This window comes from Thamnophis elegans, chromosome 7 (assembly GCF_009769535.1).
Source record: "Thamnophis elegans isolate rThaEle1 chromosome 7, rThaEle1.pri, whole genome shotgun sequence".
Classification (NCBI taxonomy): domain Eukaryota; kingdom Metazoa; phylum Chordata; class Lepidosauria; order Squamata; family Colubridae; genus Thamnophis; species Thamnophis elegans.
The window spans coordinates 53387667-53459109 of record NC_045547.1 but is presented as its reverse complement, the minus strand read 5'-3'; the positions used below and the strand labels follow the sequence as shown (position 1 = coordinate 53459109).

The window sequence follows — 71443 nt, the reverse complement described above, 5'->3', positions numbered from 1 at the left end:
TTTCACAAACCCTTGTAGGACTGAAGAGAACAATTAGGGCAACACTCGGCTTTTGCAGGCAAAACAAGCTGGTCCTTAACTTTGATAAATCCAAAATTTTAGTTTTTGCTAAAAGACCAAGCCATTACTCCTGGAAAATAGAAGGACATAGTTTGGAACAGGTTAGAACATTTAGATACCTTGGGGTGGTTTTCCACTCGCAAGGGACATGGAACTCACACCTGGATCACACATTGCAAGTAGCCAATAGGTCCTCAAATGCAATTAAACATTTCTTTTATACAGGTGGAGGTCAATTAGTACCTGCTGCCTTAAAACTTTTTGAGACCAAAACATTTGCACAAATTCTATATGGGGCACAAACAGGAATCCTTACAAAGAAAGACTTGCTAGAAACCATACAAACTAAATTCCTGCGAGCCATCTTAGCTGCACCCAATGGAACTCCAAGTGCCCTGTTAAGAACCGAGACAGACATGCCTCAAATTCAGGTAAGAGCCTGGAAGATGATCATTCATTGGCTTAAAATGCATTTCTTTCCAGAGGGACTGTCCCCACTAGTGTTGACTGACAATTTCCCCTCCACATGGAAACAGGTAATTATCACAAGCTGGGCTCTTATGGGCTCTCACTGGTATTCTTAATGTCCCTAGGCTTTGATCAAGCAAAGCAAGTAGTAATTCATCAGTTAGCTAAAACGGTCAACAGTGTTTACTAACAATTCAGAAATACCAATTAGAAAGGAACATTGTGTATCACTTTCTTCTTGCAGTTCTGTTACAGACAAGAATGACTATTTCTTTAAAATGTCATTGTAGTTTAAAGCTTAAAAATAAGCCCCATTTATTGTTACTTGGAGGTTTCCTGTGTGACAGAATGAATTATGAATCTATTTTAGTCAAAGGGTCATTAAAGACACTTTATTCACACATTTTACTGACATTGGATTCCCAACAAATGAGGGGCTATCATCTGTCTCTTTTTAATCTTATATACCCAGTGTTTCTCTAGCTTGAGAATTTTAAGATTTATGGATTGTCTACCCTGAAACTGACCTGACCAAGGCCATTTTGCAGCTTCAGTGTTGCCATAGTGGAACTGAGGGATAGGGGGGAGGGAATTGAAATAGCTGTGGTTTTGTAGCCAAAACAAAATACTTTCTCCTGAGAAGGAGGAGCCAATGTCGCGACGATACATCATGCGGACTTGCCAGTCCAAGTCTGCCAATGACACTTTTGCCCCTGGACGGTCCGGTAGGACCTAAACCATCCCAAAGAGATAGAGACTAGGAAGACAAAACCTTACTGGTCGCAAGGACACCGCAAAGTCCCTGATCGACCCAAGGGAAGCGCTTCCAACCGGCGGCAAACAGGCAGCCCCTAGACTGACAAAGTCGGAGACGGCTCCAGAAGGAAAAGAAGTGAAAGTGTTCCATTTGGTGAGGTTTTTTTTTCTACTTTCAGAAGATTGCCCTGAGAAACCCTTTAAAAAAAAAGATAAATTAGTCCTCTAAGTAAGAATAAAGTGGCGAATTTAATCCTTATTGGACTGCCTTAGAAAGTTTTTTGTTCTTGCTTATGTTTTGCGGATTGAAGTGATTGCAACATTCCCTGTTTCTCCGCTTGAAGTGAATGGACTGATCTTTTTCCTTTATTTTTTACTACCTTAATTCTTTTGGCTTAAACTATTTTTTTTATCTTAACAAATTCCTCCTTCTATTTGTTACAAAATTATATTAAAGATATTTAAAGAAAAAGTATTAAAAAAAGTTGAATCTGCCATTCGAAAACCTGAGTCTGAAGTTTCTTTTTTTGAAACAATGTATCCTTTGTTCATTCTTATTTGACTTCACTGACTTTGTAATGGAAGGATTTGGAACTTGTTTATAAAACCTGATAAAGACTCAAGGGCACAAACAGTGTTTTGCAGGTGCTCTTAGAAAATATTTTGGCAAGAGAAATAAAAGGAAAGAAAAAGACAAGTACTCTTCCACTTTGAAAACCACAAAAGAATTTGTGCTTAAGAATTAAAATAAATATAGACATATTTTTCAAAAAAATTTGACAGGCTAGAGTGGCAATAATTATCAATTTTCTCTTTTTCTTTTGGAAAAATGGATCAATATTCAGATGAAGAAAACTTAAAATTTCAAAACATCTTGGCTGGACTTCAAAAAATTGTAGAAGGATTTGAGAGATTTGACAAGAAATTGGATAGCATATTGGGTATCACACCAAAAGAGGACGGGGTTGGAGCCCCAAAAATTAAAGAAAAGAATGAAAATACAGAAAATAAAGATAAAATAATAGATGAACTTGTTAATGGAGTAAATGTGAGTGAAAGTGGAAAGAAGGGAAGCTGGAAAAGTGACTTTGACAATTTGGAGCTTTATCCCAAATACCAAGATGCAGGAGAAAAAAAAAGAGCAAAAAGGATGGAGTTAAGAAGACAAATCTATCCAGAAATAAGTTTGATAACCAAAGTTAAGACTATGTTAATAACAATTCAAGGGCAAAGAAACTACATGAGAGATCTTCTAAGCTACAAAGTGTGGAGAGAAGTTCAAAACTCTGGAAAGGAGCTGAAAAGAGAATTGACACAACAGCTGGCGAGAGAGATAAGACCATTTTGCTACTGGAAAGATACTAGTTGATAATACTAGATGATAAAAAGTTAGCTAATTTTTGATGATTAATAAGTAGGGATTTTAGTATTTTGTAGACTGTTTCAGATTATTATTGAATGTCTATTCGTTAACATATAACTTACTATGATATTAATATTGAAATGATAACCTTAATTAGGATAAATAATCAGGCCATAAATTGTAAATTGGGATGTGGTGAATTAACAAATTTTTGTTTAGATCTTGTTATGAAGGTATAATTAATCTGGGTCAGAAGAGAGGAGATGTCATATAAATAGCAAACAATTCATATTTTTAACTATAATAACAAGGAAATGTTAATGGATACTTTTGGTGATTATTAAGTAGAAATGTTAACATCTCTTAGGTCTGTCTTAGATTTTAAATGTTTATTTTGTTAACACGTAATTAACTACGATAATAATAATGAAATGATAACCTTAATTAGTAAAATAAACTGGATATAAATTGTAATTTGGGACTTAGGGAAAAGACCTATAAATTTTATTAATAAATTTCTATTTAGAGCTGGTTATAAGGATATAATCTCTTTTGGGCCTGAGGAGAGGAGAGGTGAGATAAATAGTAAATAATTTTTAGTTAACTACAATAATAACAAGGAAATGTTAATGGATAATATTTAATGATATATACAGGTGTGTTGTACTAGTAAAGACTTTCTTTTAGAATATGTTATAAAGATGTAAAGTTATGGCAGACTCATTGAGATTGCGAAAGTAAGCCAGTAGGTGGTTGTGTCTTCAAATATAAATGATTTTAGATAAAAACACGTTTAAGTAATTGTAATCAAATGAAAATTGTGGTACTGTGACAGTAAAATACATAAATTCTAAAATGTACAACTCAATTTGAATGAAGTATATGTAATGATTGTGGAAGAAACGCACGAAATGTATCTGTAACCAATTGACACGCTTTATACAAGATGTAAAGAAAGATGCTTTATTTTCTTGTGTTTTTGTTTAATAAAAACAATAAAAAATACTTTCTCCTGGGAACCAAGGACATTCCCACAGGTGGCCAGAGAGAGGAGGAGTGAAATTACTAGGCAACCAGATGTCACCTTGATTGGACCACGTGACTGATTGTTTGGGAGAGGGGAAAAACGTTTACCTTTAATTAGGTGAAAACCATGGGAATCTTCAGAGTTGGTTTTCACCAGTCTGTGCCAATAGAATATATCCAATAAAACTATTCTCTGAGGAATGTACCTGCCTTGGAGTTCTGTTTGCTATGGGTGTATTACTTAGAACCCTGACATGGACTTCAACTCTCCAAATCCCCCATCCAGTGTGCTGACTATGGAATTCTGGGAGTTGAAGCCTATACAACCTGAAGTTGAGAAATACTGATATACTGTATATACCATGACACCATGCTAGCCCATCTTGGAATGGCTCAGGATTTGATGCTAACCATAAAGTTCTGAACATTTTTTGTAGTTCCATTGTCATAGCAGATCACTCTCGGGTCAATTTAGACTTGCGACAGCTATTAATTACTGGAAGAATTGATGTTCAGTTAACATGTTCTAAACCAGGTCTGAAAGATTCGGATGATTTTTTAAAAATCATGTGTAGAAAATTTCACACCTCCTTTTTTAACAAAATTTCATATCTCATTTGTTTGAAGACTTGTGTGATCTATGGAATAGGGAGATTGTCCAGATAATTTTCACTATTCTGGCTAAACAATGTTTCTCCTGTAGCAGAGCCAATGAGATCTTTTTTAAAATTAAGGAACTAAGAGTAATGAAACAACTAGGTCAGTTGTTATATATATATATCTTTATATATATATAAAGTTTTTTTTTACAACCCCCGGTATGCCCAAATATGGGAGAAAGATCACTACTTCCATTCTCTGTCCTTCGGCTCGTCACAAGAGACCATCCAGGTTCAAATCCCAGTAAGGGTATGGCTAGCTGATGAGAGCTAAATAGCTTGAAATAGATCTATACTAGTCTCCCTTTATTTATTTATCAGCACAAATACAACAAAATGTAACAAAAGGCAACAGTAAAAATATTGGGTTTCTGCCTGGATGGTCTCTTGTGACGAGCCGAAGGACAGAGAATGGAAGTAGTGATCTTCCTCCCATATTTGGGCATACCGGGGGTTGTAAAAAAAATCTAATAGATACCTTTCACCCTTGGCTTCGCTGATAACGGATAAGAGCCTGTGGCCTAATGGCTAAGAAGTCTGCCTAGTATGTACATATATATGTTGTATTTGTGCTGATAAATAAATAAAGGGAGACTAGTATAGATCTATTTCAAGCTATTTAGCTCTCATCAGCTAGCCATACCCTTACTGGGATTTGAACCTGTGCTGTATTGCATCTTAGGCAGATGTGTTAACCACTAAGCCAAGCCTCCTATATCAGCTTGAGCCAGGGAGGTAGGTATATATTTAGTATCACAACCCCTGGTATGCCCCAATTATGGGAGGAAGCTAACTGCTTCCATAAAAATATTGGGCTTTCTGTACACACACACACACACACACACACACATATATATATATATATATTTAAAGTCACAACCCCTGGTATGCCCAAATATGGGAGGAAGGTCACACTTCCACTCGATTCCCAACATAGGGTATGGCTAGCTGATGAGAGCTAAATAGCTTGAAATAGATCTATACTAGTCTCCCTTTATTTATTTATCAGCATAAATATAACATATATATATATGTGTGTGTGTGTGTGTGTTTATTTGTGCTGATAAATAAATAAAGGACAATAAATAAATCAGCACAAATAAAAACACAAATGTAACAAAGGCAACAGTAAAATATTGGGTTTCTGTCTGGATGGTCTCTTGTGGCGAGCCAATGGACAGAGAATGGAAGCAGTTAGCTTCCTCCCATAATTGGGGCTTACCATGGGTTGTGACACTATGTAAGCCACTTCAGCATGAGGCAACAATTCCACCCAACATCCTGTTGGTAGTTGATGAAACAACGAAGATATTGCTCCAGCACAGAATTAGTCCTCTTGCAGGCCACATTAGTCTGAGGATGGTGGGAGGAGCTTAAGCCCTGGGCGGAGCCAAACCGCTTCAGGAATTCTTTCCAAAATAGGGAGGTGAACCGAACACCCCTATCTGAAATGATGCGGTCGAGCACCCCATGCAAGCGATATATATGTGAGATGAACATCTTAGCCAGAGATTTGGCGGAAGGGATTTTGGAGCAAGGAATGAAATGAACTTGCTTGGAGAATAAGTCAGTAACAACCCAGATTACTATGTTTCCTTGACTCTCTGGAAGCTCAACAATGAAATCCATAGAGATCTCCTTCCACGGGGCCTCCGGTGAGCCACCGCCTGGAGCAATCCTTGGGGTTTTCCCGGAGGGCGCTTCGCAGCGGCCCAAAGGGACAACTAGCCACCTAAGACTCAATGTTTTTTTTCCACGAAGGCCACCAAAATTGTCTCTTAACCAGGTGCAAGGTTTTGACGAATCCAAAGTGTCCAGCCATGCGAGAGTCATGAGCCCATTGGAGGATGATGGCTCTAATGGACGCAGGGACGTATAATTTTGCACCAATCCAAGCCAATCCATCTTTCATGGTGCATTCATTCATGTGTTGTTGGAACCATTCATCCTTTGTAAGGGCTCCTTTTAGGTCAGAAATAAAGTCTTTCGTGACCTCAAGCTTAGACGTTGTCTGACTTTTAGTGACAACAGGAGCAGCCAGACTTCTTGTGGGAATGACAGGTTGGACCACACTGAGGTTTGAACAGTTGTACTGCGGAAGCCTGGACAAAGCATCAGCCATAAAATTCTTCCCTCCCAGAATGTATTTCAAAGTAAAATTGAACCTATTGAAATGTTGAGCCCAGCGCATCTGTTTGGGAGACAGCTTCCTGGGTTTTTTTAATGCCTCCAAGTTCTTATGGTCAGTTCACACCTCAAAAGGGTGTTTATCGCCCTCTAGAAAGTGGTGCCAGGTCGTCAAAGCCCAACGAACAGCAAAAGCCTCCTTTTTCCAAATAGCCCAACGTCTCTCAGTGTCAGTCAGCTTGCTTTATCTCTGAAGAAGTATGTTATTACTTCCATATTATACTTAATAGGTATTGACAGATCTCCAGGGAGCCATATGGAATATCAAATCAAAGTACCTATGTATTACTTTTGGGTGGTAATTTTATACTCCAGACTTCCTTAAATTGGGGTTCTCCAGACAAATGAAAGGACAACTCTCAGCTCCTCTCAGTATACCTGTTGGGTAGTTGGAATTCCAGATTCCAATTTATCTGCATAAGTTGTTATATGTTCTTATTTACAGTGAGAAGGCAGTTAAATAGTCCCTTCTACTTCTATAATTCTATTATTCTCAGTACCATTGAAGTTAAGGGAATTTTATTTGAGTTGAGATACAGTGTTACATTTGCTAGATTCAATTTCTGGCAGGGAATATCAATAATTTAGGAATAAAAGTTTGTGTGTAAAACATAATAAAAGTGTTTCCATATGCATCATTGCTAGTTTTTCTGTTGTTTTCAGCAATTTAAATTAAAATTCATTTTGGGCTGATTCACAAATGAGGACACATCCTTTGACTACCCAACACTTATTGATCTGCAGTTGAAAGTTGCATTAAGCCATATGAAAAACATTATTGAAACTTGATAACTCATTCATATATGTAAATCAATCAGTGATCAAGTAAAGACTTCAACCTGAGAGCAAAACATTAACTTTATCAAATTGAGGTGCCAATCAGCATTGCTATTACCAAATACCAAAACTAGACTACCCTTTGTTCCTTATTTTGCAAGTTACATGAAAGCCTTTGTCCATAATGAATATAACCCATGAGGGGGTTATTATAAGCCAACAATATAGACACTCCTCTTTCCCCATTCCAAAACTACTAAGAAGAAGGCCACCTTGTATCACCTGTTTTGCCAGTTGTGAAGAAGAGATATGGAATACTAACTAAAAATCCAAATTTGTTTTTGAGACACCTGTAAAGTAGATGCAAAAGGTCAGTTTAAAATATGCTTGTTCTTAAAATACCTCAAAGTTTGTTTTATTTTAATTTTATTCTACATAGGAAATCTGGGAATTCATAAGAATCAGTTTGCCACTAATCTAGCTCCAAAAGAGCAAAGCAAAATTGTGTATCAAAATAGTCCTGTTACTTCGTACAGTGTTTAATTTTTTAAAATGTATTTTATTTTTTAAAGGCAAATAATATATATATAGACATATACATCTAAATACAAAAGAAAAAGCAAAAGGAAAACTAATATTGCACAGTGCAATATTAAACAGTACACCCCCACCCCCCGGAGACTCTGTTTTTTCCCCTTTATATTTCTTTGTCTATAAGAAGTAAAAGATATACAATATATTCCAATTGTGCCCTTATACCAGAGGTGGGTTCCTACCAGTTTGGACAAGTTCAGCCAAACTGATAGTAAAAATCAGACCTGGCTCTCCTAACTGGGAGGACCGGCAGGCTGGCCACACCCCCAAACCAGTCCCCTAGTCGCTGCTCCCATCCATTGGATGGCAAGCTGACTGGAGCTGGGAAGCAGCTGGCTGGCAAAGAAGCCTCTCAGCCATCGCTTTGAGTGCCGGAGCATCGGAGGCTTCTTTTCCACCCAGCCACTGGCTGCAGGGTGCCAAAAAGTCCTACAGCTGGTGAGAAGAAAGCTGTGCATGCGCAAAGATGGCAGCAGTGACCAGAGATCTTTTTGTTGCCCTGCACCAGCAACTGGGTGGAAAAGAAGCCTCTTGGCTTCCAAGTTCAGCAGCAGGCTCGGTCCCTTCACAGGGTCGCTTTTCTCCACACCCGAGAAAGATCAAAAGGCGTGGAGCCTATAAGGACAAAGTTGGCATAGCTGCCTAGACGTAAGAAAACAAATCACTGACAGGAAGAACCCCCTCAAAGCTGCCAGAATTGCAGTCCCCCCCCCCAAGTTGGAGCTCCAAGTGGAAGAAGTCCTTGGCTGTTGCAAAGAAGCAGCAACTTGGTATGCCATGCCCACTTTGATCTCTTTAAGAGCTGCTTTGTAAGCAAGGCAGTGGCTCCATGTGGATGGTGAGGGAAGGGCGCAGTGGTGGAGGAGGCTGGCTGTCCCCCTTCCTCCTTGGAGGAAGGAGGAAGGGATGCCGGGCTCTCACTTGCTCGCTTTCCTGGGAAGGACCTCAGAAGGCTTCACTGAGCCATTCCAGAGCTGGCTCGCTGGGAAACCACTCCCACAAGAGGCTCAGCTGGGTCTACCAGGGCCCTGCTTGAAAGGACACCAGGGGTCTTCCTGCCATCAAGCCAGCACAAAGTGCCCCAGCCTGGGCTTCTGCGGTGTCCTGGGGATGAAGCGTCGCTTACTAACTTCAGAAGGGAGCCGGGCAAGGTGAAGAACCATGATGCTCCCAAAAAGGCTGCCCGGATTTTCTCATGCAGTCTGGGAGGTTGTAAAGAATGGAAACCGTGTCAAAGCAGTTAAGCACCCCAGTCGGCGCTAAACAAAGTGTTAACTCTCCAGTTTCCAGAATGTTTCAGACTGAAGAAGAGTATTGTCCTTCCTATTTTTTTAAAAAATGCAGTTGGTTTAATTGGGTGGGTTAGGTGCCTGCAACAGGACGTGACAGTTCCCAGTTGGCAAAACAGAATTTTTTGTGGTTCTGTGGGCATGGCTGGGGGGGGGGGCATGTTACACCTATCCTCCGCGAGCTGCACTGGCTCCCTATTGGTCTCTGGACACTCTACAAAGTGCTGGTGATTACCTTTAAAGCCCTACATGACCTTGGACCTGGATATCTGAGAGACCGCCTCCTGCTACATACCTCCCAACGTCCGATAAGAACCCACAGGCTAGGCCTCCTCCGGGTGCCGTCGACCAGACAATGCCGGCTGGCGACTACTCGGGGGAGAGCCTTTTCTGTAGCTGCTCCGGCTCTGTGGAACGAGCTACCAAGAGAGATCCTATCTACCTCCCTGGCTCAAGCTGATATAGGAGGAAGACCTGTGGCTTAGTGGTTAACATATCTGCCTAAGATGCAATACAGCACAGGTTCGAATCCCAGCAAGGGTATGGCTAGCTGATGAGAGCTAAATAGCTTGAAATAGATCTATACTAGTCTCCCTTTATTTATTTATCAGCACAAATACAACACAAATGTAAGAAAGTCAGCAGTAAAAATATTGGGCTTTCTGTCTGGATGGTCTCTTGTGATGAGCCAATGGACAGAGAATGGAAGCAGTTAGCTTCCTCCCATAATTGGGGCATACCAGGGGTTGTGACACTATATATTTATAGTTGACACTATATATTTATTTGTGACAAAAATAAAATAAACACAAATATAACAAAGGCAACAGTAAAAAACATTGGGTTTCTGTCATGATGGACTCTTGTGACGAGCCGATTGACGGATGATGGAAGCAGTTAGCTTCCTCCCATAATTGGGGCTTACCAGGGGTTGTAAAAATCTAATAGATACCTTTCACCCTGGCTTCGCTGATAACGGATAAGAGCCTGTGGCCTAATGGCTAAGAAGTCTGCCTAGTATGTAATATAGCCCAGGTTCAAATCCCAGCAAGGGTATGGCTAGCTGATGAGAGCTAAATAGCTTGAAATAGATCTATACTAGTCTCCCTTTATTTATTTATTTATCAGCAAAAATAAAAAACATACATACATACATACATACATACATACATACATACATACATACATATATATATATATATATATATATATATATATTTAAAGTCACAACCCCTGGTATGCCCCAAAAAGAGCACCGGTTCAATTCCCAACAAGGGTGTGGCTAGCTGATGAGAGCTAAATAGCTTGAAATAGATCTATACTAGTCTCCCTTTATTATTTATCAGCATAAATATAATATATATATATATATATATATATATATATATATATATATATATATATATATATATATATATATATATCACTCCAACTATACGGGGCATACAGGGAAAGTATTTCTTCCATGTGGCTTCCAAGGAATAGACTGCACTATTCAAAGAATTTGGTTCCCATTCCCAATATTTAGGAAGATGCTAACAGCCTCCTTCTTTGCCAACCTTTTATTAGTGATTGTAATGATTGGTTTTAATTTTATTAATTTTGTTCAGTTTATGTTTTGCAATTTTAATTGTATTAAGTGGTAAACACAGGGGTGGGATATACATTGAACAATAAAAATCATTGAATGCCTTGTTGAAAATGTGTCCACATCACTTTTATTAACATGCCCATATTAATAATATTTATCACTAGATGTTTATTTCAAATTCCAAGTGATGAAACATGTCCAGTATTAGAGTTATATATATTCATATACCAAGAACTGGGTAATATACTTCTGGAAATACTGCATCTTATTATATGATGCATAATTTGTACTTACCTGGTTTTGGCTTATAATAATATGTGGAACTAGATATTATGGCATGTTCAATAAACTTTAATCAATACAAATCATGACTTAATATGAACTGTGAACCCATCTTTAAGTTTGTATCCAAAGGCAACTGCAACTTTTGTGAATTGTAACTTTTGTGAACTGCCTAAATTGATTTACCTGTAAAGTACAACATGAACAAATAGTTATATAATAGACAATAAATTTCATTCTTTCACATTCTTAAGTTTTGATCTTTATTTAGCTAAAACTTACAATGTTTCATTGAAACAGCGTAGCACTATTTTCAACAATTGTAATTTAAATTGTTGACCTAACAGCGTGTATCTCTTTATCTATATATATACATGATATATACAAATCATAGCTATATATGAAACATCAGTCATTGATTTTAAAAAGTCACTGAAAACATCAAGGCAAATTGTACATTGTAAAATTAGGTTTCTCACTTTACAACAGTAAAGTTGTAGGGTCATGTAACAATGACCCTGGGTTCAGATAATTAGGAAACGAATTTTCTGAATAAAAAAGGGGTATTTTTTGCTGTCAAATAGTAGCTCCCATTCTTCTTACATCACAAATTGCTTTGGAAGCTAAAGGAATTTCATATAAGTTGGCAGTATAGAATGGGCTGTACAGTTCAACGGGAAATGTAGAATTGAACTAATACATTTTGGGAACACTTTTAGATTTGTATAACAAATGCAAAAAACAATTGATCACTGGCATACAATTTCTCCAGAGATTTTCCTGTGAAAACATGAAGGAATTATGGACTTAATGTGCTAACTATTAATGTAAACTTATATACATAATCAAAACCTCATCTATATACAATATACTTTCAGTATATATACATATATATACATATATATACATATATAGTATAATAATTTATATACAAAGGTTACCCAAAAATATTGAAAAATAGGTTTTAACTTCAACAGGTGCTCTTCCATAAATAACATGTTACATATTGTGAGTAAAATAATATGGAAGACAGTAATTTTAAAATGAGGTGACAAACAGTGCTTTAATACTGAAACTATTAGCTCCTGAGAAGTTTGTGTACCACATATCTGTATGTTAGCAAACAAAATATCTTAGTGGTACTCAGGAGTAGTTAGAGAAGTTTGGCTTCGAGGGGAGGAGCTGCCGCCGTCGGGAGCTCAAAAAAGCTCCTGCCAGGACTCTGGTTCGTATATCTTATAAGATCTATAGATATCTCCCCTTTCTGGCAGAAAGGGGCAGAGAGGAGGTCAGTCGTTAGGATCTCTTTGTAATTCATAGCTTTTTTTTTGCTGTGAATGGAGAAGAGATTCAACATTAGCTGAGCCTTTACTCCGGCCAGTTTTCCGCGCTGCCTTTTTTGCAGCCTAGGCAGATTGCCTCCCCCCCCAGGACAAAGCTAAGCTATTTAAAGCCAATCCGGGCGGGGACCATTCCCGAGGAATTTCTCTATTACTATTTAAAATACCAGCTTCAATTTCGCAAAAGGCTCCCTTTCTTTTTTAGCTGCGTCACAAGATGGCGATCTCGTAGCTTTTGTGTTTGATGTGACGTACCTAGTAAGCCCTACCCTCCTGAAGGCTTCTCCGTACTAATTGCTAAAAGATTAACTGAGGGGAGCACAGACTTTGATTTTTGGCTCGCTTGATTGCTTGTCTTTTATTCTTATTCTGGAATGGCTCCCAAACCTAAACAGAAGCGCTTCCTTAATAACATATCTCCAAAAACTGCTATGAAGTCGCTACCCTTGTCTCCTACACCCTCCACGGGAGATTTGCTAACACAAGAATTCCTTCTCAAAACGCTTAATGATTTCAGACAGGAGATTAATCAACTGATATCGGATTTATGTGATCAATTTGATGCTAAAATTGCTCAGGCAAAGCAGGATATGATCGGAGTAATGACAGTCATGACAGATTATATTGCTGAAACGGAGGACAAATTGGAACTTTTGGAAGAAACTAATCTTAATCTGATATCAAAAATCCAAACGTTAGAACAGGAAATTGAATCTGCCCAAAAAGAACTTGTCATGATAAATTATAACAAGGCTGCCTTTGCTATACGAGTTAGAGGACTGCGTGAAAACCAACAGGAGAATTTGAAACAGACATTCTTTGAGGCTTTCAGTCGCCTGGTGGGAAGTCCGGGACTTAACTTTGATTGGCAGATTCAAAGAATTTACCGCCAGAATTCCTGGGTAGCAAAACAGCGACAGCTTCCGAGGGACATAATAATATACTTTACTACAAGGGAATCTAGAAATGAGATAATACAGAGGCTTTACGGAAAGAGGTTGATAATTGATGGGGAGGACTTGATTGTTTTTAAAGAGATACCATTTCAAATATTAAGAACAAGAAGACAGTACGCTTTCTTAACCGAAGAACTCAGAAATTCTCAGATTCCATACAAATGGGAAGTCCCAGCTGGTATTACAGTTACATTTGGCAACCAAAAACACCGCATTAACTCCGTCGGTGAAGCCCGAAAATTTTACTACGAGACCCTGAAGGCGGGACTTCCTGATTCATCCGGATCTGGGGAGAGGCAAGGAGAAGGAGAAGACAAACAGCGAGACACGTGGGCTACAAGGCGGAGGGTGTTGTTTTTCTCTTCCGGAAGGGCAGAAGACTAAAGAATAAAGACTAAGCGATGTTTTCTAAAGTTTTATGATTTCTGTCTGGGATAAAATGGAAAAGTGGCATATCGATGATGAGACATGGAGACTGAAAGAAGCGTTGCTGATTGTGGACATATATTGTACAGAAGTTTTGTCTGAACTCTAACTCAAATTGTGCATGAACTATTTCTTAGGCGAGGAGAGCGGAAATTGTGATCTTTTTGAGTTGCGGTTTGGGACGAACGGAGTTGGGGAGGTGCGTGGGAGAGGGAAGGGCAGCGAAAGTTTAATTAGATTACCTGGGGCTAGAACGCAAGCTGATGTTGTTTGAGTTGCTATATCAATATAAAGTTAAGAAAGATTGGTCGGAGAATCTTCAGGAAAGTGGAGTAAACATGGGAGGAGCAATGAATGTGGATAAAATATATATGTGGATATGGATAAAGGCAGGGTGGAAGGTAAAAAAATTTATATGTGGAGGTGGGTAAGGATAGAAAGGGAGGTGTTGGAAATGAAAAATGAAAGAAGTATTTGAGTTTAATGGTGTTATAGAAAGGTTTGGATATTTGGATAAAAAAGAGATAAATTAAAGGGTCTGAATAGATAGGCAAAGCAAGGAGACTTTAGTTGGGGAATTCTAATTGATCAACTTACCTGGCTCTAATACAGTTTGAAACCCTGCAAGTAGCAAATAATTGAAATTTGGAATGAGTCACATTGTTTAAGATTTACAGATAATGGGAAGCTGTGTTAACGTAGTGGGTTTATTGACCCTTTTGTTTCTTTCTTCTTTTTGTGTGTGAGTGTGGGTGTTTTTTATTTCTTATTTTCTACTATTTTTCCTTTTTCTTTTTGGCTTTATTTTTATTTATTTTTTTAATTTTAAAGTTAGCTGGCCTTATTATACTCAAATGCTTGTTAAAGAATTATGCCGGGCATGGGACCTGCGAAGCCGTAAGGGGGTTAGGGAGGGGGGATTATAGGGGGGAGGGAGGGAGGGTGGAATTACAGTTTCAATCCTTAGAACAATAAGAATTCACTTGTGTACTGCGGCTCGTTTTTCTTTTTTTTTTCTTATTTTCTTTTTCTACTTTTATTGTAAAAAACAAATTGAATTGTATGGATACACCAAAGTGAGGAGAAGTGGGAAAGAGAAGGGAGAAGGTAAAGAGGGAGTGAGAGGGAATGTATGGAGGGTGAAATGGAGGGAGGGGGAGATGTCTGAGGGGGTAGGGAAGTAGAAGAGGGGAATGCTGGAGGGGTGAAAGGAAGTTGGAGGGGGAGAAGAGAGGGTGTATGGGGGAATGAAGTGTTATGTGGGGTTTTTTTTTTCCTTTTTTCTTTTTTTTTTTATGCACAGTATATAAGTGATTGTATAAAATGAAAATGAAAATGAAATAAAAGATATATACAGGAGGAGTAGTTAGAGAAGTTTGACCTTGCAAATGAAAGAAAACTGCAATCCCTAATTTGAACTGCCCAGATATTGCTGATTCAGCAATAATTCAGTATCATTTTTGCAGATGGACAAGTGTGTTTTTCCCACCTTTGTCACTTTTCTGTCTTTTAGATGAATAATTTGGCTATAACAATATTTTTTATTGTTTGGAAAAGAATGATTTTTGATTTTTAACTCCCCAGACGGATTAAATGTACTGGGCAACTCTAGTTATTGTAAAGAAAAAAAATCATTTTAAATTATTCCATATACTTTCTGGAGCATTTAAGATGTTGTGCAAAATATCACTAGACTAGTACAAAATACAAGAAATATTAAATCAGGGCATTAATATTAAGTTATTTATATCTGCTACATAAGTATGTTGTATCCACCCAGTAATGCCAATGGTAGTTCTGAGATATAAACACTTAACAATGAGATCTTACATTACATCTGTCAAATGCTTATAAAAGAATGATCTTTGAAATTCTAAGATGTTTTCTTTAGACAATCTAGATCCAAAAATAAGCTTTGTGTTTTTAACAGTACTAGTGATGGTTACTGACATTTTAGGAATAAAAGAGACTATCACAACTATTATTCAAGTACAGATTATATTGTCCTGCATAGAACCATGGCTTGAATTCTAGCCTTTTTAAGGCAATAAGGGAAAACATTAGTCACTTTTCAATAAATCATGTTCCTTATTGACAAGCACCCTAATGAAACATTATTACCATATTTTTCAGAATATAAGACACACTTTTCTCCCACCCTAAAAGAGGGTGAAAATTTGGGTGTGTCTTATACACCAAATATAGTCCCAACTGGTGGGTGGCCTCTGGTCTCTCCCTCCCAGTAATTTGCCTCCTTGCAGCAAACAGCAAACAGCCTGTTTCAGTTGCAGCTGCAGCACAGCTTGATTAGCACAAGCAGTTGATTGTTGGTTGTATTGGCCTCCTGACCATCAACTGTTTCAGGCTGCAGAGATTGCCATTGCCTATTGCCACCTCCGTGCACCTTGCTTTCGGCTTCCGCGCACCTCATTTTCTGCCCATTCCCATCCCCGCCCCCTGGAATGGGCGGAAAATGGGGTGCACAGAAGCTGAAAATGGGGTGTGCGGAGGCTGAATACGGGGCTCATGGAGGCAGCAATAGACTATGGCAATTCCTGCAGCAGGAAACAGTTGATCGTCGGGAGGCCAATCTAACCAACAATCAGCTGCTTGTGCTAATCAGGCTGTGTTGAAATTGAAACTGAAACACGCTGTTTGCTGCAAGGAGGCAAATTGCTGGAAGGCCCCTTTGCTAAGCTGGCTGTGGGCATGGTCAATGTGTGACATATCTGGGTCGCGGGTTTGATATCCTGCCCTACACCATGTCTGACAAATGGCAATCCAAACTCTTCTTAAAAGCCTCCAGAGGCAGATTTTTTTCTTGTTTTCCTCCCCAAAAGCTAGGTGCATCTTATACTTTGGAGTGTTTTATACTCCAAAAAATACGGTAGGTTAAGAGTCAGAATGCAATGGGAAATATTTGCTATATATTTTTTTTTTAAAAAAAACCTATGCTTAAAAAAGTTCTGGTTAATTCCATGCCATTTTTGATTGCAACTCAATAGTTACTACTGAGCTACTACTATTAAGTTAGATTAGGCCAATTGTTTGATTTGTTACCTATTTAAATTTTGCCTTTTACATTCTGGCAGAGAATTTGCTCAGCAATTTCTGTGAAATGAAAAGAAATGTCCGAAATGTCTTTACACCTTGGGGTTGAAATAGTATAATTAATATGTGTAGTAACCAAACTGGAACATGATTCTTCCTCTGGCAAATGTTGCAAATAAATCTTGCAACACAGATTTATTTACTACAAAGCGTAATAGAGAAGAGTTTTACCCTCTATCCCAAGTTGTCATAGAAATTGGATGTATGAATTCCCTGTATCACATTGGGCTCTTCTTGAGTTTCCAGCTGAGTGATGAATGGGAGACAGACAGGAGTGTGACAGGTGGCTGCTGGTGGTTCACAGGGGCTTGGGAGAACCTCTAGCTAAGATTCTGTGCAGTTCAGAGAACTCCCAAATCCACTTTGGCTGGCCCCACCCTACTCCAAGAGTCCCCATGGTGCCTCTTTTGGATGCAGGGAAGTGCAGAGCCACGTGCAGGCTCAGGAAGGTGAAAAACAGGCATACTGAAAGTTCGGGAAGGCCAGAAACGGACCAATTTCTGGCCTCCAGAGCCTGGGGAGTCCATTTTCACCCTCCTGGAGGCTCAAGGAAACCTCCAGAGCCCGGAGAGGGGCAAAAACGCCTGCCCCAGCTGTGGTGCAGGACTAGGACATGACCACCATGGCCATGCTCACCTAGCAAATGGGCAGAGAATCCCTTGCTAAAATTTTTGAAGCCCACCCCTGGAGAGGTGTGCCAGTTATATGTTCTTTGAATAGTTATACTCTGTGTAATATTTGTTGTCCAATCAGGGCAGAATCATGTTTTGGACATCTACTGTACATCAGTGGTGGGTTCCTACCAGTTTGTACAAGTTCGGCCTAACTTGTAATGGTTTGGTGGCTTAGCCCGCTGGAACCAGCAGTGACCAGGCCTGCTATGTTCCCAAACTGGTTCTTTGGGTAATGCCATAGGCGCTGCCATCTTGTTTTTCAGTTCTGTGCATGTGCAGAACAATTTAATTGCACTGTGCATGCACACGAACACACGAATGAACCAACAGTAGTGCCTGCCAGAACCCACTCCTGCTGTACATGACCTATGTTTGCTACCTTACTGTCCCAATAATACTGAGACCATTCGTTTAGCTGTGTGTTTGTGTGTGTTTGTGTGTGTACGTTTAGTCAATCATTAGAAACTGCATTAAGAAATCCAGTTATTTTATGAAAGAATTTTGTCACATGTACCAAATTCTGATGCAATTATGTAACATAATATATAATATTAATAATGAATGAAAACATGTGTCTGAAAAGTACCACTCTATCTGTACATTTTATCTCCAGTAAATTATAGCATGACCTCAATATTTTTATATACTAAAAAGCCAGATTTTTTGCTAGGAACATCACATATATAACAATTTACTGTGCTTTGGTAAGACCATTTTTTTTTTAAAAAAGAATAAAAATATTTTTACCTTCTGTAATTGCACTACTGAGTACCTCAAGAAGAAAAGTACCAACATTATATATTATGAATGGACCAGCAATTTGCTAAATAATGCTCCTATACAATTTTCATTAATTTCAAGAGTTGCCTGGATATAGCTCTAACCAGAACAGAATGCCATAGATTAATATATCAAAAATTCTGATTCCCCCCTCAAAAAAATTACATTTGAGGAAATGGCTCCTTAAAACACAGTATAGTACCTTATGCTAACTAATGCAATATACTATAATTGAACTTCTTGACTGTTGGTTTTACTGTTAGATAATTAAAATTACAATGGAATTTACTTATAGTTCTATTCTTTCAAGATAGCCAATTAAATATTAGTGTAGCAGATTTAAAAAATAAGCTTATTGAGATGAAAAAATATAATAATGTCTCTGTAGACACGCAAACATTTGAACTGAGGTTATTGATTAAACAATACACTGATTTCTTCTTACCCTTATTTGGATCTTTAACTTATAAAATGTTTTCTTAAAAGTCAAAATAGTGCTTTTGAATCCATAGTTATTTGGTATAAAAATAATAATAATTTTTCCCCTTTGCTTTTAATGGCTAGTTTAGAAACTTGCTGTAAACTAATTTACTTCTCACATCTATTGTTTCCATTAGGCACATTCAAGTAAATAATAAAGAACCCAAGTAACAATGTCCAAAGCCCAGCATGGCTTGATAAAATTTTATAGAGTGAGCTGTCCATTCCCTGGAATGGAATTTTTAAAAAGTCACTTCACTCAGCCAAAGACTTGGCTGACTTGATATTAGTATCTATTCTTGTGCAGAATAGTTTCTTTTGCTTTTCTTTCTTTAAAATCCATCTGTTCTACAGTTAGAAGTACTAGCATCAAAGGAAGCAGAGCTGCAAACATAGGCAGAAGTTTTTTTTCTCCCAGAAGATGTCAGAATGAAGACTAATGAATAAAGCAGGTAGGTTAATTGTTGATCCAATCCATAATGATTAAGGTCATACTTCCAATCATCACAATTATGCCACTTAGCAGGAACAGGAGAGCCTAAATAAATTACATACAAAATACTGAATTTATTTTGTCAGAAACAAGGTCATGAAAGGAAATAGCCTATTATACAAAAAAGTCAAATTTTTGGCAATTTTTCAAAACTGCATCATTCAAAACCAAGATGAAAAACATTGAACACATCCTGCCTTTATTTTTGGGGAAAGCTAAGAAAATTCAGGCCAATATGTTAGACTTTTAAATATGGATAGGTTATGCCACTTAATTTCCAAATGGTTTTCAGTGGCTTACAGGGATGTAAAAGTAAAATAAAAGAAATAAAAATGAACATTTAAAGAAAAAAGGAGGGGGTGAGTTAATGAAATGGCCTCAGTACAGTTAATGCAGACATTCATAGCAATTAAGAAAGCTTTATAGTCAAACACTGTGTCAGAATGTAGCTAATAATTCTATGAATATCAAAAAAACATTCCTTTGGTTAGGTAAACACAATTATAGTACCTACCCCAATTTTTGCACCGATTGCATGGATTCTTTTTTCACAAGCTTAATGTAGAAAGCTGATGGAAGTATAAAGATTAGCATGGCGGCAGCAGAGGCACCTGAATGAATCATAAAGTTTAATTAGACTGCTTATTTTTTATACATTATATAAACTTTTTTAGAACTATAGATATTTCAAACAAGTAACAAACAATCCTCACCAATGAATCCAAATATGTCTCGAATTGTGGGAACAAAAATGACGAGAACGTTGGTGCATACCAAAATAGCTCCTGTAATAATACAATGACGCATCCAACTAAATTCTTTGCCTGCACACAGTAATTGTGTGATGGAACTGCGGATCTGTAAATACACATTAATTAAATTACTTAATGTTATTAAAGACGCATTAAAATTTATGCTCTTCCAAAAATGTTTTAAATATTTAAATACAATTTAAATATTCTTTTAAAACAGAATTTATATTGCCCTTCCAACTATACTGATTATACATGATGAAAAAAGGAAAACAAACTGAACACAGAGACATGACACAGAATTTAAAGAATGAAAATGACTAATTGGAATTAAATGCAAGCTCCATAATACTTGTTTTCCAAATTCAACATAAATTAACATTATATTCTCCTCATTAAGTAAAGTTACTCACTGGAAAAATCACAACTGGAACAGTAAGAATGACTGCCATCAAGACTGCTAAGCGCACAATTAGAAGGAGATTATCAGTCCCAAGTACTTCTGAATAAGTATGGAGCAATTCAGCTTCCACCTTTCCGGAAAGAGACATGTATTTTAGCAGGATATTTGTTAACTTTAATATTCACATATATAATAAACAAGATTCTTGTGCATGTTTTAAAAAGTTTACCATTGATTTGCAAGTGGAATTGTGCGACTGTACAGCTCTGTAATATAGAATGCATTGCAATGCTGTAGCCACAATCTATTTATTGTAACACAAATAGAAACACTATTTGTTAAATAGTGTTCTGAATTGGCTGAAGTTCCAGAAACTTTATTTCAATCTAAGATTTGACTGCTTATCAGTATTCCCATTCAATACCATTATGGTATTTCTATTATTGTTGCACATCACATTGTGTATTGCTAAAAGCTACAAAGCTTGTAAAGCTAAAGCTACAAGCAGTGATATACTGTTGAATAAACAAAGTGCCATTAAATTAAACAGCTGTTGCCCGAATGAAAGTTACTGACAGTCTATAATATGATTCAGACTTCCTAACTCTTCCTCCTTATAACAGCTTTGAGTAGAAGTTGACCTGTTCACACTGCAAAGATACATAAAAATTAACATGCAAAACTTAAAATAGAAGAGTTGCTTTTTTACCATAAAATGTCAAGTATCCAAAGAGAGCAGCCAAAAGATACATGAGGAACATAGCAAAAAATGAAACATTGGATACTTTCATCATTCTTCTGCGTGTTCGGCTATTATAGAAAAACAAATAAATTGCTATGATATTTATGAAATACATCATTCCATATGTATATGCAATTCTTTGAAAACACAAGACAGATGTCAATACACATGGCATACCCTTTCAGTTCTTCATAAATAGGGAGAATAGCAGGATGACAGACAAAAGAAAATGTCAGGATTGGTACAGCATAGACAGTCTGGAAAACATAAAATAGATGTATGATTATTTCTATATTAACTTAAAAGACACTCAGATAGTTTCTTGAAAAACTAGAGCAATAATTCTAACCAGCATGTTTTACATTTTTTCATTCATATTCCTTTTTTATGAACAGTTTTTATGAACAGTTCAAACTATTATCTATAATTGCCCTTTCTATTTATCAACTTTCCCATATGAAAAAGATTAGGTGGAAGAAAAGTAAATAGCCTGAAGGCAATTGGAATTTTTAAACCTACTCAAATATACTAAATACTAGAAAAGTATTTGTTAGCACGCAATTGTTAGTCACATCTACTTTTATTTAAGTCACCAAGCAGGTTATCAATCACTCTATTCATTTAAAAAAAAATATAATTGTACAGATGGAACTGCATTTTATGCATAGCATGGAATTATTTAGCAGTGAGATGGAATTTTAAAGGTTTTACTAAATGCGTATGAGTGCTCATGTTGGGTTTTATTCAAAAGTGTTGGCTAGTAGAATATACTGTTTGTGTAACATCTTCCATATTTGCAAACTAATTCCAAGGAGGTTAAATAATGGGTGATATATGGAATTGTTAGGGAAAGAAAACTCCCAGCTGTATGAGATGATACCTGATTATACCACCACTGGTATAAGTGTGGTATCATTATTAGCTTATTCTTGAAGTATTCTGTCTGGTCAAACAACTGGGTAAAGATGAAATTGTTCCCTTACCCATACTTATGTTCAATTTAATTCAAGGTCAATAGCAAGATACCGATCTTAGTATTGCTATAATAGCTTTTATAAGGTGAACAGGAAGTTTCACGACTAGTTAGACTTTGAAGAAGTCACAATCATACTTACTTAGTTTAATTATTACCTTTGAGTTGAAGATAAAATATTTTGTTACACAGGAATCATACGTTCCATTAATATTTGTTTCATTTGCAATCAACAATTGCTCCATGGTAATGTTCAGAGTTGCATTAATTAGATCATGTTCTGCTCCACAAGGAATTTGAAAATTTCTTGCAAATGACCTAACAAAGGATGACCACAGTTAATTTCACATGATAAATCTGTTGTCATTCTAATTATAATTACAAGATATGACTACAAGTTTCTGTGATAGCATTTGATTAATATTCTGAACATTTAAAAATATAGATAAATAAACAACGAAACATACCACAATAAGGAAGAAGACCATGCACAATAAGGAAAATCCACTGGTGTAGCCTAGATAACCTACAATGGTAAAGGAATGTTTTAATTTAAAGCATGCAGTACATTTGAAAAATAACATGTCAGTATTTGGAACTATTATGCCATCTTGTTCAGTAGACAGTAGGAATGTTATCAGAAATATTTTAATTTAATATCCATTTACAAATCACCCAGTACACTTTTAATCAATACTGTAATCAGTATTTTCTTTCTATACATGATTAGTTCAAATTATTCCAAATGATAATAGTCTAATTTAGCAAGTTAACTGGCATATATCCATTAAGAATATACTGTAGCCCATTTAAGTTCAGACAATATATTCCAAATTAAGCCATCGTGACCTCAGGGACAACATTCCTCCAGGCCTTCCTGTCCTCTACCATCCTCTGGAGTCCATTTAAGCTCACACCTACTGCTTCAGTGACTCCATCCAGCCACCTCATTCTCTGTCGTCCCCTTCTTCTTTTGCCCTCCATCTTTCCCAGCATGAGGCTCTTCTCCAGTGATTCCTTCCTTCTCATTAGATGGTGAAGTATTTGAGTTTCATCTTCAGGATCTGGCCTTCTAAAGGGAAGTCAGGGTTGATCTCCTCTAGGACTGACCGGTTTGATCGCTTTGCAGTCCACGGATTCGCAGGAGTCTTCTCCAGCACCATAGTTCAAAGGTCTCAATTCTTTGGCGCTGAGCCTTTCTTATGGTCCAACTTTCACAGCCATACATTGCAACTGGGAAAACCATAACCTTGACTATACACACTTTTGTTGGCAGGGTGATGTCTCTGCTTTTTAGTATGCTGTCTAGAATTGCCATAGCTTTCCTCCCCTGTAGTAAACATCTTTTAATTTCTTGGCTGCAGTCCCCATCTGCAGTGATCTTGGAGCCCAGAAAAATAAAATCTGTCACTACCTCCATTTCTTCCCCATCTATTTGTCAGGAATTGAGAGGGCCGGATGTCATGATCTTAGTTTTCTTAACGTTGAGTTTCAAGCCAACTTTTGCACTCTCCTTCTTCATCTGCATCAAGAGGCTCTTTAGTTCCTCTTCACTTTCTGCCATTAGAGTGGTGTCATCTGCATATCTGAAGTTGTTGATATTTCTCCCAGCAATATTAATTCCAACTTTTGATTCATCTAGACCTGTCTTTCTCATGATGTGCTCTGCATATAAGTTAAATAAGCAGGGTGACAATATATAGCCTTGCTGGACTCCTTTCCTGATTTTGAATTGATTTTGATTTTGAACCAATCAATGGTTCCGTGTCCAGTTCTCACTGTTGCTTCTTCACCCACATATACGTTTCTCAAGAGTAAGTAAGTTAACCATTGTTTTTCTTGTTTATTCCACATTAATATCAACATTAACAACCACTTACCTAAAGATTTTAACAATGATAAAGGAAGAATGAGCACCAAGGATACTAATATAACCAAATAATCGCCATTAGTATACCAATACCATTCTCTAGAAGGAAAAGGAGAATGTACATAGTGAAATCCTTGCATGGTAATCTGATTTGACAATTTAAAAATCATCTAAAGCTAGATGTCTTTGGCCAACCTAGACTGGTTTTGAAAACGTATTGCTTAATACTTGAATGAGAAACTTCTACGGAACTCAAGGGCTCTAACCTAGACCAGGAAGTCATAAAGAGTTGTCAGAAGGAAATGATTAATTAATTCCTTTCTTCTTGCTGCCAATAAAACTATAGGGACATATTAACAGAACATTGGGAACTTCAAGTGAAGATTTTATATTTTGAGGATTGATTTAGATTATAATGCAGGAAGCACAATGATTCCATTCTGGAGTCTCTTCTGCACATGGTTTTCCATATCTGATTATTTGTATTTATTTATTTATTTGTACCCCACCTTTTACTATTTTTAGAAATAATTCAAGGAGACAACCATATTCAATACATCTTCCTCTTCTTATTTTCTCCACAACAACAACCCTGTGAGATGGCTTGGGCTGAGAGAGAATGACTTGGCCAGAGTACACAGCTGTCTTTCATGGCCAAGAAAGGACTTGAACTCATGGCCTCCTGTTTTCTAGCCTTAACCACTAGACTTTCAAACAGACCTCTCCAGAGTCAGGAAAGCATAACTAGAATTTACTACTTTAGTTACCTTTGTTTAAGAACTTAATCTGTTTCAACAGAAGTCCTCAAATATTCATGTCCCTTTGCATGTTCCCATGAAAACAATTTTCACCAAGCAGTTCTAGGACTTACCCTGAATGCTCTTCAATGTTCAAAAATGCTTTAATGACCAATGGTAACTCATATTTCACGATGTAGAGGTAGCTTGACATAGCTGCAAGTGAATAATATTGTAGATAATTACAATGATAATATATTAAAAAAATAATAAAATACAGTTCCTAATGACATGATTGAATTTATTAATGAAAGCATGTTTTCTGAAAAATATAGTTTTTGGAATAAGAAGATGACTGCTTTTAAGGTGTCTAAGAAGGATCTTACCTCCAATGTTCTGCATTGTAATTGATCCAGATGCTGCAAGTTTTCCAGGCATGCCAAATGCTTTCATTCCCAATTGTTCATATAATAAAGATCCTATAGGAACAGAGATTTGGAATAATGCAATTTAGAAAGAGAAAAGGGGTTGAATCTATGATTGACAAATAGTTACGGTCCTTACCTCCTTCATTGGAAGTCTTCAAAAGAAGATGAACGGAATATAGAGAAAATATTGACACGAAGACTAAGAGAATTCTAAAAAGCAAATACAAATGCAATGTTTTGTTTTGAAATTGAATATATAAATAAAAAGTATCAAGATCACATAAATTTATATACATATTTCTGCCAGTGAATTAAATTAGAACTATCTGAACACCCTTAAATTCTTTCTTGCTATAATGGCTTTGAAAAATGAATAAATTTAACATGGTCACATCGTTCCCAAAGTAAATAATGAAATTAAATATAAATTTAAATGCAGTGAATATATTAGGAATATTTACTGTGCTCAGGGGACAAGGGACAGTCTAAGAAGGATTAAAAAGAGCCCAACTGCCACTTTTAAAAACTTAAATCTAGCAGAAATTATTTCTAGATCAGAGGATCTACTCATGGTAATTCATGCTCAGGTAGTCTCTGCTAGATTACTGCCATAAATTGTATATCGGGCTGCTCCTGAAGACTATCTGGAAACTTTAGTAGATGACAAGTGAAATGGTGCAAGCAGTTAAGTTTGTTTCTGGTAGAACACATGTCACACCTCCAGTTTTTGAGCTGCATTGTTTACCAGTGTGTTTCTGGGTCCAATGGAAGGTGCTGGTATTAACCTTTGAAGCCCTTCATAGCATGGCACTGAGTTGTCTGGGGGACTATTTTTTTCAATTTTATGTTCCCATCTACCATACAAAAAGGGCATGTTATAGGTTCAGTTACCTATGGAGCTACATTTTGCAGGCCCTTGGCAGTGAGTCTTTTCTGCCATGGAAATCTTCTCCCTGAGATTCCATTTTCTAGAGGGCACCAAACACCCTTTTGAAGTGTGGACTGACCATAAAAATTTGGAGGCGTTGAAAACCCCCAGAAAACTTTCTTCCAAACAGATGCGCTGGGCTCAACATTTCAATAGATTCAATTTTACTTTGAAATACATTCCGGGGGCGGGGGGGATTTTATGGCTGATGCTTTGTCCAGACTTCCACAGTTCCACTGTTCCAAGCTCAGTGTTGTCTAACCTGTCATTCCCACAAAAAGCCTGGCTGCTCCTGTTGTCACTAGAAGTCAAACAAACATCTAAATTGGAGGTCACAAAAGACTTTATCTCTGACCTAAAGGAGGCCCTTGCAAAGGATGACTGGTTCCAGCAACACATGGATGAATGCACTATAAAAGATAGATTGGCTTGGATTGGAGCAAAATTATACATCCCTTTGCCCATTAGGACCATCGTACTCCAACGGGCTCATGACTCTCGCATGGCTGGACACTTTGGTTTCGTCAAGACCCTGCATCTCATTAAGAGGCAATTTTGGTGGCCTTCATTGAAGAAAGACATTGAGACTTATGTAGCTAGTTGTCCCGTTTGTGCTGCGGTGAAATGTCCTCCGGGAAAACCCCAGTGTTTGCTCCAGGCGGTAGCTCACCCAGAAGCCCCGTGGAAGGAGATCTCTATGGATTTCATTGTTGAACTTCCAGAAAGTCAAGGGAACACAGTAATCTGGGTTGTTACTGACTTATTCTCCAAGCAAGTTCATTTCATTCCTTGCTCCAAGATCCCTTCCACTAAATCTCTCACTAAGATGTTCATCTCACATATATATCGCTTACATGGGGTACCCGACCGCATCATTTCGGATAGGGGTGTTCAGTTCACCTCCATATTCTGGAAGGAATTCCTGAAATGGATTGGCTCTGCCCAGGGGTTAAGCTCTTTCCACCATCCTCACTCTAATGGGGCTTGCGAGAGGACTAATTCTGTGCTGGAACAATATCTACGTTGTTTCATCAACTACCAGCAAGATGATTGGGTGGAATTATTGCCTCATGCTGAAGTGGCTTACAACAATTCCGTGCACAGTAGCACTGGCTTTACCCCTTTTCGTGTGGTATACGGGCAGGATTTTGTGCCCATCCCAGAGATTCCTTGTGAGCAGCCGCAAGTGTCTTCACTATCCGAGTGGAGTGACCGCCTTCAGGAAGTATGGCCTTTGACACTCCAGGCTCTAGATGCTGCACACCGCTCTCATAAGAGCCAAGGTGGCGCAGTGGTTAAATGCAGCACTGCAGGCTACTGCTAGATCAGCAGGTCAGCGGTTCAAATCTCACCGGCTCAGGGTTGACTCAGCCTTCCATCCTTCCGAGGTGGGTAAAATGAGGACCCAGATTGTTGGGGGCAATATGCTGACTCTCTGTAAACCGCTTAGAGAGGCCTGAAAGGCCTATGAAGCGGTATATAAGTCTACTGCTATTGCTATTGCTATAAGAAACATGCTGATAGAAAACGGACTAAGCCCCATGACTATAAAGTTGGCGATTGGGTTTATTTATCCACTAAGTTCCTTCAAACGACTCAGAAGTCGAAGAAGTTGGGCCCCAAATATGTTGGCCCATTTCCAATTATCAAGATCATCAACCCTGTCTCCGTCCGCCTCCAATTACCTAAGCACCTCAGCCGAGTTTATCCTGTTTTTCATGTTAATCTCCTGAAGCCTGAACTTACTTCTTCGTTGAGGGCTCCTCTTCCTCCTCCACCCACCCCACTTTTGATAGAGGGTGAGCAGCATTTTGAGGTCCGTGAGATTTTGGACTCTCGTAAGTGAAGGAACCGTATCCAATACCTTGTGGCTTGGAAGCATTTTCCCCCATCTCACACTGAATGGGTTGACAAGTCCCATGTTCGAGCTTCTCGTCTGCTCTGCAAGTTCTACTCTGCCTACCCTGACAAGCCCTGATTCTTGGATGGTCTACAAATTTTCCTTTTTCCCCCCTTCCCATATCTTTCTTCTGTGTCGTGTTGTCTCTCTGTTTGTTTGTGTTCTTTCATTTCTGCAGGTCTGACTGCCCTTTTCTGGAGGAGGGCCGGATGTCAGCCTCTGCCTTGCTGCTGCTTCGGCTGCCATTGAAACGGGGAGGGGGGGGCATGGTATTTGGGAGGGGAATCATTATGTGCTGGAGGAATATTCTAGAAGCTGTCCTGACCATCTCATTGCGCATGTGAAGGAAGGGAGTTTTCCGCCAAGGTTAACTGTCCAGCATTCCACCCTGATGATGTTTTTTGAAGATATCTCCCACCTGACATTTGGGTGAATTATACTTGGACTATGGCCTGGGGTGCCAAGGGGAGGGGATTGACCTATACATGATATTCATTGCTTTCACGCCCAATTAGCTTTGCTTCGCTACTTATCATTTGTACTTAGTAAAAGTACACTTAATTTCAAACAAATGGAGTTGCGTGGTTTTCTTTCCTGATTATTAAATGAAGCAGCACCTAACAATTGGGCTTCTGGAGGTCCCTTAAGACCAGTTTATGCCTGCAGGCCTGGGGATTCTAGGAGATGCTGAACTAGTAAGGTAGCTCTGCTACTTTTAATAGTTTTTTGTCTATTATTCTTTATTTTAGCTTGGTTTTAAATTTTTAATGTCTTTATTAACGGTTTTTTGCTCTGTTGTATACTGCCCAGAGCACTTGTTTGTGTGTGGGAATATATATAAATTGGTTAGAAAATATATCTGTCAAGATTTAAGCCGTTTCAGATTCAGAGAGGAGTTATTTTATAAGCTGATCAACATTGTCTACTCAGTTGTTTCTAGTCTGAAATGCTTATTTATTCCAAGAAGAAATAAAATGGTATTTACTTTTTAAAAATTTTAGTCCTTGCTTTACAATATATTTTAGATAAATTAGTTTCCAATAGAAAAGATAAACAATTTAAGAAAAAAACCATAATGTTAGGTTACATTTTTATATCTGTCTGCAAGCCACACTGAACTCATTGTTTATTCTAGCATAGTTAACATTGATATAAAATGTAGTGATAAACTCTGTGTTTGTGCATGTGTTTGAATATGTGTATTTCCTCTGACTAAAATGTGCTTTTTGTCAAACCCTGCCCCTCAGAGAATCCCACTAGCATACATTATGCTGATTACATTGTAACCACTGCAAAACTTTTATGAAGCATGAAATGGCACATTAAAATACAACTATTTATTATGTTATTTCCATATTTCTTTGGTTTCTATTAATAACGAACATATACATTCCACTATATATTTGCCTTGCTAAATATGCAGTCCTTTAACTTTTCAGACTTAAAACAGCCTTCTAACAGAAATACATCTGTATGTATCTCCTTGCTTTTCACACCAACGACTACATAGCTAAATTCTACTCAGGATCTGTTGGTCTCTGTAATATGACAGATGCCCTTTTCTTATTTAAAGCAGGACCCACAGCAAACTCTACAGCATATGATATTTTTACATGAGAAATTATCAAGGAAAAAATTGACAAATGCTTTATGATGCGATAGGCAAAATGTAGGATGGCAAATAGTATCCAAATCTAGTTTGTTTCCAATTTTTATAAATAACTCAAGATGCTGAGCATACCTAATTCTCCTCCTTTCTATTATTTTCCAATAATAACAACCCTGTGAGGGGGGGTTGGGCTGAGAGAGAATAATTGGCCCAAAGTCACCAGCCAGTTAAGTTGTAGAACACTATAATCCAGAAATTATAATGGATAAATTGAAGTATTCTTCCCACTATTTGAGAAAACTATCAGTGATATTTATATTAATGTAAACATCATTTTTGAGGAAAGACACAGCATTCAAACAAAATAAAAGGCAACTTAACCAATTATAACTAAAACACTAAAAGTGAGTATAATTTCATTTTTATAGTGTATAAATTCAAAAATTTCAAAATCTGTTTAACTTCCATTGCCCACAAAAAAGAAAGAAGATCCATATGAGCTATTCAAACCTAAATGTTTAAAATCCTACTGGCTGCAATAGGAGAAATGTAAAGCTAAATATGAGCTGTATTCTGAAATTACTGGGTCTCTAAATTATTAGTTGAGCTGATTTTTTTCTGTTCAAAATAATTTGCAGTCTAATCTCATAGACTTGCCATTTAAAACAATTTACTGTGAATTCAAGAATATTTCTAGATAAATGTTCATTTGTTCTTGCCTCTAGCAATGTCAATGGGATTAAATGGCTTGTGTTCAGTTACTTTAGTAGAATTGCGTTTTAGATTTGAAGCAAACACCTACAAATATTTTCCTAAAACAATTACATATTGTGATTTCATTGCACTCTAATACTTACACAAAGAGAGCAATTCCTGTGTTTGCCATGGCATAAGAAAGTCCAAGGATGCCACTGCCCACAATAGCATTGCTGAGGTTAAATACTGACATTCCAAAGGAAGTTGTACCTGGATGCTGTAAATAAGAATGGTGAAAGTTCACAATTTGCTTTTACTTGTGAGAGGTTTTATAATAAAATTGATTTACTTTATAAAAACACTATTGATATGTGCTTACATATTCAGTTTCATATTTCTTCTTCCCTTGGTTGGATTCAAGTAAAAAGTTTTGGTTTTCTGGATCCATATCTACATAATGGCTGTGAAAGGAAGGGAAGGAAGAACTTTAAATACTACAGTATTGTAAAATTCCACTTATTTTTAACTGAGTTAAAATCTGAATAAATGTTTCCACAATGTGCAACATTTTCTTCTTTTTCCTGGCTTGTGATATTGTCATTTTTAAATATTTTCCTTTAGTGGGGGAATTCCAAAAATAGATCAATCAATCAATCAATCAATTGATCTATTGATCTATCAATCAATCATCTATCTATCTATCTATCTATCTATCTATCTATGTATCTATCTATCTATCTATCTATCTATCTATCTATCTATCTATCTATCTATCTATCTATCTATCATCTACCTACCTACCTACCTACCTACCTACCTACCTACCTACCTACCTATCTACCTACCTATCTACCTATCCACCTACTCACCTACCTACCTTTCAATCATCTATTCTATTTTCCCAAGTTCAATCAGATGGGACAGGTATTTGAAGAGGATGTTGTACTATGGTTTAGTGTAAGGCAGAGAAATCTCCCTGACCTCTTCATTGCAGCTGATTTTGTGGGGTAGTGATAGCTGAAGTCGTTGCTGTTGGAGCTGTAGCTGCTGCTGTCCTCCTCTCGCGTGCTGTTCAGCTTGCCCATTTCAGCTTTGGTCATGCTAGGATCCAGGGTGTCTTCTTAGGGAGCGGGTCAATCAGGCCAAATAATTATTTGAGCCTGGGGTCCTCGTGATCTTTTGTCCTTGGCAGCCGCGGATCCTCCCTTGTCTGCGAAGGTAAGGGGAAAACGTCAATACTGCAGTAATCTTCTGAAGCTGGTCACGTGAGATGCTGCTTCGAAGCTGCTGCTCACCGCAACTGATTCAGCCAGGCAAGTGGAAAACTACCAGCAGAGAAGGGCGGGATAAGTGAAGAGGGGTGAGGGAAGGAAAAGTACTGGGAGGAGAACAAAGATATCTCCAGCTAGAACACTGGGAGCACACGTTGTCTGGAAAGATGGGGTGGCTGGGGAGAACAAAAGATCTACGGTGAGCAGCCAGAGTGCCAGGGCAAAAGAAGGCTTCTCTGCCCAGCCAAGCAGATAAGCAAAAAGCCACATCTTTCCCGTTTCCATCCATCCAGAGATTGAGAAACATCCCCCACAGGTAGATTAAGATCAGGGAAGCTTAACAACACACTCACACACACTCTCTCTCACACACACACTCAGTCACTCATGACATGATTGCGTAATCAGATTTGGAAGTGAAGGAACTCCACCCATCCATCCTCTTTTTGCCCGGAACTTCACATGATGCAATCTAAGTAACCGATTGTCACGGTCCCTTTCTAATGTTAACTGACTACTGCCCGAAGCATCTCTTGGACTTTCCAGAGCATTTCCAACTATTTATTTCTCCTCCTTGGGAATTCTTCTTTCCCGGGAATTCTGCTTCGGAAAATGTAGACAATAATGCAAATCAGTCACAAGACTGCATCCCCAGCGCCGTCTTTTGTGGAGAGGGTTTGAAAAAGCAGAGGGAGGGAGATCCTGGATGCCCTGCTGTGACACAGTAAGGCTGATGGATTCTCCCTCCCCCCAAATGCTCCTTCTCTATCATGCTCACATCTTAAGTCTCACACATTCTTACGTTTAAAAAATCAGTCCACAGCTAGTTATATCACTAGCAAACGCAGTTAACCCACTCAGACAGCTGTTGATATCTTCTTTGAGCCTCTCCCCCAAACCCAAAATTGAATATTTTACCTCAATCTACAGAGCTTAATACTTGCAAACGTCCGGAGCTTCTTTCTTCGGTCGATTTCTCTCTTTAAACAGAAGCAAAAAATCCTTAGATACCGACAGTCCAAAGGACAGGTACGAAAAATAATTAGTAATAAAATTAAATGTAATATTAAAAAACAGAATTGTAATATGTCAAGTGAACAGAAAAAAGTAAATTAGGTTATTTCTGGTGAAAACAGACAAAGCCCCCACACGCTCAGGAGAGAAGCGCTGGGTGTATGAGAGCGAGGAGAAGCCACTCACAGAACAACACGCTCGGTTCTAGAGGACGCAGGCTGATATCTCCGCTTTTGAGAGAAGCATGGGGCGACATCAGCGAGAGAGCAAGGGGAGGGGAGGATTCATGGTGGCAGCATGCAGAGATTTTACAGTGTGTACCAACATTGGGCTGCATGGCTCCACCCCTCTTCCCCAAACACCCAATGCGACTTCCAGGAACCTTCCGGTCCTGGTCCAACAGGAGAAGATCTCTCAAGCTGACCCTACGCCTTTTATTCAGAAACTATTCAAAGTAGCTCAGCAAAAGTAGGGATGAGATTTATTTATTTATTTATCTTAGCCAACTCCCCTGTTTCAACAGTCACAACTGAGATTGTATAACTGCTTCCAAGAACATGTGTGGCCCTGGCACACTTGAAATTCTCACTGATAATGACAGTGCAGGGAAGAGACAAATTAAATAATACTTTAACTTGGAAAAATTCCAGGGAAATGATGTCATATAATATGCCTGCCAGCAAGTTATGCACGCTAAATTCTGGGAATGTCTTCTAAATATTATAAACTCTTCAGTTGAGGTTGCTTAATGATAAAACAGCCAGATTGGTGTGGCAGTGCAGCATGAGGCTAAAAACATGAGACCCAGTCTTGTCTTGAGCATGAAGCCAACTAGGTGATTTTAGGCCAGTTACTCTCACTCAGTCCTAGGAAGCAGGCAATGGCAAACCATTTTTGAAATCTTGCAGGAACTTGTCGCCAAAAGTCAACATTGCCAAATCTTGCCAAGAAAACTGCAGGCAGTTGCCAGAAGTCAACATTCTCAAACACACTCTATAAATAACTAATTTGTACTGTAGGATAAAAATCATTTTTTATGCTACATCAATTGACAACATCCAGATTAAGATTTCAGATCACACATCAAATAAAAGCAGCAAGAACAAAGGGAGTTAATATTGATAACATCTTGAATTCTGCAGTTTAGTTGATGTAAAAAATTGACTAGAGAGTTAATGCAAAATGCAGTAGGGCTGCGATGGCGAACCTATGGCATGCATGCACCGGTCAGCTGATTTTCGGGCTTCCAGAGGAAGTTAGTTCTCAAACTTCTGGTTGGCCCGTTGGCCTGGTTTTCGTCCTCCCCAGGCTTCAGGAAAGCCTCCGGATCCTGGGGAGGGCAAAAATCCCCTCACTGTGTGAGGGGGAGGTCGGGTGCATATGCACAGGGGTTCGAGTGCACATGCACGGCGGGTCACACGTGCATGCACGGGGAAGTCGTGTGCACATGCATAGGTGATTGGGGCACACACACACAATTTTGGCACTCCATCACTGCAGTAGGGTAACTGAAATCATAGAAAAACACAATACCTTCATGTATGGGTAAGCCATTCTTATAAAGTGGAGAAGATTATTATATCAAAAAATTGAGTTCTACTGTGGGAAGCCTACATCTAAAATGTTATGTGTAATGTTTCAGTTATTTTCTCTAAAACTCTAATCCTATTGTACCATCAAGTCCACTAACACTTTTTGTATTAGACATTGGCAGATACATTGCAGTAGTGAGGAACTTGGTGTAGTTCTGTATCATTATTAACTATGCAATTTTGAGTTCCACGTAAATATGTGACTGTGTATTTCACATGATAGAGTCACTATGTGTAAGTTGGGAAGCTGTCTAAAGTTAATAAAATAAGTAAATAGAAACTCACCAAAAGGGAATCAATATCATTTGTATAATATATACTTTTAATACAAGTTTATTACTTTTTTAAATACAACTTACATTTAACAATCTTAAGTCTTGATTTATGAATACAATTTTAAAATAATTTTCAGTTTGAATCACTGTTTTCAAAATATTGAAAATAAATCTTTATATTACCAATGATTCCAAATTTATCAAATCCCAAATTTGATAAGCCGAGGTGGTACAGTGGTTAAATACAGCACTGCAGGCTACTTCAGCTGACTGCAATTCTGCAGTTCGGCTGTTCAAATCTCACCAGCTCAGGGATGACTCAGCCTTCCATCCTTCCGAGGTGGGTAAAATGAGGACCCGGATTGTTGTTGGGGGCAATATGTTGACTCTGTAAACCGCTTAGAGAGGGCTGAAAGCCCTATAAAGCGGTATATAGGTCTAACTGCTATTGCTATTGCTATTAATGCTAATCCAGACCAATTTAATTTTCTTATGAAAATGTGTCTTATTTTCTTGCACAGGAAAAGTAAACATCCTCTGATTCTGCCCACCAGCCCGGACATCATCACATCCAATTTTTGATGCTCTGAGCATTAGCCAAAAGTCACATTTACGAACTGGTAACGAAAGTAAGGTGATTTCATCCCTGTTCAGTAGCACATATATTGGTTTTGAATATACACAAAGCTCTTTTTTTCCTGAAGAACATTTTTTTCTGAAGAAAAAAAATCTTTTATACTTTCAAAGTAGATTTGATTGTTGAAGGGAAGTTTTTAAAAGATCCCTGACAATAGTGCATATCAGAAATCAACTCAATGGAAGATTGTGTATATTCTCCTTTCATATTTTCATAATTTTGAAGCTTGAAAAGGGAAATCTTAACATTGAGCACTAAGCAATGGTTCATGGTGTAGACATATTCCATTGGCATTTTTTTCCTGAGCAATTGTTTGATAAATTATCTTATGGGATTATTAGTTTTTTATCCTCTAGACCAGTGACGTGCAGGCAGGGGAGGCAGGGCCTCACCACTGTCATCATGAAAAGAAAAAAAAATGTAAAAGGAAAAAGGCTGAGGTAGTTGCTGCCAGAGTCACAGTGGATGACTCTGCTTAGTGCTTAACTGTTTAAAAAAGCCTCTAAAAAGTGCCCTCTACAGGAGGAAGCGAGAGAACCACGTGCCTCATTTAGTCTATCTTTATGATCACTCGAGCAGAATTAAGCAAGGGTTAAAAGCCAAAAAATTTCTTATGTAGATGAGGCACTTGGTTCTCTCGCCTCCTCCTGTAGAGGGCGTTTTTAGAGGCTTTTTTAAACAGTTAAGCAGAGTCATCCATTGGGGACTCTGGCAGCAGCTAACCCAGCCTGACCTCAGCAGCTCTTGCCTTTTTCCTTTTACATTTTTACATTTTCATCATGGCAGACAAGAGCAGAGTTGAAATCCTCTGTGAAACAGCTGGAAAAGGTATGTGGGTCGGAGGGAGGGGAAGGAATTCAAAATTAATGTAATTTGTAAGCAATTGTATTATTGTAAGTAATTTGTGTGTGTGTGTGTGTGTGTTTTACCCACCTCTGCTGGTCCGCGGGCTGGCACTTTTTTTTATGTCGGACATAGCGGCAGGGCTTTTGGACATAGCAGCAGGGCTTTTGGACATTGCGGCAGGGCTTTTGGACATAGCGGCAGGGCTTTTGGACATAGCGGGACGCCTCTATGTCAGACACAGTGGCAGGGCTTTTGAACGCCCCGGTGCTGTGTCCACCATAGAGGTGGGATGCCTCTATGTCGGACACAGTGGTAGGGCTTTTGAACGCTATGTCGGACATAGCGGCAGGATGGCTTTTCCCTCTAGCGCTGGGGCGGCAGGGCGGCAAGCGGGCAGCCGCCCTGCCACCCCGGCGCTAGAGGCAAAAGCCGCCCTGCCGCTATGTCCTACATAGAGGTGTCCTGCCTGTATGGCGGACACAGTGCCGGGGCGTCGAAAAGCCCCGCCGCTGTGTTCAACATAGATGCGTCCCACCTGTATGGCGGACACAGCGCCGGGGCATCCGAAATCCCTGCCGCTGTGTCTGACATAGGGTGGCTTTTGCCTGCTTGCTCTATTGATAAGCACCTCCTCTTCCTCATACAAAAAGTGTATGCCAATTCCACCTTGAAAGTGAGGTGTAATGCCCAAGGGAGTTTAACCGGCTCAGTAAGGGCACAAAAAGGGGTACAGCAGGGTTGCATCCTGTCCGCCTCCCTCTTTAACTTCTATATTAATCCCCTGATTGATCTCTTACAGAACCCTGATTTCCATTCTCCTAACCTAGCACAACGCAAAGTGCCAATTCTCTTTAGTTTTTGCTAAAAGACCAAGCCAATACTCCTGGAAAATAGAAGGACATAGTTTGGAACAGGTTAGAACATTTAGATACCTTGGGGTGGTTTTCCACTCGTAAGGGACATGGAAGGCACACCTGGACCACACAATGCAAGTAGCCAATAGGTCCTCAAATGCAATATTAAACATTTCTTTTATATAGGTGGAGGTTAGTTAGTACCTGCTGCCTTAAAACTTTTTGAGGCCAAAACATTGGCACAAATTCCATATGGGGCACAAACAGGAATCCTTGCAAAGAGAGACTGGCAGTTGCTCTTACCTGAACTGCATGTTTAAAAGAAGGTGTGGGAGGAGTAACACATGGGTATTAACCCAGCCCTTTTGCCCTGGAGACTGAGGTAATCTTTGAGGCCACACCTGCGTTCCTCCTTCTGACCTCTCAGATTAACCGATGGTTGTAGCAGAGCACATGGAAGGAAGGAACAAAAAACAATGCAAGCACACTTCCTTCCTGTCTGGCCCTGACTGACCACTGAGCTAACTCAGGCTCCTGGCGCAGGGCGCCCTAAACCAAGGGGGGGGGAAGTGACTCCTCCCACACCTTCTTTTAAACATGCAGTTCAGGTAAGACCAACTGCCAGTTTCCAAAGTGAGGTGTGGAAGGAGTAACACATGGGACATACCAAAGCTAGATGTCCTAGGGAGGGATTAATGGGCCTGAGCCCCTCGAGAGTCTAAGACTCCCTGCAGAACCCTCCTATCAAAGACTGCTTCCGCGGAGGTGTAAGCATCTAGTCAGTAATGCCTAATGAACGGCAAAGGAGACGACCAGGCGGCAGCCCGGCAGATCTCCTCTAGGGGGGCCTGGGTGGCCCAGGCTGCTGAGGTGGCCACACTTCTGGTAGAGTGTGCTGTGATGCCCTCTGGGACCTGAATTCCCCGTGCCTCGTAGGCCTGTGAAATGGCCACCCTGATCGACCTGCTAATGGTGGCCGAGGAAACCTTAGCGCCTCTGGTGGACGGTTGATATGACACGAAGAGGCAGGCCCTCTGGGACCTGAATTCCCCGTGCCTCGTAGGCCTGTGAAATGGCCACCCTGATCGACCTGCTAATGGTGGCCGAGGAAACCTTAGCGCCTCTGGTGGACGGTTGATATGACACGAAGAGGGCTTCTGAATGCCTAAAGGGTGCTGTGCGCTTCAGGTAGATGCGCAAGGCTCTTCTGATGTCCAATCTGTGCCAAGATCTTTCCCTATCCCTGGAGGGCTGTGGACAGAAGTCCGGCAAAACTATCTCTAGAGCCCTGTGGAAGGGGGAATTGACCTTGGGCATGAACACGGGGTCCAATCTGAGGATGACCCAGTTCTCTAGGAAGGTGCAGAGGTCCGCTCTGCTGGAGAGAGCATTGATCTCAGATACTCTCCTGGCCGAGGTGATGGCGACCAGGAAGATGACCTTAAGGGTCAGGAATTGTAGGGAAACTTCCTTCAAGGGTTCGAATGGTGCCTCCGTCAATGCCTGGAGGACCGTGGGTAAGTCCCAGGTAGGGAATCGATGGACCACTGTGGGTTTCAGATTCACCACTCCCTTAAAGAAGTGCTTTAGGACCGGATGTTGGGACAAGGGTGGAGCATCCACCCTCCCAGGACTATGGAGAGAGTGGAGACCTGTCTTCTAAGGGTGCTGGGGGCCAAACCATTCTCCAGACCTTCCTGTAGGAAGTCCAGAACCTGGGGTTCAGAAGCCAAGGCAGGAACTATGTCCTTTGCCTTACACCAATCAGCAAAGGCCACCCAGGAGGCGTTGTAGATGTGGATGGTGGACTGCCTCCTGGATGCCTCAAAGGTCCTAATGACCTTTGAGGAAAAATGGGCCCCTCTCAGCTGTTCCAGACGGTCAGATGGAGCCACTTCGGATCTGGATGCTCCAGAGACCCGGATAGGGAGGCCTCCCCCGGGGATCCTCCAGTGAGGACAGCTCCACCAAGTCTGCTAGCCAGGGGAGGTGTGGCCAGAAGGGAGCCACTAGTATCATCTCTGCTCCCTCTGACACCAGCCTCCTCAGAACCCCAGGGATGAGTGGAAGGGGGGGAAGGCGTAGAGTAGACCTGGTGGCCATCTGCAGCGAAGGGCGTCCGTGTCCATGGCTCCTCTGGACGGGAACCTTGATACGAAGTTTGGCAGCTGGGCATTCGCTGGGGTTGCGAAGAAATCCACCGCCGGGCACCCAAACCTCTCGCAGATCTGCAGGAAGATGCTGGGATAGAGCTGCCATTCTCCGTTGTCGACCGTCTCCCTGCTGAGCCAATCTGCTTGCTGGTTCTCTGTCCCGGAGATGTGTTCCGCTGTGATGGACTGGAGATGCCCCTCTGCCCAGTTTCCCAACCAGAGGGCCTCGTCGCAGAGGGCCTTGGAGTGGGTGCCCCCCTGCCTGTTCATGTGGACCTTGGCTGCCACGTTGTCCGTCAGGACCAAGACATGATGACCGGTCACCATGGTCTTGAAGTGTTGCAGGGCCAGGTGGATGGCCCTGAGCTCCAACCAGGTTATGTTGTTGCGCAGATCTGTTGGAGTCCAGCGGCCCTGGGCTATCTGAGCCTCCAGGTGTGCTCCCCAGCTGAACAGGCTCGCGTCCGTTGTGAGAACCTTCCTTGCTGGTTCCTTGAAGAGGGATCCTTTGTCCAATGCTGGGGTCAGCCACCTACGGAGCGAGAGCAACACCTGGGGTGACATTCGAACCTTGAATCTGGAGTCGCTCGTCCCTGCCTTCTGGTAGGGCCGGATCAGCAGAGGAAGCGAAGCTGCGGAACCTGTTAGGGGGTTGCGAGCGGAACTCCAGCTGTAACCCGAGCTTAACAGTCTGGAGGACCCACTTGTCTGAGGTGACGTGCTCCCAAGCATCCGCAAAAAGGGGGAGGCAGCCGCCAATAGGGTGATCCGTGGACGGGTCACTTGAACCTGCGGAATGGGTGACCGCCCCCTCCTCGAAAGGGCCCCTTGCTCTGCTGCTGGCCCCTGAATCTGTCCCTAGAAAACTGTCTATCCCCTTGTCTGTGGAACCTGGGGGTCTGGTACCTGTGATTCTGGACGTCCGATTCAGGCTGGCGGTAAGATGTTCTCCTGGGGTAAGGAGCGTGTCGGTGATCCGACCGTCTGGTCGTGGTTGGGAGAACCTTCTTTGTGTTTTTGTCCTCCACCAGAAGAGGATCCAGCGAGGCACCGAAGAGCTTGTCCCTGGCGTAGTCTGCTCCTTCTAGGTGCCATTTGGCTCTGCTTGCCAGTGGCGCAGCCACAGCAGGTGCCTGGATGCTACAGAGGAAGATAAGGCTCGGAATGCACACTCAACTGCATCCAGGGTAGTGTCAGCTGAGAATTGCGTGGCTGCCAGCACCTTCGAGATGTCCTGCAGCAGTTGTACCTCCATGGCCAGGGTTCTGTCTCTCAGCTGTTCCAGCCACAACACAGTAGATCTGTTGAAAAAGGATGCAGAAGCGGCCGCCTTAGTGGCCCAGGTTATTACATGGAATGTTTTACGCAAAACGGTCTCCGCCTTCTTATTCTCTGCTTTAAGGCAGTTGGCAATGTCTCCCATCACCACGGATGAGGCTGAGGCTAGGGTGGTGACCGGGTTGTCCACCTCTGGGAGCTGGAGTGCTTGGGCAAAGTTAGGGTTGAGGTTATAGAACCTCCACTCATTGCCCCCCAGATTGGGAAAGGATCCTGGTTTAACCCACTGGGATTTTAGAACCTCCAGGAACATCTCTGGAGTGGGAATCTCCTCCTTCTCTACCGGGGGTCTATGGAAGGGACCCTTCCTGTTACTCCTGCTGGTGCTAGGCGTGGCAGTAGCCAACCTGGGGTCTGGGGGGGGGGATCCAGGTCTGCTGTGGTCCTGGCCTTCCGGAATATGGAACTAAATAAGGAGGGGGGGGAAAGGCCAGTGATGTTGGCGGCCTCTGGAGACTGGGCATCCTCATCCTCAGAAAACCCCACCTCCTTCAGCTCCCCTTCTTCTAAGTCTGAGGCTTCACTGGCAGTGGAAGGGGAAGGGGACCTGGGCTCTATGGCAACAGAGGCTCTGGAAAGGGTCTGATGATCCCTGGACTGGTGCCGGGAAGACCTATGTTGGGGCCCCTGGGGCTGATGCTTCATCCCAGAAGCTATCCCTTGAGCTATGGCCCTGGCAAAAACCTCCTGAAAGCTCTCAGGAAGCTCTGGAAGGGAAGGGCGGAGCTCTGGAGGTTGCAAGTGGTCCCTTGCCTCTGGTGATTCTGGTGCCAGCCTGTGCCTTGCTGGGCTGGGGACCCTGCAATCAAAGGGATCCCCCCTCATCTCAGATGAGTGGGCAGGTGAAAGGGGGGGAGAAATAGAGCTGTGCCTTCTGCCTGAGCTCCTGGGGAGCCAGGGGAGGTTGCCTGGGTCTCTACCAACGTGGGCAGCCTGCGGGGGGAACGTGATCTGGAAGGCGATGGGCTAATAGTGGCCCTGAACCTTCTTGAGGAGGCCCTGGTGACTTGACCTCCCTGGGTACGGGGCTCCTTCCTGGATGCCCTGGAGATGCCTCTTTTGCCGGGGGATCTCCCTCTGGGGTCCTGGGAAGCTCCCCTAGAAGACCCTTCGCCTTGATCTGAGTCCCCTGGTCTCGGGCCCGCACCCCTCTCTTCGCCACCTCTGCCATATCACTCACGGTTCTGTTGCTCACCCCCTCCTTGCTCTCTGCCGGCTGATCTGCTCTGTGCGATGCTTGCACCTCCTTTCCCAGCCGCCGATCCGCGGCTCAAGCACCGGCCCACACCAAGGTTCCTAGCCCTTCTGTGGATCCACCTGCAGAATTGGGCCGCTCTAGGCCTCTTCCGGCCTCCTCAATGCCTTCTGAGTGCTTTCGGCGTCTGTAGGAGGAACGACGATCATGCACTCGACCACTTGCTCTTTTCAAGATGGCGGAGGACCAAGATGGCAGCCGCCTATCTGCGGTCCGATTCCCTGCTGCTTGGGAGCATTGGGGAAGGATCTGTCGGCTCCCCAGTCCTCAGCTGGGCTCTTGAGTGCGAGGAGCCTCCAAACGGCCCGCACAGCTCCTTTTGCCCTCTTATGTGACCGTCTGGTCGCTGGGCAATGTGCTAGCTAGCAGTGCGGCTGGCTAGTGGCTCAGAGCACAGCAGGAGGGGTGAGTGATCTTTAGAAGCCTTCTTTTAAAAAACACTGTAAAAGGGAAGGTTTAAAAGGTTTTAAAAAGGTCTAAAAAATTCTAAGGAAAGGTACTGAAGCCTGTAGAATCCTGCAGGATTTGTAGAGGCTGCAAATCCTTACAAAAACCTGAAAGGAAAAAACCCTAAGTCTTCAAAGTGAGGGAGAGTCAGGAAAACACTCCTTCTGGGCTGTAGACTGAGGTTAATCTGGGAGGTCAGAAGGAGGAACATAGGTGTGGCCTCAAAGATTACCTCAGTCTCCAGGGCAAAAGGGCTGGGTTAATACCCATGTGTTACTCCTCCCACACCTCACTTTGGAAACTTGCTAGAAACCATACAAACCAAATTCCTGCGAGGCATCTTAGCTGCACCCAATGGAACTCCAAATGCCCTGTTAAGAATTGAGACAGGCATGCCTCAAATTCAGGTAAGAGCCTGGAAGATGATGACCATTCATTGGCTTAAAATGCATTTCTTTCCAGAGGGACTGTCCCCACTAGTGTTGACTGACAATTTCCCCTCCCCCTGGAAACAGGCAATTGATCACAAGCTGGGCTCTTATGGGCTCTCACCAGTATTCTTAATGTCCCTAGGCTTTGATCAAGCAAAGCAAGTAGTAATTAATAGAATGAGGGACATGGAGTTCCAAGAAGAACTAAATAGGTTGCCTCTCCACAATAGGGACAGAATCAAACAGGGTGTCTAAACAGGATATCTAAATGACCTGATCTCCCCAAAACAAAGAATAGCTTTCTTCAGAGCCAAATTTATCATTCTTCCTTCAGCACTCCTCCAGGGCAGGTATAAGAGAACACCTATAGCAGAACGGGTTTGTATATGTGGTAAAGGAGAAGTGGAAGATATCTCACATGTTCTATTACACTGGTCTGCACATATTCTCCCCTTATTAGAGAGATTGCCAGGGAGGGCAGACCATTTTTATCTAGGCTTTCTCCTCCAGTACACTAACTCGGTTACCACGTATGCAGTGGCAAAGTTCTGTGCTGTGGACATATCTCTAACTATCTTTGGACCATTGTATTTACTCCTATACTTAACAGCGTTGCACCCAGGTAAACCAGAGAGTGACCCGAATAATCTGAGAACAAGTATGTTATTTTCCATTTTTAATGTCAATACCTTTTAATTATATCTTAATGTCAGTATTTTTTAACATAGTGTAAAAACTAATGTGTATCGCTGGTCTTTGACCGTAATAAAGATTTACTTACTTACCATCTGTGCCTGGCAGATTCAAATTCAGGAGCTTAAGTTAAAATGTAATACTCTGTGATTACAGTACAACTTTAAATAGTTTTAGTTTCACAGAGAGCTCCAATGTTTTCGCAAATATTACATCAAACTGGTAGATTGCATCTATGCTTGGGCAATCCTACAATTCACCACAGATTCATTTTGTACAGTACAGAAAAAGAACAGGATGTTTTCTCTTAACAGAGGCACCAAACATCAAAAACATTTTAGGGCAAGATGCAATGTAAGTAGTGGGAAAAAATCAGAAGCACCTTGACAAACACATTTTATTAAATAGCATAACTTTTCATGAGCTGCAAAACACTTCCTCAGTTCACAAAAGCTTATGCTGTTTAATAAAATTTGTGTTAGAACATTCATGACTGGGAGAGACATGGTAACAAGATCAGCCAATGAATAGGCATAGCAACTAAGTCAGCCAATGGGAGCTTAAACAGATCTGAGTCTGTGCTGAGAATCGAAACTGAAACTAGTCTGTCTGCTCTAAACTCTGAAATGAAACTGTTGTCTCCTGCTTTTCTTCTGCTTGTAACTTCTACCTCATTGAAAGAATCAAAATGTACAATACTATATTGATATGGTACATTTATTCATCTATTATTATGTATATAAAGAAGTTAATGAATCCAGCTGAATCAATTATCTTTTTGTGCTTTCTGGATTTGATTTTTTTGCAACAAATTCTGACAATTTGAAAAGATTCTATCAGAATCCTTCTGGGTTTTTTTGCAGTCATTTGCAGATGATTTAAAGGATACTACCTTTGAAAATGGCACAAGTTATTACTTTGTATTAATTGTTTTTGTTTTAATCATGTGCTCATCATTCAGAGTTTCAATTGTGACATGGCTGATATATAAATTAATATAATCAATCTATGTTTGGTAAACAAAAGCCTGAATATTTCTCTAATTGAGCTAACTATTAAATGTTCAATGTTTATTATACTTTGTAATTTTAAGAGAATAATGCCCCAGTATGTGGTACTAAATTAAGTAGCACTGGAGATTCTTCTCATTTTATTTTTTAAAAACTTAATTATAAGAATTGTCTGATAAAATCACCTGATTAAGATTCATAATTCTGGAATTTATATGGACTCCTTTACCTCTGAATCACCTCTACATGCCAAGTCATGAAATGACAAGACGTTGAATCAGACAAGTTTGGACATACAACATGTCTCGACAGAATTTTTTCTGAAACAAGAGCTCAAGTACATTCACTTCTAATGACAAGTTTCACAGTAATAACCTTAGTTTTAGCAAAGTTGTACACTATCTACAAATTTTCCTTTGTGCTTTGAGAAGAATCAGTAAGGCTAAGGGAACATTCTCCAGAAATTTTGGGTTACAATTTTTGCAGTTCTTTGCCATTGGTGGCCATGGCTGATGTGAATTTCAAATATTTGAAGATACTAGACCTATGCTTGCCCTACATCATTATTTGTGATAATTTCAATTCCTGGAATTAATGGTTCTATATGAATCTTCTTAAATAGTCACAGTGTCTGAGATCACTGTGAGAGCTCTCCTGCTTAATCTCCTGATTCAGGCCTTAGACTCTTGCCCCAAGTCTTGTTTTGTTTACTTGGAGGACAAAATAAAGTTAGTTTATGTACGTGGACCAAAAGTCACAATCAAGGCAACAACCAGGTTCCAGGATGCCAATTATGATCTATCTATTACTAAAACTTTCATGTCTGTCCACTTTAACTGAGTGAAATGATGTATCCTAATGCAAAGCTTTGTAAAAAAGGTACCTCAAATGGGATAAGTTACAAAATGCCAGAATCCATGACTCCTGGGGGAATGAAATTTAGGAAAGTTGTGGCTGCAGTGCTACTCTGATCACCTGATCCTCATTTTTAATGTTCTATGACAGTTTCCTGATTACTCATGCACTTGTTTGCTCCTTTCCCCACCCAGGAACAACCATTTACCTGCCTGCTGGGAAAGAAAAAGAAGGGAAGGGAGAAAGAGAGGAAAGAAGGAAAGGAGGGAGGGAGCTGCATATATTTACCCATGGATCCTCTGGTTTTTGCAGCTTGAAAGGTCATCTGAGGTTTAACATAGATGCCCTTTAAGTACAATTATGTATCTCTGCTACTGTAATTTATATGGACCTTAACTGATAGATGATTACAGTGTTGTGTCTGCCAACATAAATAATATCTGCCTGGCTGAGGCTCCACAAAGCTCCACTAACATTTGAAGCAGAGCCTTAGCCATGTGGAAACAATATTTTGCAGTAAGTGAACTTGCTCCTCAGAACCAATTATCTTGTAACAACTAATTTAACTTAAGCGACTTAACAAAAAAAGCTTTATTCATGCTTTTAAAAGTTTATTTAGTTGACATCAGAGGCCAGTGGCTGAACATATTTTGCACATCGAAGGTCTGGACTTCAAGTCCTATCGTTTCCAGGTAAAGGTTATGGAGCTACACCATAAGAGCTTCTGGAGATTAACTGCCAAGAAGGCCGCATAGGCTGCATTGGGCTTGATGAATTTGACCCCTATACTCAGCCTAATTATGTTTATGTTTACATTTATATTTATTGGTTGTCCCATATCAGTAGATTCTCGACAGGTAATAAATAATATAGGAAAAAGTTAGAGGTTTGGCATTTTTTATATTGGGGTATTTAAAAATGTACTGTTTCTTTTCTTTTTTTTCTTTTATTCCAAAATTTGCAAACAAGTGATTTAATTACAATAATAATCAGTGCCATCACAGGCCAATTTCTGGAGGGGGAATACTCATTTAAATGAGCAAATTCTCCAGTAGTGCCATGAAACAATTGTGTGAAATTGTACTCTTCTCTGAATTTTGTTTTTAACATTTGGCTCTTTGTTCATTGTTGTACATGGGGGAAAAAACAGCAGAGAAGGTTTACCCAGTTGCATAATACAAGCAAAAGTTGAAGAGGATTACAATATAATTGATGAATATACCTTTTCATCCGGACTGTATTTTGCAATAGCCTGGGTGATGAAATAACATAGACGCAAATGTCTCTGGAAGGGAAAATATAAGTTAATGATATATAAATGAAATATGCTGTACTGCACCAATCTATTTGCAATAGATCAGCACATTGAGATAGAAAGGGTTGTTTACTTTCGTTACTCATTCATAATTAATATTTAATTTAACTAGAGACATATGGCTTCCAGCTTTGAGAAAAACAGACATCAGTTAATGACAAATTTATAAAGCTGATCATGGAAGGCTGATGATAAGAATTAAATATTCAAAATTGAAAAGCACTCTTGCATTACTTCATAAATGAGAGGAATCAGTCATAGAATTAATGCACATACATTCTCACTGAGCATATACAGGCTGTTAACCATTTTGTAGCATTCAGTTATATATTCCCTTCTTTTTTTATTCATGATTGAACAAAGGTGACATGATTAATAAACTAAAATTTTCATATGATGCTTCATCTGCATAGGACTGATATCATCTGATATGTATAAAACAAAACAAAGTTACATACCTATAGTAATAGGTTTATAATATTACTGAAGTATTTATATTAATCATTATACAGTGGATCACATGAAAAAATATGCTGCTAGATCTGATCAAATAGTATATAGTTCAATTGCTGCAAAACTCTGGATGAGCACCAGATGGTGGCAGACATAGTTTCCTATTTCACTTTGCTGCCATCTACTGATTGTCTGGAAAACACAGTATTAGGAAGTGGCTATTTTATATTTTATATCATATTTTTTTTCTGTCCAAAATATTTTATTTCATTTTCATTTTATACAATCACTTATATACTGTGCACTTAAGAAAGCAATAAACACAACTATTCCACCATGGAAAACCAACATAACACTTCAATCCTCCATACACCCTTTCTTCTCCCCCTCCAACTTTCATTTCTCCCCTCCAGCATTCCCCTCTTCTACTTCCCCTCCCCCTCAAACACTCCTTTCTCCCCTTCCCTCCATCTCACCCTCCTTACATTCCCCTCTCACTCCCTCTTTACTCCTCCCTCTTCTTTCCCTCTACTCCTCATTTCGGTGTATTTCTACTATTCATTAATCTATTCAATTTGTATTTTGCACTAAAATTGAAAGAAAAGAAAAAAAAAAGGAAAATAAAAGGAAAAGAGAAAAAAAAAGAGCAACAGTATACAAGTGCGTTCTTATTGTTTTGGAAATTGAAACTATATTTCCACCCTCCCCCCCACCCCCCGTAAACCCCCCTCCCTAACCCCCTTCGACTTCCCAGATCCCATACCCGGCATAGCTCTTTATCAAACACAGTCTGGAGTATATTAAAACCAAATAGATTAGAAATTAAAAAATGAAAGATAAAGGAAAAAAGAAAGGAATAAAAAAAAAGAAAAAAAGAAAAAAAAAGAAAAATCAATAAACTCTCTACATTGAGTTCAGCTTCCCATCATTATTAAGACTTAAACAATGTGCATCATTCCTAATCTCAGTTAATTTATTACTTGCAGGATTTCAAACTATGTTAAAACCAAGTAAGTTAATCAAATGGAATTCTACTCTAGCTAGGGGCCTTATCTCTTTATCTAAATATCTATCCATTTCCAAACCTTTAATTTGTCCCTTTTACCTCCTTCTCTATAAAGCAATTTAAACACATCTCCATTACTTCTCTCGGTTTCCTTTTCCAACTCCTCTCATCCTGCCTCTACCCGTGTCCATATATATATTTTATTTTCATCCGTACTCCTCTCATATTTGCTCCACCTCCTGCGAACTCCCTGGGTATATCCTTCCAAACATTATATTCAAATAACAGTTTATATAAAAATCAACTTACTTTCTGGCTCAAAATAAGCTCTAATTGAACCTTCTCTACCCTCCCATCTACACCACGCTTCCCAACTCCATTCAACCTAAACCACAATCCAGGAACATCACGATCTCCGCCCTCCTCACCCTAGAGAATAAATCATAAACAATTTATGTAAAAGTTCAAAGTTATCCATCCAGTCTTTTTTAAGTCCCATACAATATATTTTCCGAGGAAATCAGCATCACTTCTTTCAGCCTTAATGTCTCTTCATCGGTATACAACTATACCATTTTATACAAGACAGAAATCACAAAGTATTATTCAAGTTAAAAATTAAGCAAATGTTTTGGAAACATAACTAAATCCTTGTTCTCTGCTCTTCTGCCCTTCCGGAGGGGGAAAGCGATACCTCCCGCCTTGTAGTTGTGTGTTTTGTTGTTTCTCTTCTGCTTCTCCTTGTCTTTGTCCAAGTCTGGGTAATTCAGGAAGTCCCGCCTTCAGGATCTTGTAGTAAAAATCTCGGGCTTCCCAAACAGAGTTGAGGCGATGTTTTTGGTCATCAAATGTAACTGTAATACCAAATGGCACTTCCCATCTATACTGTATCTGAGAATTTCTGAGTTCTTTAGTTAGAAAAGCATAGTCTCTCCTGGCTCTTAACATTTGGGGTGGTATTTCTTTGAAAACGATCAAGTCCTGTCCATCGATTCGCAGCCTGTTATTATAAAGCTCTTGTAGTATCACATTTCTGGATTCTCTTGTAGCAAAATATATAATTATATCTCTCGGAAGCTGTCTCTGTTTTGCTGCCCACGAATTATGGCGGTAAATTTTTTGGATCTGCCAATCAAAATTGAGTCCCGGACTTCCCACCAAACGACTGAAAGCCTCAAAAAAGGTCTGTTTCAAATTCTCCTGTTCGTTTTCGCGCAATCCCCTAACTCTTATTGCAAACGCAGTCTTCTTATAATTTGTCATAACAAGCTGTTTTTCTGCGTTTTCAACTTCCTGTTGCAGCGTTTCAATTTTAGATGTCAGGTTAGAGTTAGCTTCTTCCAAAAGTTCCAGTTTATCCTCCATTCCAGCAATATAATCTGTCATTACAGTTATGACCCCGATCATATCCTCCTTTGTTTGAGCAATCTTGGCATCAAGCTTAAGCTAAAATTTTCATATGATGCTTCATCTGCATAGGACTGATATCATCTGATATGTATAAAACAAAACAAAGTTACATACCTATAGTAATAGGTTTATAATATTACTGAAGTATTTATATTAATCATTATACAGTGGATCACATGAAAAAATATGCTGCTAGATCTGATCAAATAGTATATAGTTCAATTGCTGCAAAACTCTGGATGAGCACCAGATGGTGGCAGACATAGTTTCCTATTTCACTTTGCTGCCATCTACTGATTGTCTGGAAAACACAGTATTAGGAAGTGGCTATTTTATATTTTATATCATTATAACTAACTTATTTTAGAACCAATAAATTCCAAGACTTTTCAAAATCTTTGTTTGTAAATCACATTTGGTTTGAAAGACATCTAATAATTATATTTAAAATCAAGTAGTATTTCCATAAAAGTCTTGATTTATACATATGAAATGTTTTCAAGATAGGATTTTCTACAAGTATATTTTAAAATGCAGAAAAGTCAATCCTGCATTATCAGCCAGTAACAACTGTCTTATCAGTAACCTACATGACTGGCTGTTTTTTCTTTATATATTCCAAAAGGAAGCTATATTAGTAAAGTATGTTATGGAATTAGTTTTGGAAAAAAAGAGCTTTATTCTTTTTAAACTCCTGACAATGGTGGCCTGGATACAAAAATCCTCTTAATATCATTGCTCACACTGTTTTATCCACTCTTTAATTCTGCAGTAGTTCATTTATTGTTGGCAACTATGCTTACATGTGTCACTTTCTTCTGCAGTGATGTTCACTAATATACCTAATCTCTAACCAAGGTTTAGAAATTAACTTTACTATTCAGAAATGATGTTTAAATTGCATTAATTTAGCAGAAAACAACATATATGGCCAAATTTATTTCAGTCATGGCATCTTAAAACACAAATTGCTGGAATCGTATATAACATTAAGCCATAAATCCTAGTTTACAACTCATTGTGCTTGGGTTCCTATCAGTCAAAAGCAGACAAATCATTTATGATTTCAATTAATATACAAATACGTCTCATTGTTGTATATACCTGAATGTGTATATTTGAATAAAATCTTGCACTCATCCTGCAAAGAATTGTATATGCTATGGACTATGTCAGGCTATGTTATTGCACTGAAAAAACAACAACAAAAAACCCCCATAGCCTTAAGCAGATTCTCAAGCAAAAGGAAAAAGAGGGCAAATATGCTAACAATGGAATCAGATCTTGAAACAAACCAAGATGTCTGTTTTGTCCCTACATTAATAACACTCTCATAGCCCCAAGAAGTACAACGAGATTCTTTCTGTCATATGATACATCTGCTAGCAATGCCTTTGTATGTAGGGACATGGGGCAAACTGTGCAAAGGAATTAATGGACACAAATGTGGCATCAGGACTCAGGTCAAGGACAAAATAATATTGGCATATTTAACCACCCAGACGTCAGAGACTATTTGAACTCTGAAAGCACCCTTGTGTTAAAGATTGCTATACTCAGATACATCAAAGACTTCAGATCTTCTCCAAAGGCCTAAACAAACACAATGTTTTTTTTATACATTACAACTGTGAATTGATAAAGTGCTAGTAATTTGTCTTGTATGTAATCTATATCTGTATAAACATCCTGTCTTGTCTTGTCTTCCTTCTCCCTCATCTGAATTTAAAGCCATGCAGCTGATGAAGTGAGAGGTGGTTCAGGAAAGTTCATACCTTTGAACAAAATGCATCAATCAGGAAAGGTACTACTCATGATCTTTTGATTTTTGGATAGGTTTCTTTACCTTTTGTTGTCAGTTAGTAGCCTTTCAGATTTTTGAAGCCCAGATCTAAGGTAATAAATAGTGTTGTATGTGATTATGAAGTTTATTCAATATTCCATGAATGGATAAAAAGGCATTTAATTTGGCATAGTTTCTCTCTTGACATTTTTTGCAAACTCAAGAAAAGCATTGGTTAGCTTGCTTTCCTTCTACCATAACAAGAACACCCTTGAAAGATTGTGGTGTTTGGCTGTTGAGTTATAGAGGAAGCTAACTTTGGCTTGCACTGCCATTCTATGCCTGTGGAGCATGTGCTATGACAACACTTGCATGCCTGAGATATCCATAGCTCTCAGGTCATGGAAACAGTTTAATTTTGACAGGAAAGGAGGATGTTTGTTTGAACTGGTTTAATTTATATTCACCTGTGAGAGCCAAGTTATGCTTCCAAGGAATTACACTTGTAAGGCAACTAGACAAAAAATGGCTGGACTTATCTTAGCATAATTTTTTAAAAACCCAGAACCATTGGACTGTACATCTGGCCTAGATAATATATGGTACTTTCAGTCTTTTCCTGAATCCTGAAAATCTGCTAATTTTAGTCACAGATTATCTATAGGTTTCCAGATTGAAAAAGCTGTTATAGATAGTTACCTGGTATGAATTTCACCAAACTTAGTAGTACTTATTCCTGAGACATCCAATTCATTGGGATATAATAGAATAATAGAGTTGGGAGCGATATTAGAGATCTTCTAGTCCAATCCCCTGCTCAGGTAGGAGACCCTCTACCATTTTAGAGAAATGTCCAATCTCTTCTTAAAAACCTTCAGCGATGGATCACACGCAACTACTGAAGGCAGGTTGTTCCTCTAATTAATTATCTAACTATCAGGAAACATGCATATAGTACATAAGCAAAAGGGAGGGAGCCTGTACAGGTAGTTTTGGACTTATGACCACAATTTGGACTGGAATTTCCATTGCTAAACAAGGTGATTGTTAAATGACTTCACCCAATTTTACACCTTTTTAGTCATGGTCATTAAAGTGAAGCACACAATTGTTAAGTAAATCCAGCTTCTTTCATTGACTTTGCTTATCAAGACTTGGCTGGGAAAGTCACAAATGCTGATCATGTGACCCTGGGATACTGCAACAATCATAGGAATATTGGCAATCGGCAAGGATTTAAGTCTGATCATATGACCACAGAGACATTGTGACAGTTGTAGATGCGAAGACAAATAAGTCAGTTTTTCAGAACCATCCTACTTTGAATGGTCACTCAACAAATGGTTGTAAATGAAGGAGTATTTTGCTAATTTGCACATTCCAAATTATTCTAGGAAGTCAACAGAAGCAATTGGGCATTAGAGAAATTGGACTTGTCCATGATTTTTATCATTCCTCATTAACATAGCTTGAGATGTAAACTTGATACATTCAATTAGTCCTCCACTCTTTGAATCCATTCAAATTTGACAATAATTCATCAAATATCTGCCTGCCTCTCTAAAAAGAGATCACATTTTCTTGATTTTCCATTGTTAGCTTTCAGCACCTCTTAATAATAATAATATTGTTAAAACAAAAGATCTATTCAATGAGCAAAGCTTTACATGAAGGATGTATTTCAAGTGAAAATAAAAAGAACTTTCTGTTCTCAGTCCACTTACAGGATGTGAAATTTTATCAAAACAAGCACTGGCACATACATACAACAATATTGTTTTTAGTAATACATAGAAATTAAAAATAGTGGTGTAGGACACCTAAAGGATGGAGGATAGATAGAGCCATTAATATTTGAAAATAAACAAGCCCCCAAAGGATTGGTATTAAATTCTAAGAATAAAAAAAAAATGGTCGAGAAATAATTAGTTCAATTTTCTGTTGATTTTCAAAATTTCAGAATGAATATTCAGTGCTTCCAGCCAGTGCTTCTGTTGACTTTGATGTTTGTGATAAAGGAGATAATTAGTAACCAATCCAAGTCCACAGTTTGAAATGATCTTAATTTTGGTCTACTTAATATAGCTTTTCCTATTTCAGGTCTGTCCATATGCTTTGGTCCATAATTTCTATCATTTTCATAGACAATTACTATTGTATAATTCATAAAAAACATATTTAATAGAATGATTTTTTCAGGCAAGGTTTGCTTTTTCAAAAGTTCATTTGTTGATGTGTTAGATATTTTCTTGTTCTGATCAGGAGGAGGATGCATCTAACTTTACTGTAAATGCTGTAGTTTTCTGCCATTGGTTTAGGTTTAGGTTTTAGGTTTTATTCAACTTGTATGCCGCCCTATTCCCGAGGGACTCAGGGCAGCTAACAAAACCAAGGGAAGGGGAGGGGACAATACAAAAGGGAAGGCAACAGAAACAAAAAACAATACAAAACAATTTAAAAGGTCTCAACAAGCACACCAATTCGAGTGGGGATGGAACTCAACAGCCCCAGGCCTGCTGGAACAGCCAGGTCTTAACGGCTTTACGGAAAGCCTGAAGGGTGGTGAGGGTCTGAATCTCTATGGGGAGATCGTTCCAGAGGGCCGGAGCAGCCACAGAGAAGGCCCTCCTCTGGGTGGTTGACAGCCGGCATTGGCTGGCAGATGGAATTTGGAGGAGGCCTAATCTGTGGGATCTAATGGGTCTTTGGGAGGTAATCGGCAGGAGGCGGTTTCTCAAGTACCCAGGTCCAATACCATGTAGGGCTTTATAAGTGACGACTAGCACCTTGAAGTGTATCCAGAGACCAATAGGCAACCAGTGCAGCTCGCGGAGGATAGGTGTAACGTGGGTGTACCGAGGCGCACCCACAATTGCTCTCGCAGGTGCATTCTGGACCAGCTGAAGTCTCTGAACACTCTTCAAGGGCTGCCCCATGTGGAGCGCGTTGCAGTAGTCCAGTCTTGAGGTCACAAGGGCGTGAGTGACTGTTGTGAGAGCCTCCCGGTTCAGGTAGGGATGCAATTGGTGCACCAGGCAAACCTGGGCAAATGCCCCCCGGTCACAGCCGACAAATGGTGATCTAAAGTCAGCTGTGGATCCAGGAGGACTCCCAAATTGCGAACCCTGTCTAAGGGGCATATAATTTCACCCCCCAGCCTGAGAGTTGGAGAACATGGCCAATTATTGGGAGGGAAAAACACAAGCCACTCGGTCTTGTCAGGATTGAGAGCAAGTTTGTTTACTCCCATCCAGACCCTGACAGCCTCCAGGCACTGACACATCATGTCAACCGCTTCACTGAGTTGGCACGGGGCGGACAGATACAACTGAGTATCGTCCGCATACTGGTGATATTTTATCCCGTGCCGCTGAATGATCTCACCCAGCGGCTTCATGTAGATGTTAAACAGGAGGGGGGACAGGACCGAACCCTGTGGCACCCCATATTTAAGGGGCCTAGGGGTCAACCTCTGCCCTCCAACCAACACCGACTGCGACCTGTCCAAGAGGTAGGAGGAGAACCACCGAAGAACGGTGCCTCCCACCCCCACCTCTCGTAACCGTTGCAGAAGGATACCATGGTTGATGGTATCGAAGGCCGCTGAGAGGTCAAGGAGCACTGGGACGGAGGCATGGCCCCCGTCTCTGGCTCTCCAGAGATCATCGGTCAGTGTGACCAAAGCAGTTTCCGTGCTGTAGTCAGGCCTGAATCCAGACTGAAAGGAGTCTAGATAATCGGTTTCATTCATGGACCGCCGGAGCTGATTGGCCCTAGTCTATGTTGAATGATTATAGTTTATGATTATTGTTGATGCAGTGATGAAGCTCTCATATATTGAAAGCAAAAACTAAAGATCATGTCCTTTTCTCTGGATGAGTGTGATGGTATTTCAGGAACTTTAATTACTATAAAATTCTCCAAGTTTATTTATCCGATTTAAGGATTTAAGAAGAAGCTTTCCAATCCTTCTTGATGGAATGATCCCCCCAAAAAGAATACTGAGAAATTTCTATTCCATCCCATGATCATTAGCCTTTGGGATCTCACAACTTTACATATTGTCCCTTATGTTTCAAAGCATCTTTTAAACTATTAAAGCATTGGTTAAAGAAAACTTCCGGGACTTCTGGGACTTGACCAGGCAGTTGCCAGACACATACATCCAGGTATACAATCTTTGTAGTTCTTAAATTTAATGTTTCCAAATAGCTTTGGGATAGACAAGGCAAAAAAGGTAAACTTTAATCTAGTTAAACCATTTGATGTCATTGTAAGGAAACTCTTTGATTGGGGCAGCATGGTGGCTCAGCTTTTAAGACCAGGGTTGAGACCTGAGCTCCCATCCTCGCCCCAGCTCCTGCCAGCCTAGCAGTTCAAAAATATGCAAATGTAAGTAGATAAATAGGTACCACTTCAGTGGGAAGGTAACAATGTTCTGTGACATCATATTGGCCACATGAACATGGAAATGACTCCTTTACCCGTTTTTACCTGTAGGGAAACAAATTATTTTGGGTGGAAGTTTTTAATTTGTCTTAAATTAGATTGAAGGATAACGTATGCAATCTGAGAAAAAAAACATTGGATTTAAGAAGCAATAGAAAAAACAGTGTGACTACAATAGTCCAAGACTGCTTTTATAAGTTTAAGTTGCATTGACTTGGAAAAATTAAATATAGTCCTGCTGATGGAATTCTGGAATTGTACTCATGGTTGCTTTTATAAGACTTGAAAAGACTGTAAAAATGTAGCTCTGGGAATAAAAATAAAAAATACATTATCTTCACAATCAGCCAAAGTTCTATTGTATTTATAATCTTATTTAAAGCATTAAAAATAAGTCAATGTTATTAAAAATAGAAAGATTTAAAATAGATAAAAACTGCTATCTTGGTATGATATGGACACCTAAACATTAAAATGAACACAGAATATAGGAATAGCAGTTAAATTATTGTTGTTTTCTTACCTTTTGCTTTGTATTCTAAAGTTCAGTCAGTCATATTGAAATTGTGATTATAACTGCCTGTATATTAATTTATTATTCCTCCCACTGTTATTGCATAATTTGGGGCTTAACCTGAGCAAGAGCTGTTTGTTACAGCTCTTTTGAACAGATGTTAGAAAGTGATCATATAAAAGGGCTCAGAAATTTGTCCACCTGACTAACTTTCAGAAGAATGATTCTAAAAATTGTATGGAAGAGCCAAATTTGATATAATGGGACAAGCTAATAGAAGAAAAATCAAATCTGGAAATGGTCTGGCTGCAGAGGAAAAAATCCAGAAGCTCCCTCCTCCCAATCTTTATGGAATCTGGACAATGGTATGAAAAGTTGCAGATTGTTCTGATATAAGTCCTCTCTCCCATTTCTTTTCCAAAACCAGAAATATTTTAAGGGCCTGAAAAGAATTGTAAAGCCATGCAGTACTCAGCATGCTTTCTGAACTTTTTCCCCCTGATTTCAGCCTTCTTGCCTGTTAAAAAATTCATGGTTACCAGTTATGAGATAGTGTTAACAGGAAATAGTCTTCACTCTCTTTTAGGAAAATTGGTAATATCACACAAATTGTAGAACTAGGAAGCAGTTCGGAAGAAGTCAGGAAGCAGAGATGTAAGCTGTTTTCACTGTCACCAATGAACACTGTTCAAAAGTATAGTATTAGAATTTTTCAATAATCTGATGTATGTTAAGGTGACCAGACGTACCAATTTCAGTGGGACAATCACGAGTTTTTAAAAATTTGTCCCGTGTCCTGGGGCGTTTTAAAAAAGTCCCGATTTTCTGGCTTCATGTTGAAAGCCCAGTGGATTTGCTTAAGAAATCCTAACTGGGGCAAGACAAAAGACACCCTGTCTAATCCCTCTCTCTGTCTCAGTACTTTCATTGAAGTTATTAAAACGTTAAAGCAACAAAACGGACCCCCCCACCCCTTTTACCTCATTTTATAAGAAAAAATGACCAAGTACCATAGAGCTGCAGGAAATACTTGGTTAGAGAAGCTGCAAGTGTTACTTCCTGGATTTTCCGGAGGGGAAGGGCACAGAGATTGGAGGTCGGCTCATGTGGAAAAAATGGTGGCAAAGTTTCTTTGAAAAATATTTCCCTGATTAATTTCACCATTTTAATTTGCTCAGTTCTTTTTATTAACATCTATATCATTCTGGATTGACTTGGAGTGCTCACTTGTGCCTGCTGGTAAGTGAGTTGGGTTTTTTTCTTTTCTTTTTTAATGTATTTTAAAATAATATTTTATTTATTTTGCATAGGATTTTTTAAAATACTTTTATTCTGTGTGGATTCTTTTTTTAAATTGTCTTAGACTATTTAAAAAAGATTCTATCCAAAATAAATTGAAGTGAAACCATTTTTAAAAATTCTATGCACAATACTTTGAAATATATTGTGCATAGAATTTTTAAAAATAATTTTACTTCAATTTATTCTGTGTGGAATACTTTGAAATGTTTTACTTCAATTTATTCTGTGTGGATTCTTTTTTTAAATTGTCTTAGACTATTTAAAAAAAGATTCTATCCAAAATACAAAATACCAGCTGCAGTTATTCATTTAAGAAGTGTGGCAAGAAAGGTGGTATAGTGACCAAAGTTACAATGGCATTGAAAAAAGTGACTGATGACCATTTTTCACACTTAGCAACCATTTTCACTCTTAGCGACCATTGCAGCATCCTCATGGTCACGTGATAAAAATTTTGATGTTTGGCAAGAGTTACAATTTATATTTGTAAATTGTAGTTATGTTGAAATTTTAAAAAATTACAATACTATTTTTGCATTATATGAAAATTTTTGTTACTCCGTATAAAATTTTTAATCAAGCCCCCCCCCTCCCCCCTGGTCAAAGGTGTCCCTCTTTACCAATCTGAAAATCTGGTCACCTTAATGTATGTGTGAATATTTATGTTGGCCCCATGGACATTTATTTGGACTATAGGTCAAAGAATTGGCAAAGCTGTATGAGACAGAAGGAAGTTGTACCTCAAAACATATGGAAGATCTCTGGTTAATTAATCCAGTTCAAGAAATAGCAAGACATGGGGAGAAGTTATTTCTGAACTAATCTACATTTAATCTGAATGGGATTTTCCAGATCCATAAATAATAATAATACAGTATAACAACATCTAGCTTTTAATTTCTTTCCTTAAGAAAAAGGCTTCTAGTTTTCTATTTCATTGCTATGAAGTTTTGGAAATTCCTTCACACTTCTTTTGTGGTGTCTTTCAGCTTTCCCTGCCATGTGACATGGCTGAGAGTGATGCTGCTGGTGCTTTTTGCTACAACTGTCCACCACTTTGCAACTTCATGGCTGCTCCTGGTTTTTGTTTTTTTTGTTCTTAAAAATTAGATGATAGAGGAGAAGTTGTCCAAATTTTCTTTCTTTCAGATCTTACTGAGAAGCCAAAGAGGCTGAGAACTGGAAGAGATGAATGTATAGGTAAATGTAGGGTGCTTTCACATTCCCATTGCTCCCCTTGTTATCTGGCTTACGGCAAAAGCATTTCATTGAATTTTTAACTTCCTTGGAAAAAAGTGAAAACAAATTAGTTGTTTACTTAGCACATTATTTTTCATAAAGTTGTTTACTTACCTTTTCTTTTTATAGCCATATCTATAGGCTGTAAATCTGTGTTGGAGACAGAGATTTCTCTTCTTTGGGTTAAATGTTTGGTCAAATATTGCTGATGGGGGAGTGCATTTGTTTGCAGTTTTCTGTCTCTGTGTTCATTATTGTTATGCAGTACAGCTGAAAAACTGAGATATGAATATACCCTTTGTCAAAGAACACAAATGCTAATGAAAAGCAGGAGATAATTCTCAGCAACACTGTTGATTTTGATTTCTTATTATTTGTGTCTGTATTTACAAAGCAAAATAAGTGTAAAACAATTAAAATCGTGCAGTGTAATTTAAAATTTTATCTGGACATTTGTTTGAAAAGAAAAATTAATTCTACTCCTTCAAAATTAATAATAACAGTTATTAATGACTTTTAGTAATAGAAGTTGCAACTTTTATTTATTTGTGCATTTGTGTTTGTAACAAAACATGGGGATTTAATCTAAAAAGTGGTTTCCCTGTAGCACGAATATATCAAAGTACTATTTTCTGTTCCACTAAGATCTGCATTATTGACCATTATTGACCAGCATTTTTCTACAGTAAGTCAAGAGTCTTTTCTAACTTTTTTTAAAAAAATCATTTCATATTGGACACAGTGCGACTGTCCTGGCATTATCTCTGCCATACATACTAACATAAAAAACAGATAATATACAAATAATATTATCTTCTTATATTACATTGCTAGTTATATATAATTAGCAGTTGCTACTTCTGTAGCCAAAGTATTTCCTGCAGCTCTATGGTACTTGGTCATCTTTTCTTATAAAAGTAAGTAAAAGGGGTGGGGGGGTCCGTTTTCTTGCTTTAACATTTTAATATCTTCAATGAAAGTACTGAGACATAGAGAGGGATTAGACAGAGTGTCTTTTGTCTTGCCCCGGTTAGGATTTCTTAAGCAAATCCACTGCGCTTTCAACATGAAGCCAGAAAATCGGGACTTTTTTAAAACGCTGCGAGACGTGGGACAAATTGTTAGAAATTGTGACTGTCCCGCCGAAAGCGAGATGTCTGGTCACCTTACCATAAGAGAGAGTTGGAGATTCTTCCACTGCTCCAAATTTACCTTTATTTGATTTAGTAGTTTGGTATAATTGTTCTCTTTAATCGTTATACGCCTTGCTGTTAAGTAGACTCCTAAATATTTCACTTTTTTCATTAATTGAATATTTATTCCTTTGGTCAAACCCTCTTTCTGTTTGTTTGTCATATTCTTTGCTATCATTTTAGTTTTCTCCTTATTTACTTTTAATCTGGCTACTTCTCCATAGTCTTCTAATACCTCCATAAGCCTCAGGCCCAATTGCAAAGGTTCCTCTAAAATGAATACTAAATCATCTGCAAAAGCTTGCAGTTTATAAATTTTTCTTTTAATTTCAAATCCTTTAATTTGTATATCTTTCCTAATAATCTTTGTGAGTAGTTCCAAAGATAATATGAACAATAAGAGTGATAACAGGCATCCTTGTCTTGTCCCTTTCTGAATTTTAAAATTTGTCATCATTTCTCATTTACAATTACTCTAGCCTCTTGTTTAGAATAAATCACCCTGAACATGTTTATAAATTTGTTGCCAATTTCCATATACTCTAATTGTCGTAACATAAATTTTCATTTAACATTATCAAATGCTTTTTGGGCATCTAAAAATTATAAAATTATAATTATTACTTGCTTTTCACTGTTTTTCATAATATTCTAGTATATCCAAAATTATCCTCATATTATTCTTTATTTACCTCTTGGACAAAAAACCATTTTGGTCCACATGTATAAATTCATTCAGGAATCTTTTCAATCATTCGGCTACTATTGATGTAAATATTCAACAAGGAGATGGGTCTATAATTTTTAATTAGAGTTGGGTTGGTGTCCTCATTTGGAATTAATGTAATATTAGCTTCCACCCATGATGCTGGTGTCTTTGTTTCTCTTAATACTGTATTTCATTCCTCCAATAGTATCTGTCCTAGCATATCTTGAAGTTCTTTGTAAATTTCTGTTGGTAACTCATCAGGACCTGGTGTTTTATTATTCTTTTGCTTTTTTTTATTGCCTCTTAGTTCTGGCATCTTTATTTCCTCATTTAGCATACTTTTTATTTCTTCTGGAACTTTGGGCAAAGTGGCTTTCTCAAAACATTGTAAAGTTTTTTCTTCTGTAAAACTATCATCATCACTGCATAGATTCTTATAGAACTCCTGTATTATGTTCTTTTTCTCCTCACTTTAATGGCATATATTACCATCTTCATTTTGTAGTTTACTAATCCACCTTTTCTCTTTTTGCTTCTTCAGTTTATAAGCTAACCACGTCCCCATTTTATTTGCATTTTCAAAGAAATTTCAATTAGTTCTCTTTATCTGTTGTGATGACTCTTCTTTTTCAAGGATATTCAATTTATGTTTCATTACGTCCATTTGTTGTTTTATGCTCCTTTTTTGTGGTTCCTTTTGTAACTCTCCCTCAAGTCTTCTATATTCCTCTTCTAAATATTTCTGTCTTTCTTTCTTTTTTTTTATTTGACATGTATGCTATAACGACTCCCCTCATGTATGCTTTTGCAATGTTCCATAGATTATGCAAGAATGTATCTTTTTTCTTATTTTCTTTGAAGAAAAAGCCCATTTGTTTTTCCATCGACTGTCTAAATTCTTCCTCTTTTAGTCTCTATCTATTAAAAGTCCATCTTGCGAGTTTTATTTGTCCTTTACAACTGACTTTCATTGGGTTGTGGTCTACCCAAATGTTTGTTTCTATTTCAATTTCATTCACTTTTGAATTTAATGCCATCGTCATCCATGTCATATCACTTCTGGACTAGGATTGATGTCTGCTAGAGTAGTAGGTATATTGATTCTTTTCCTCATTTCTCTCTCTCCAAATGTCCTGTATATTTAACTCATCTGCCATCTCAAAAAAAGTTCTTGGTAAAGTTATTTTATTTCCCTTTTTTGTTTTGTTACCTCTATAGTCTAATTTTTTATCTATTATTACATTGAAATCTCCTAATATGCATAGATTGACACATTCTATACCACAAATGACATTATGTAATTTTTATAGAATTGTTCTTGTCCCACATTTGGAGCATAAATTTCTACTAATACAATCTGTTTTTCATTTAAAATTATTTACCAAAATCCTTTCCTCCTTTCCAATCTTTCTCCCTTTCCTTGTCCACTCTTTTTTGGTTGCAATTCCCTGTCTTCCACAGCAGGTATTCTTAGATCTCTTTCTTCTATTACTTCCCTCTCTTCTATTTCTTCTTCATTGATTGTAAAATTCCTCCGCTGAAGTTTTGGCTACCTTAGGGGTAGCCTGGGGTTTCCCCCGATGTCTTTTTGCTGCTGCACAAATGGGGCAGCTAGCTACATAGCTCTCTATGTCCCTTTTTAATGATGGCCACCAAAATTGTCTTTTAATTAGGTGTAAAGTTTTCACAAATCCAAAATGTCCAGCTAATTTGGAGTTGTGGCACCTTGCCATTAAGTGCAGTCTTTGGCTAGCTTCCCTCCCACCCAAGCTAAGTCATCTTTCCCCTGACAGTTGGATTTGTGGCTTAAGAACCATTCATCGGTGGCCAATGCTTGTTTAAAAGTTTGGGTGGTGTCTTGTTTTGCCTGGTATCTGGTGATTACTTTAGTAGCCAGTTGATTGGTTTGTACTATGGACTTGATTATGTCTGGCTTTGCACTATAGTATTGCAATTTTCTGGATAGTGCATCTGCCAGAGAATTTTTTCTTCCAGGGAGATATTTGAGAGTAAAATCAAATCATTTAAAGTACTGAGCCATTGTACTTGTTTTGGGGAGAGTTTCCTTGGGGTCTTGAGGGCTTCTAAATTTTTGTGATCCATCCACACTTTGAAAAAGATTTTAATCACCTCAAGGAAATGGCTCTAGGTTAAAAGCACCCACTGAACTGCATAAGCATCTTTCTCCCAAATAGTCCACCTTTGTTCAGTTTCATTCAACTTTTTGGATGTGTAAGCACATAGTTGTAGTTGGTCTTGCTCATTTTTCTGAAGCAGGACCTCCCCTGTTGCCACATTGCTGGCATCTGCTTGTAGGATGAGTGGTTTCTCTGTGTCCAGGTCCTTTAGAATTGGCTCTGCTAAGAAAAGCCGTTTAAGTTTTTCAAATGCAGCTTGGCATTCCATTGTCCAGTTCAAAGTCTGCTTCAGTTTTGGGTTCCCCCTACCCTGTTTTTAAGAGGTTGGTAATGGGGAGGGTAATCTGAGCGAAAGCAGGGATAAACTATTGGTAAAAGTTGATGAATCCCAGGAAGCTTTGTAACTGTTTATGTGTTCTGGGTGGTTCCCAATCAAATACAGCCTGCACTTTTTGAGGGTCCCTTTCTATGCCCTGGTGTGAAATGCGATACTCCAAATAGGCAATTTTTTCTTGGTGGAATTCACATTTAGAGAGTTTAGCATAAAGTCCAGTGGAGCAGAGTTTGTTTAAAACAGCCTGGACTACTTTTACATGTTCTGCTTTGGTCTTGGTATATATTAAAATGTTGACCAGGTAAACCAGGACCCCCTTATACAAATGCTCATGTAGCACTTCATTTATTAATTGCATATACACTGCAGGGGCCCCTTATAGCCCAAATGGGAGCACTTTGAATTGGTAGAATACAAGGGGGGTGTTAAATGCCATTTTCCACTGATCCTGCTCCTTAATTCTGATTCTTCAGTAAGCGTCCCGTAAGTCCAGGTTTGAGAAAAAATTTCCTTTAGTGAAATATGCTAGCATATCTTTCATAAAGGGGAAGGGTACATGTTCTCTACACTGATTTTATTTAAATTCCTAAAATCCATGCAGAGATTTTTTTGAGTGATCTTTTTTTCTCTAAATAACACCGAGGCTGCAATTTTTGGTTGGGCTGGCTCGATGAAACCCCTTGCTAGGTTTTTCTCGGTGTTCTTCCCCCTCAGTTTCTTTATGTGGATCATTGGCAAAAGTCACATGCATCTGAAATTTTATGGTGCCATAATTAATACAAACATACTGTGTTTGTTGAAACTTCTGAAATTGTCTGAAAATTTTTGATATATGCAAATTTAACAGTTTTTTTTTAAAAAAATATCTTTTTTTAATCTCGCTTTCCCTCCCTATACGACTCAAGGAAGAAAACATACAAATGCTCCTTCCTCCTTTTATTTTCCCCATAACAACTCTGTGCTGTGAACTTTGTTGAGAGACAGTGATTGGCCCAAGACATCCAGCTAATTTTTCATGCCTATGGTGAAACTAGAATTCACAGTCTCCTGTTTTCTAGCCTGGTGCCTTAACCTCTAGACCAAATTGGCATTAAACAATTTCTTTTTCTTTTTTAAATTCTTCTGTAATGATACTATTTATTATTACTTTTGCTGTCTGAGCCGAATAAATTTTTATAATTTTTTCTCATCATTTTTAACTGTGTGATAATGAAATGCCAATTCAAGTTATCAAAGGCCTTTTGGGCATCTAAAAAGACCAGTGCAACTTGTTTTCCCGGATTCTCTTCATAATATTCTAGTATTATAATTATCCTCATATTGTTTTTTCACTGGCATTTTGGTAAGAAGCCAATCTGTGTGAATGATTTCATTTAATATTTTTTTAATTTGCTCTGCCATTATTGATGTAAAGATTTTATAATCTGCGTTTAGTAAAGAGATTGGTCTGTAATTTTTTATTTGTTGATGGTCTGAATCCTTTTTGGGTATCAATGTTATGTGTGCTTCCCTCCATGATTTTGGTAGTTTCGCATCTGTAGGTGCTTCATTAAATAGATCTAAAATCACTGTTTCTGTCTGCTCTTGCGTGGCTTTATAAAATTCTACAGGTATACCGTCTGGGCCAGGTGTTTTATTATTTTTTGTCTCTTAAATGCTTCCTTTAATTCTATCACTGTGATTTTTTTGTTTAGCATTTCTCTTTTCTCTTCCTTAATTTCGTGTAGATTCTTTTTATTTTAAGTATTGTTCGATATTGTCTTGTAATATATTTTCTTTGCTGTACAGTTTCTCGAAAAATTTCTGTACTATATATATATTTTCCTCTTTCCGATATTGTATGTTTTCCCTTTCATCTTGTAGGTGATGTATTATTCTTTTTTCTTTTTCTTCTTTCAATTTGTGTGCTAACCATCTTCCCGGTTTATTCGCATTTTCAAAATAGTTTTGGTTTGCAAATTTAATTTTTTGGGCCATCTCTTCTTGTGTCATCAAATTTAATTTGCATTTTATTAGTTCCTTTTTCTCCTTTATTTTTGCTTCTTGTGGATTTTTTTGCAGGTCCATTTCTAATTTTTTAACTTATTTCTCTAATGTTTCTTGTTTTTGTCTCTTTTCCTTGTTTTTCCTTGCCAAATATGCTATTGTCAACCCTCTTGTAAAAGCTTTTGTCCCATAGGTTTTGTAGCTATGTTTCTTCTTTCTTATTTACTTTATAGAAAAGTTTCAATTCCCTTTCTATCATTTTTATGTATTCTTTATCTTTCAATATTATTTGGTTCATTGTCCATCTCTTTTTTCTTTTTTGGTTCTTTCCATGTTATTTTCATTGGATTGTGATCTGCCCAATTATTATTTCATTATTTCAATCTCTTCTGTATCTCTTCTCAATTTTTGAGTTTACCAAATCATATCTATCCTTGACCATGATTTGTGGGGATTTGAATAATATGTAAATTGTTTGTTTCCTATGTTCCCTTCTCTCCATACATCTTTCAGGTTCAGTTCCTGCACCATTTCGAAAAAGGTAAATGGTAACTTTCTTTTCCCCCTTATTTCTTTTGTTACTCTTGTAGTCATCATTGATTTCTGTTATAGCATTGAAGTCGCAAATTAAACATATATCCTCATATTCTATTTCTGTTATTTTTTGGTGTAACTTCTCGTAAAATACTGTTTGATTTTTATTTGGGGCGTATATTGCTGTGAGGAGAATTTTTCTTGTTCTGTTTCTATTTCTATCATTAAAATCATCCCCTCTTCATCTGCATATATTTTTTTGTGTTTATCCATTCTTTAATGTATATTGCAATTCCTCTTTTTTTTGTTGTGCTAGCGTTGTAAATAATTTTCCCAACTTTGGATATTCTAGTAGCTTGTTATATTGGCTTTTGATATGTACCTTTTGAAGGCATACTATGTCCATATTCATTTTTTGTAATCTAGTCAGAGTTTGCCTTCTCTTTTCTGGTGAGTTTAATCCATTTCTATTTAGTAAGAGTAACTTAATTTCTTGTTCCATTGTTTTATTTATGTGCCGCCCTTAGTTTCCATGCATTTCTTGTTTCTTATTCTATTACCTTCTTGTTCTATTTGTTCTCTTTCCTGTCTTCTTCTTTCTTCTCTTTCTCCCTCCCTGTTTTCAACTGACTGTTCTTCTTGGCTTCTACTCTCTGGTTCCTTTCTACTCTCTTTTTCTTCAAAGAACTCATGCGCTTTCTTGACTGTGTCTATTTTATATCTTTTATCTTGCCAGGTAATCATCACTCCCTCTTGTGTTAGCCATCTGAACATTACATTGTACCTTATTAATTGTTGTGTAAGGAACTGATATTGCCTTCTCTGGTATCTCACTATTTTTGGGATTTGTCTCAGAATTTGTATTTCTCTTCCTTTATATGTTACTTGTTCGTCTCTCACTTTTTTATATACTTCATCTCTTACAGATTTTCTAGTAAAGCGTACGTGGATTTCTTTTGGGAGCCTGTGTCTCCTGGCATAATTTGTGTGGATTTGATACACCTCATCTATGTCCCTTTTCGTTTCTTGTTTATTTTTTGTAATATGTTCGCAACAATCTCTGTATTTATTTATCCTAAATCCTCCTCCTTTTCTTCTACTATATTTTGAAAGCGCAGAAAGAAGCCAGCTTTTTCCAATTCCAAAAATGCTATTTCCTCCCCAATTTTCTACTTATTGTAATCAGCTTCTCATCTACCATCTCTATTCTCTTCTCCATTTTTTCTACCTTTGTTTCTATTTTTTGAATTTTTTGTAAAGGCAGACACTAGCGAGGTAGCAGTGGGAGCTGTTCTACTTCAAGTAAATGTGGAAGGAGCATTGCAACCATGTGCCTACACATCCCGCAAATTGAGTGAAACTGAGAGATGGTGGGCTATATGGCAGAAGGAGGCATTCGCAGTATGTTGGGCACTGCTTATGTGGAGACATTTACTCAAAAGATCTGTGGTTCCTTTCGAGGTATGGACAGACCATAAGAACCTGGAGGCTCTCCAATCCTCACAAAAATTATCACCCAAGCAGGTACGGTGGGCTCTGTACTTCTGTAGGTTTAATTTCCAGTTAAAATATATTCCAAGCAGATGAAACTTCATGGCAGATGCATTATCATGGAAACCACAGTTTAACAGTGGTTGAGAAGAGACAATCTAGTCTATGGTTCCTCAATCTGCAAATATACATTTGGCTGCAAGTGTGCAAGGGAAGGTTCAGGGGGGAGAATCACCAGCTGAGATCACTCAAGATATCAGAGCCACACTTCCACTACACCCTTGGTTCCAAATGCATGACCAGGCTTTGACTAAGAGGGATGGATTAACCTGGAAAGGTTCAAAAATATACATACCAGCAGTACAATGGATGGTAGTTTTGAGGCGTTGTCATGATGCACGGGTGGCAGGACATTTCGGGTTCCTAAAAACTCTGCATTTGAGAAACTGACAATTTTGGTGGCCCAAAATGAAGAGGGATATTGAGGAATACGTACGCAGCTGTGACATTTGTGCCACTATGAAAAGCTGGCCAGGAAAGCCTCTCAGTCTTTTATAAACTGGGTTATATGTCTCTTCAGACAATCCTCTCTCAGTGATGCTTTGTTTAGTTCATCCTGGTCAGTGGGGGCTTCTAGCTCCAATTTCCACCCCAGTTTTCATTTACCACAGATGAGGGTAACTCCTCTGGTTCTCCCATCCCAGCTGTCTTTCTTCCTAATGCCAATTGACCAGCAAGGCTTTTTGGGGTCCTCCAGGGTCACCTCATTCTCTCCGAAAGGGTACAGGGAGCAGGCCTCTGGTTGGGGGGTGGTGTTGATGTCTCCCTCCAGCATTCAGGTTCCCCCTGCTCACTGTTTTGCTCAGACATGGTTTGCAAGGTCTCCTTGGTAGAGCAAAAATGGCTTCTCTGCAACATTTTGCAGATGTTGCTTACTGTAAGGATTGCCTCTTCTTCTAACTTAAGAAAATGAAGACTCTTGGAATGAAGTATTTCAAAAGGAATCTTTTATTAAGCAGAAGCTAAAACAATAAGTTCAAAGCAACATCTGAATCCCCTCCTAGAGACCCCTCCTATTAGTCAGAATGCAGACTTTAGTCAATACACGAGTGTGAAGGTGGTTCCTTTACCAGCTGCCCTGACAACAATATGAGCATACATTCCCATGGGTATCTTGTGTTAGACATTAATGTGAACCATCCCACATGACCATCATAAACATTCCCTCAAAAGGTGAGGGGATCTCAAGGTGCTTCGGCGCCAGGAAACAAGTTGTAAAATATCAGTTGTCACAGGCACTGCTAATACATCAAATCCAACCCCCCCCCTCCCAATTGAATGGCAGTATCATTTTTAGGGATCTGACAGATTCACAGATCTGACACAAGCATACTGTATTCCAAAATAAACAAGGACAAGAGGCTCTGAGGGAAAATGATAGTAATGGTTTTCAGCATTTTCTGCAAAGGCAGATCTGGTTTTCCACTGCATGTCTCTTATGGCAATGGCTGGTGCTTTGGCCAAACAAAACAATTCAATAATGAGACTTTTTAAGGAAGCACTGCAGTAATGGGGCAAGAGGCAATTTTTTAAGGTGATTGAATTGGCAATGAGATTTTATAGAACTATTTTTACATAGCACAAAAAATATCAAATCAGTTATCTTACCACAAAGCATAACCTGACCTGCAATTTGGATTTATGCCAACTATTAAAAGAGGCCCAGTGAAGGAACAAGTTAGTGGCATATTTTGCTTTGCAAACACATATCTAGATTTCTAAAGAAGAAAGTAGAGTATCTGATTCTCTTCCACTCATTTTCTATGCAAGCCTTCAGCTCTGATTTCTTTTTTTTTAATTACAATTTTTTTAAATTTTGTTATTTAAACAACACATGCCCACACCAGTGGGAAAAGAAAAAATCAAAACACAGATAAGACAAAAAGAACAAAAAACAAGGCAGGGGGGGAAAAAAAAGGAAAAACAAAAGAAGAAAAAAGAAAAAAAACACAGGTATATATTATAAAAAAGTATATCAGCTGGTTACAACATGTTTTGGTGCATCTCTTCCATTAATTCATATTAATTCAAATATCTTAACTCAAATGTTTACCATATTGACATCATTATACCGCCACTTTTAGTTGACTACAGTTATTTAAACATCCTTCATCCTTAACTATGCCAAAGATTTAATCCATAACCACATGCTAGCATTTCATTTACTTGTTTATAAAATCCTCTATTAACATCAAATCCTCATATCCTGTTTTAGCTGAACATCCATAATATTTAATACCAAAAATTCCATCTTCCATGCATATAGTTTATTATCATTCTCCCTTCTTTATGTAATTATATCGTATATCGTAAAATTTTCCCCATATTAGTTAACATTTAACTGTATATAGTTTTATTTTATTTTTTAATAGTGATAATTATTGTGATTAATAACCTTTGTATATGGTCCAAAAATATTTCCAACCTTCCCTTCTCATATCCAATTATTATTTATCATATCAACTCCACATTATATACATTACTATCAATATCAATTATTATTCAGCTATGTCTATTACAAATAAGAATAATTAGGTTTAGCTAATTTTGAATTGTATTCTTCCATCTATCAGCCTGTGTCTCTCCAATAACAAAACCTCCTTAATCCTATAACCATTCGTGGATCAAATTCTACAAACGTCTTTATAAGCAAGTCCAAACAGGAATATCTTCGCACCTTTTTGCTTAGGATGCCTCTCATATAATGTCCTAGGCGTTGTCCTACGCTTGTTGCACTTTTCAGCTTGTCTTTAATTCTCAGTGGTGGTATCGGAAATTTTGCAAATGATGTTTCATAAAGTATAAATTCTTTAATGCCTCTCATTCCTCCTGCGCTCTGTCTTCTGAAATAAATCTTCTGTATGGCTGCCCCCCCTTCAAACGTTGCATCTCTTTCTCCCTCCGAAGTAAACCAGATGCCCGGAGTGTCAGCAAGTTGAGAATCTTTAAACCAGATGCCCGGAATGTCAGCAAATTGAGAAACTTCATTTCTGACATTCTTCATTTGTATTTCAGGAACATTCAAACATTCAACATTCTCACTTTTTTCTTCATATTTTGATGTTAAAAACAACAAATAGTCCAACTTTTTTTCAAATCTATCATACGTGTCAGACAACTTTTGTAACACGGAGAAAATCATTTGAAATGAATCATTTGAAACTTGCATAGACGCCATGTTTGTTTGTGATGCAGCTAGTATTTTTCCCTTTAGAGGCTTTAAGGTATTTGCAAGTAAGAACATGCTGGGAGCTGTGCAATCTTATCTGATCTTAGACCAACACAGCCAAGCAATAAAAGTGTCAAATTGTAAGAAGCCAAATTATAGTAAATTGGTTTACAGCCCACTTAAAGAAAGTCAGAGGAGATGTTGAAGTAATCTTTCCTTTATCCATGTAAGTAGCATTTAAAACATTTAAGAAATAGGGTAACCACCAGCCATAAACCCATGAAAAAACAAACCAATTCGCCACTAGATTCTTCTGTTCTTTGGTTTCAATTAGCTTAAATTTTTATGCGGACCGTGTCTCTTTGAGTAATAAAATCAGCTTACCAGTTGAAAACACTCACACCATTCTTAGGGGCAACCTGCAGTTTCGGTTAGCTTACAGCTAATCCAGAAGGAACTGGCAAAGGAGGTTAAATTCCAAGCCCCCCAGAGACTTTGCGAACGTCTCTGGGGTCACTGGATCTCCTCCAACCTTTCACTGTCTCTCCGGGACAGCTTGGGTCCGAAACCAAGCGTCCAATTTCCTTCGGAATAGGGGAATTTCAGGAATAGCCTGAAACTCCGTCTTCTCACTGCTAAGCCCCGCCTTCTTCCCGTCTTCAGCTCTGATTTCTTGATGTAATCCAATTCCATGTCCAGCTATCAATTCATTTCTCTGGTAGAAAATATTTGCCCAGTGTGCATAATATCCTGCTTCAAAATCTGGCAGTTTTTTTCTCCTTTTCTCTGAGAGATATATATTCACTGGGTCTTTAAAAATACATAAATAAATCCACTAACATTTGTCAATTTTTAGACACTAGAGAATGTTTGAGTCACTGGTGTAATGTAGGAACTGGATGTGAAATCTGTTGGCCTCAGGTTACCAGAAAAATGATGATGAAATGGTGCCCTGACTTATTTATAAAACAAAAAGTCCATTGAAAAATGCGGTACTTTGAAGGAATAAGAAGGGAACAGCGATTTCTTAGATTTCTTAGATTTCTAATTTCGATCTGTGACTTCCTACGTGGCAAGCAGCTGAAGGTGTATCAGACTTTTCTTTGAGGAAAAGCCAAGAAAGTGAAGAAAGACAATTCTTAATTGTAAAACTGGTTGTTGTGTTTACATATATGTGTATTTGGGAAGTATTTGTGCATATAATTTAACTTGGTATACAATTATCTTTAAATTTTGGGTGCACATGCTTGCTTGTATGTAATTACATATACACACACTTATAAAATAACTTTATCCCCTCCTGTTGTGGCCCAACAGCGGCCGTCTGAGCTGTTGGT

General features: G+C 38.7%; 1 protein-coding gene across 1 annotated transcript; it reads right to left on the bottom strand.

The window, feature by feature from the left end:
- Positions 1-10874: 10874 nt before the first annotated feature.
- SLC38A2 (solute carrier family 38 member 2) lies at positions 10875-33064 on the bottom strand. Its single transcript, XM_032222172.1, is given in 18 exon segments — positions 10875-11238; positions 19827-19923; positions 20026-20170; positions 20478-20601; positions 21176-21277; positions 21387-21466; positions 22341-22484; positions 22486-22500; positions 22650-22708; positions 24063-24151; positions 24924-25005; positions 25176-25268; positions 25354-25427; positions 30512-30627; positions 30730-30811; positions 31332-31560; positions 32540-32601; positions 32822-33064. Coding segments are annotated over 16 exon segments (1425 nt in total). The 5' UTR covers positions 31451-31560; positions 32540-32601; positions 32822-33064; the 3' UTR covers positions 10875-11234.
- Positions 33065-71443: the final 38379 nt, after the last annotated feature.